General features: G+C 42.9%; 1 protein-coding gene across 2 annotated transcripts; it reads left to right on the forward strand.

Moving 5' to 3' along the window:
- Positions 1 to 15,493: 15,493 nt before the first annotated feature.
- On the forward strand, positions 15,494 to 50,498 carry LOC141271839 (uncharacterized). 2 transcript variants are annotated; one of them, XM_073682024.1, is made up of 7 exons: positions 15,494 to 15,578; positions 39,922 to 40,071; positions 40,201 to 40,380; positions 40,464 to 40,587; positions 40,671 to 40,768; positions 40,949 to 41,039; positions 48,458 to 50,498. In XM_073682024.1, exons 2-7 carry the CDS (start codon positions 39,994 to 39,996, stop codon positions 49,786 to 49,788), a joined length of 1,902 nt encoding a protein of 633 aa, XP_073538125.1. In that variant the 5' UTR covers positions 15,494 to 15,578; positions 39,922 to 39,993; the 3' UTR covers positions 49,789 to 50,498. The 2 variants fall into 2 exon arrangements, with proteins under 2 accessions (XP_073538125.1, XP_073538126.1); XM_073682025.1 differs by lacking the exon at positions 15,494 to 15,578 and adding an exon at positions 16,871 to 17,024.
- The last annotated feature ends 14,998 nt before the right edge of the window (positions 50,499 to 65,496 follow it).

Below are 65,496 nucleotides of genomic sequence, written 5' to 3' on the forward strand. Positions count from 1 at the left end.
AATACTGAGCTCACCACACAGGAGGGAATTATCACCAGTCACCGGACGTCTGCTATATGGGCATTAATATATAGATAATACTGAGCTCACTACCGGACGTCTGCTATATGGGCATTAATATATAGATAATACTGAGCTCACCACACAGGAGGGAATTATCACCAGTCACCGGACGGCTGCTATATGGCGGCATTAATATATAGATAATACTGAGCTCACCACACAGGAGGGAATTATCACCAGTCACCGGACGTCTGCTATATGGGGCATTAATATATAGATAATACTGAGCTCACCACACAGGAGGGAATTATCACCAGTCACCGGACGGCTGCTATATGGGGCATTAATATATAGATAATACTGAGCTCACCACACAGGAGGGAATTATCACCAGTCACCGGACGTCTGCTATATGGGGCATTAATATATAGATAATACTGAGCTCACCACACAGGAGGGAATTATCACCAGTCACCGGACGGCTGCTATATGGGGCATTAATATATAGATAATACTGAGCTCACCACACAGGAGGGAATCATCACCAGTCACCGGACGTCTGCTATATGGGGCATTAATATATAGATAATACTGAGCTCACCACACAGGAGGGAATTATCACCAGTCACCGGACGGCTGCTATATGGGGCATTAATATATAGATAATACTGAGCTCACCACACAGGAGGGAATTATCACCAGTCACCGGACGGCTGCTATATGGGGCATTAATATATAGATAATACTGAGCTCACCACACAGGAGGGAATTATCACCAGTCACCGGACGGCTGCTATATGGGGCATTAATATATAGATAATACTGAGCTCACCACACAGGAGGGAATTATCACCAGTCACCGGACGGCTGCTATATGGCGGCATTAATATATAGATAATACTGAGCTCACCACACAGGAGGGAATTATCACCAGTCACCGGACGTCTGCTATATGGCGGCATTAATATATAGATAATACTGAGCTCACCACACAGAGGGAATTATCACCAGTCACCGGACGTCTGCTATATGAGGCATTAATATATAGATAATACTGAGCTCACCACACAGGAGGGAATCATCACCAGTCACCGGACGTCTGCTATATGGGGCATTAATATATAGATAATACTGAGCTCACCACACTGGAGGGAATTATCACCAGTCACCGGACGGCTGCTATATGGCAGCATTAATATATAGATAATACTGAGCTCACCACACAGGAGGGAATTATCACCAGTCACCGGACGTCTGCTATATGGGGCATTAATATATAGATAATACTGAGCTCACCACACAGGAGGGAATTATCACCAGTCACCGGACGTCTGCTATATGGGGCATTAATATATAGATAATACTGAGCTCACCACACAGGAGGGAATTATCACCAGTCACCGGACGTCTGCTATATGGGGCATTAATATATAGATAATACTGAGCTCACCACACAGGAGGGAATTATCACCAGTCACCGGACGTCTGCTATATGAGGCATTAATATATAGATAATACTGAGCTCACCACACAGGAGGGAATTATCACCAGTCACCGGATGGCTGCTATATGGGGCATTAATATATAGATAATACTGAGCTCACCACACAGGAGGGAATTATCACCAGTCACCGGACGGCTGCTATATGGGGCATTAATATATAGATAATACTGAGCTCACCACACAGGAGGGAATTATCTCCAGTCACCGGACGGCTGCTATATGGGGCATTAATATATAGATAATACTGAGCTCACCACACAGGAGGGAATTATCACCAGTCACCGGACGGCTGCTATATGGGGCATTAATATATAGATAATACTGAGCTCACCACACAGGAGGGAATTATCACCAGTCACCGGACGTCTGCTATATGGCGGCATTAATATATAGATAATACTGAGCTCACCACACAGGAGGGAATCATCACCAGTCACCGGACGTCTGCTATATGGGGCATTAATATATAGATAATACTGATCTCACCACACAGGAGGGAATCATCACCAGTCACCGGACGTCTGCTATATGGCAGCATTAATATATAGATAATACTGAGCTCACCACACAGGAGGGAATTATCACCAGTCACTGGACGTCTGCTATATGGGGCATTAATATATAGATAATACTGATCTCACCACACAGGAGGGAATTATCACCAGTCACCGGACGGCTGCTATATGGTGCATTAATATATAGATAATACTGAGCTCACCACACAGGAGGGAATCATCACCAGTCACCGGACGTCTGCTATATGGCAGCATTAATATATAGATAATACTGATCTCACCACACAGGAGGGAATTATCACCAGTCACCGGACGGCTGCTATATGGGGCATTAATATATAGATAATACTGAGCTCACCACACAGGAGGGAATTATCACCAGTCACCGGACGGCTGCTATATGGGGCATTAATATATAGATAATACTGAGCTCACCACACAGGAGAGAATTATCACCAGTCACCGGACGGCTGCTATATGGGGCATTAATATATAGATAATACTGAGCTCACCACACAGGAGGGAATTATCACCAGTCACCGGACGGCTGCTATATGGGGCATTAATATATAGATAATACTGAGCTCACCACACAGGAGGGAATTATCACCAGTCACCGGACGTCTGCTATATGGGGCATTAATATATAGATAATACTGAGCTCACCACACAGGAGGGAATTATCACCAGTCACCGGACGGCTGCTATATGGGGCATTGATATATAGATAATACTGAGCTCACCACACAGGAGGGAATTATCACCAGTCACCGGACGTCTGCTATATGGGGCATTAATATATAGATAATACTGAGCTCACCACACAGGAGGGAATTATCACCAGTCACCGGACGCCTGCTATATGGGGCATTAATATATAGATAATACTGAGCTCGCCACACAGGAGGGAATTATCACCAGTCACCGGACGGCTGCTATATGGGGCATTAATATATAGATAATACTGAGCTCACCACACAGGAGGGAATTATCACCAGTCACCGGACGGCTGCTATATGGGGCATTAATATATAGATAATACTGAGCTCACCACACAGGAGGGAATTATCACCAGTCACCGGACGTCTGCTATATGGGGCATTAATATATAGATAATACTGAGCTCACCACACAGGAGGGAATTATCACCAGTCACCGGACGTCTGCTATATGGGGCATTAATATATAGATAATACTGAGCTCACCACACAGGAGGGAATTATCACCAGTCACCGGACGTCTGCTATATGGGGCATTAATATATAGATAATACTGAGCTCACCACACAGGAGGGAATTATCACCAGTCACCGACGTCTGCTATATGGGGCATTAATATATAGATAATACTGAGCTCACCACACAGGAGGGAATTATCACCAGTCACCGGACGGCTGCTATATGGGGCATTAATATATAGATAATACTGAGCTCACCACACAGGAGGGAATTATCACCAGTCACCGGACGGCTGCTATATGGTGGCATTAATATATAGATAATACTGAGCTCACCACACAGGAGGGAATTATCACCAGTCACCGGACGGCTGCTATATGGGGCATTAATATATAGATAATACTGAGCTCACCACACAGGAGAGAATTATCACCAGTCACCGGACGGCTGCTATATGGACATTAATATATAGATAATACTGAGCTCACCACACAGGAGGGAATTATCACCAGTCACCGGACGTCTGCTATATGGGGCATTAATATATAGATAATACTGAGCTCACCACACAGGAGGGAATTATCACCAGTCACCGGACGTCTGCTATATGGGGCATTAATATATAGATAATACTGAGCTCACCACACAGGAGGGAATTATCACCAGTCACCGGACGGCTGCTATATGGGGCATTAATATATAGATAATACTGAGCTCACCACACAGGAGGGAATTATCACCAGTCACCGGACGGCTGCTAAATGGCAGCATTAATATATAGATAATACTGAGCTCACCACACAGGAGGGAATCATCACCAGTCACCGGACGTCTGCTATATGGTGGCATTAATATATAGATAATACTGAGCTCACCACACAGGAGGGAATTATCACCAGTCACCGGACGTCTGCTATATGGCGGCATTAATATATAGATAATACTGAGCTCACCACATAGGAGGGAATTATCACCAGTCACCGGACGTCTGCTATATGGCGGCATTAATATATAGATAATACTGAGCTCACCACACAGGAGGGAATTATCACCAGTCACCGGACGTCTGCTATATGGCAGCATTAATATATAGATAATACTGAGCTCACCACACAGGAGGGAATTATCACCAGTCACCGGACGGCTGCTATATGGCGGCATTAATATATAGATAATACTGAGCTCACCACACAGGAGGGAATCATCACCAGTCACCGGACGTCTGCTATATGGTGGCATTAATATATAGATAATACTGAGCTCACCACACAGGAGGGAATTATCACCAGTCACCGGACGTCTGCTATATGGCAGCATTAATATATAGATAATACTGAGCTCACCACACAGGAGGGAATTATCACCAGTCACCGGACGGCTGCTATATGGGGCATTAATATATAGATAATACTGAGCTCACCACACAGGAGGGAATTATCACCAGTCACCGGACGGCTGCTATATGGCGGCATTAATATATAGATAATACTGAGCTCACCACACAGGAGGGAATTATCACCAGTCACCGGACGTCTGCTATATGGGGCATTAATATATAGATAATACTGAGCTCACCACACAGGAGGGAATTATCACCAGTCACCGGACGTCTGCTATATGGGGCATTAATATATAGATAATACTGAGCTCACCACACAGGAGGGAATTATCACCAGTCACCGGACGTCTGCTATATGGGGCATTAATATATAGATAATACTAAGCTCACCACACAGGAGGGAATTATCACCAGTCACCGGACGGCTGCTATATGGGGCATTAATATATAGATAATACTAAGCTCACCACACAGGAGGGAATTATCACCAGTCACCGGACGGCTGCTATATGGGGCATTAATATATAGATAATACTAAGCTCACCACACAGGAGGGAATTATCACCAGTCACCGGACGGCTGCTATATGGGGCATTAATATATAGATAATACTGAGCTCACCACACAGGAGGGAATTATCACCAGTCACCGGACGGCTGCTATATGGCGGCATTAATATATAGATAATACTGAGCTCACCACACAGGAGGGAATTATCACCAGTCACCGGACGTCTGCTATATGGGGCATTGATATATAGATAATACTGAGCTCACCACACAGGAGGGAATTATCACCAGTCACCGGACGTCTGCTATATGGGGCATTAATATATAGATAATACTGAGCTCACCACACAGGAGGGAATTATCACCAGTCACCGGACGTCTGCTATATGGCAGCATTAATATATAGATAATACTGAGCTCACCACACAGGAGGGAATTATCACCAGTCACCGGACGGCTGCTATATGGGGCATTAATATATAGATAATACTGAGCTCACCACACAGGAGGGAATTATCACCAGTCACCGGACGGCTGCTATATGGCGGCATTAATATATAGATAATACTGAGCTCACCACACAGGAGGGAATTATCACCAGTCACCGGACGTCTGCTATATGGGGCATTAATATATAGATAATACTGAGCTCACCACACAGGAGGGAATTATCACCAGTCACCGGACGTCTGCTATATGGGGCATTAATATATAGATAATACTGAGCTCACCACACAGGAGGGAATTATCACCAGTCACCGGACGTCTGCTATATGGGGCATTAATATATAGATAATACTAAGCTCACCACACAGGAGGGAATTATCACCAGTCACCGGACGGCTGCTATATGGGCATTAATATATAGATAATACTAAGCTCACCACACAGGAGGGAATTATCACCAGTCACCGGACGGCTGCTATATGGGGCATTAATATATAGATAATACTAAGCTCACCACACAGGAGGGAATTATCACCAGTCACCGGACGGCTGCTATATGGGGCATTAATATATAGATAATACTGAGCTCACCACACAGGAGGGAATTATCACCAGTCACCGGACGGCTGCTATATGGCGGCATTAATATATAGATAATACTGAGCTCACCACACAGGAGGGAATTATCACCAGTCACCGGACGTCTGCTATATGGGCATTGATATATAGATAATACTGAGCTCACCACACAGGAGGGAATTATCACCAGTCACCGGACGTCTGCTATATGGGGCATTAATATATAGATAATACTGAGCTCACCACACAGGAGGGAATTATCACCAGTCACCGGACGGCTGCTATATGGGGCATTGATATATAGATAATACTGAGCTCACCACACAGGAGGGAATTATCACCAGTCACCGGACGTCTGCTATATGGGGCATTAATATATAGATAATACTGAGCTCACCACACAGGAGGGAATTATCACCAGTCACCGGACGCCTGCTATATGGGGCATTAATATATAGATAATACTGAGCTCGCCACACAGGAGGGAATTATCACCAGTCACCGGACGGCTGCTATATGGGGCATTAATATATAGATAATACTGAGCTCACCACACAGGAGGGAATTATCACCAGTCACCGGACGGCTGCTATATGGTGGCATTAATATATAGATAATACTGAGCTCACCACACAGGAGGGAATTATCACCAGTCACCGGACGTCTGCTATATGGGGCATTAATATATAGATAATACTGAGCTCACCACACAGGAGGGAATTATCACCAGTCACCGGACGTCTGCTATATGGGGCATTAATATATAGATAATACTGAGCTCACCACACAGGAGGGAATTATCACCAGTCACCGGACGGCTGCTATATGGGGCATTAATATATAGATAATACTGAGCTCACCACACAGGAGGGAATTATCACCAGTCACCGGACGGCTGCTATATGGGGCATTAATATATAGATAATACTGAGCTCACCACACAGGAGGGAATTATCACCAGTCACCGGACGGCTGCTATATGGTGGCATTAATATATAGATAATACTGAGCTCACCACACAGGAGGGAATTATCACCAGTCACCGGACGGCTGCTATATGGGGCATTAATATATAGATAATACTGAGCTCACCACACAGGAGGGAATTATCACCAGTCACCGGACGGCTGCTATATGGCAGCATTAATATATAGATAATACTGAGCTCACCACACAGGAGGGAATTATCACCAGTCACCGGACGGCTGCTATATGGGGCATTAATACATAGATAATACTGAGCTCACCACACAGGAGGGAATTATCACTAGTCACCGGACGGCTGCTATATGGGACATTAATATATAGATAATACTGAGCTCACCACACAGGAGGGAATTATCACCAGTCACCGGACGGCTGCTATATGGGATATATTATCTATATTATCTATATATAGATAATACTGAGCTCACCACACAGGAGGGAATTATCACTAGTCACCGGACGGCTGCTATATGGCAGCATTAATATATAGATAATACTGAGCTCACCACACAGGAGAGAATTATCACCAGTCACCGGACGGCTGCTATATGGGACATTAATATATAGATAATACTGAGCTCACCACACAGGAGGGAATTATCACCAGTCACCGGACGTCTGCTATATGGTGGCATTAATATATAGATAATACTGAGCTCACCACACAGGAGGGAATTATCACCAGTCACCGGATGTCTGCTATATGGCGGCATTAATATATAGATAATACTGAGCTCACCACACAGGAGGGAATCATCACCAGTCACCGGACGTCTGCTATATGGTGGCATTAATATATAGATAATACAGAGCTCACCACACAGGAGGGAATCATCACCAGTCACCGGACGTCTGCTATATGGCGGCATTAATATATAGATAATACTGAGCTCACCACACAGGAGGGAATTATCACCAGTCACCGGACGGCTGCTATATGGGGCATTAATATATAGATAATACTGAGCTCACCACACAGGAGGGAATTATCACCAGTCACCGGACGTCTGCTATATGGCAGCATTAATATATAGATAATACTGAGCTCACCACACAGGAGGGAATCATCACCAGTCACCGGACGGCTGCTATATGGCGGCATTAATATATAGATAATACTGAGCTCACCACATAGGAGGGAATTATCACCAGTCACCGGACGTCTGCTATATGGCAGCATTAATATATAGATAATACTGAGCTCACCACACAGGAGGGAATTATCACCAGTCACCGGACGGCTGCTATATGGCGGCATTAATATATAGATAATACTGAGCTCACCACACAGGAGGGAATCATCACCAGTCACCGGACGTCTGCTATATGGTGGCATTAATATATAGATAATACTGAGCTCACCACACAGGAGGGAATTATCACCAGTCACCGGACGTCTGCTATATGGCAGCATTAATATATAGATAATACTGAGCTCACCACACAGGAGGGAATTATCACCAGTCACCGGACGTCTGCTATATGGGGCATTAATATATAGATAATACTGAGCTCACCACACAGGAGGGAATTATCACCAGTCACCGGACGTCTGCTATATGGGGCATTAATATATAGATAATACTGAGCTCACCACACAGGAGGGAATTATCACCAGTCACCGGACGTCTGCTATATGGGGCATTAATATATAGATAATACTGAGCTCACCACACAGGAGGGAATTATCACCAGTCACCGGACGCCTGCTATATGGGACATTAATATATAGATAATACTGAGCTCACCACACAGGAGGGAATTATCACCAGTCACCGGATGTCTGCTATATGGGGCATTAATATATAGATAATACTGAGCTCACCACTCAGGAGGGAATTATCACCAGTCACCGGACGGCTGCTATATGGGGGCATTAATATATAGATAATACTGAGCTCACCACACAGGAGGGAATTATCACCAGTCACCGGACGTCTGCTATATGGCGGCATTAATATATAGATAATACTGAGCTCACCACACAGGAGGGAATTATCACCAGTCACCGGACGGCTGCTATATGGGGCATTAATATATAGATAATACTGAGCTCACCACACAGGAGGGAATTATCACCAGTCACCGGACGGCTGCTATATGGGGCATTAATATATAGATAATACTGAGCTCACCACACAGGAGGGAATTATCACCAGTCACCGGACGTCTTCTATATGGCAGCATTAATATATAGATAATACTGAGCTAACCACACAGGAGGGAATTATCACCAGTCACCGGACGTCTGCTATATGGGGCATTAATATATAGATAATACTGAGCTCACCACACAGGAGGGAATTATCACCAGTCACCGGACGTCTGCTATATGGGGCATTAATATATAGATAATACTGAGCTCACCACACAGGAGGGAATTATCACCAGTCACCGGACGTCTGCTATATGGCAGCATTAATATATAGATAATACTGAGCTCACCACACAGGAGGGAATTATCACCAGTCACCGGACGCCTGCTATATGGGGCATTAATATATAGATAATACTGAGCTCACCACACAGGAGGGAATTATCACCAGTCACCGGACGTCTGCTATATGGGGCATTAATATATAGATAATACTGAGCTCACCACACAGGAGGGAATTATCACCAGTCACCGGATGTCTGCTATATGGGGCATTAATATATAGATAATACTGAGCTCACCACACAGGAGGGAATTATCACCAGTCACCGGACGGCTGCTATATGGGGTATTAATATATAGATAATACTGAGCTCACCACACAGGAGGGAATTATCACCAGTCACCGGACGTCTGCTATATGGGGCATTAATATATAGATAATACTGAGCTCACCACACAGGAGGGAATCATCACCAGTCACCGGACGGCTGCTATATGGGGCATTAATATATAGATAATACTGAGCTCACCACACAGGAGGGAATTATCACCAGTCACCGGACGGCTGCTATATGGGGGCATTAATATATAGATAATACTGAGCTCACCACACAGGAGGGAATTATCACCAGTCACCGGACGTCTGCTATATGGCGGCATTAATATATAGATAATACTGAGCTCACCACACAGGAGGGAATTATCACCAGTCACCGGACGGCTGCTATATGGGGCATTAATATATAGATAATACTGAGCTCACCACACAGGAGGGAATTATCACCAGTCACCGGACGGCTGCTATATGGGGCATTAATATATAGATAATACTGAGCTCACCACACAGGAGGGAATTATCACCAGTCACCGGACGTCTTCTATATGGCAGCATTAATATATAGATAATACTGAGCTCACCACACAGGAGGGATTTATCACCAGTCACCGGACGTCTGCTATATGGGGCATTAATATATAGATAATACTGAGCTCACCACACAGGAGGGAATTATCACCAGTCACCGGACGTCTGCTATATGGGGCATTAATATATAGATAATACTGAGCTCACCACACAGGAGGGAATTATCACCAGTCACCGGACGTCTGCTATATGGCAGCATTAATATATATATAATACTGAGCTCACCACACAGGAGGGAATTATCACCAGTCACCGGACGCCTGCTATATGGGGCATTAATATATAGATAATACTGAGCTCACCACACAGGAGGGAATTATCACCAGTCACCGGACGTCTGCTATATGGGGCATTAATATATAGATAATACTGAGCTCACCACACAGGAGGGAATTATCACCAGTCACCGGACGGCTGCTATATGGGGTATTAATATATAGATAATACTGAGCTCACCACACAGGAGGGAATTATCACCAGTCACCGGACGTCTGCTATATGGGGCATTAATATATAGATAATACTGAGCTCACCACACAGGAGGGAATTATCACCAGTCACCGGACGGCTGCTATATGGCGGCATTAATATATAGATAATACTGAGCTCACCACACAGGAGGGAATTATCACCAGTCACCGGACGTCTGCTATATGGGGCATTAATATATAGATAATACTGAGCTCACCACACAGGAGGGAATCATCACCAGTCACCGGACGGCTGCTATATGGGGCATTAATATATAGATAATACTGAGCTCACCACACAGGAGGGAATTATCACCAGTCACCGGACGGCTGCTATATGACGGCATTAATATATAGATAATACTGAGCTCACCACACAGGAGGGAATTATCACCAGTCACCGGACGTCTGCTATATGGCGGCATTAATATATAGGTAATACTGAGCTCACCACACAGGAGGGAATTATCACCAGTCACCGGACGGCTGCTATATGGCGGCATTAATATATAGATAATACTGAGCTCACCACACAGGAGGGAATTATCACCAGTCACCGGACGTCTGCTATATGGGGGCATTAATATATAGATAATACTGAGCTCACCACACAGGAGGGAATTATCACCAGTCACCGGACGTCTGCTATATGGCGGCATTAATATATAGATAATACTGAGCTCACCACACAGGAGGGAATTATCACCAGTCACCGGACGTCTGCTATATGGGGCATTAATATATAGATAATACTGAGCTCACCACACAGGAGGGAATTATCACCAGTCACCGGACGTCTGCTATATGGGGCATTAATATATAGATAATACTGAGCTCACCACACAGGAGGGAATTATCACCAGTCACCGGACGTCTGCTATATGGGGCATTAATATATAGATAATACTGAGCTCACCACACAGGAGGGAATCATCACCAGTCACCGGACGGCTGCTATATGGGGCATTAATATATAGATAATACTGAGCTCACCACACAGGAGGGAATTATCACCAGTCACCGGACGGCTGCTATATGACGGCATTAATATATAGATAATACTGAGCTCACCACACAGGAGGGAATTATCACCAGTCACCGGACGTCTGCTATATGGCGGCATTAATATATAGATAATACTGAGCTCACCACACAGGAGGGAATTATCACCAGTCACCGGACGGCTGCTATATGGGGCATTAATATATAGATAATACTGAGCTCACCACACAGGAGGGAATTATCACCAGTCACCGGACGTCTGCTATATGGCAGCATTAATATATAGATAATACTGAGCTCACCACACAGGAGGGAATTATCACCAGTCACCGGACGTCTGCTATATGGCGGCATTAACATATAGATAATACTGAGCTCACCACACAGGAGGGAATTATCACCAGTCACCGGACGTCTGCTATATGGGGCATTAATATATAGATAATACTGAGCTCACCACACAGGAGGGAATTATCACCAGTCACCGGACGGCTGCTATATGGGGCATTAATATATAGATAATACTGAGCTCACCACACAGGAGGGAATTATCACCAGTCACCGGACGGCTGCTATATGGGGCATTAATATATAGATAATACTGAGCTCACCACACAGGAGGGAATTATCACCAGTCACCGGACGGCTGCTATATGGGGCATTAATATATAGATAATACTGAGCTCACCACACAGGAGGGAATTATCACCAGTCACCGGACGTCTGCTATATGGGGCATTAATATATAGATAATACTGAGCTCACCACACAGGAGGGAATTATCACCAGTCACCGGACGTCTGCTATATGGGGCATTAATATATAGATAATACTGAGCTCACCACACAGGAGGGAATTATCACCAGTCACCGGACGTCTGCTATATGGCGGCATTAATATATAGATAATACTGAGCTCACCACACAGGAGGGAATTATCACCAGTCACCGGACGGCTGCTATATGAGGCATTAATATATAGATAATACTGAGCTCACCACACAGGAGGGAATTATCACCAGTCACCGGACGGCTGCTATATGGGGCATTAATATATAGATAATACTGAGCTCACCACACAGGAGGGAATTATCACCAGTCACCGGACGGCTGCTATATGGCGGCATTAATATATAGATAATACTGAGCTCACCACACAGGAGGGAATTATCACCAGTCACCGGACGTCTGCTATATGGCGGCATTAATATATAGATAATACTGAGCTCACCACACAGGAGGGAATTATCACCATTCACCGGACGGCTGCTATATGGGGCATTAATATATAGATAATACTGAGCTCACCACACAGGAGGTAATTATCACCAGTCACCGGACGGCTGCTATATGGCGGCATTAATATATAGATAATACTGAGCTCACCACACAGGAGGGAATTATCACCAGTCACCGGACGGCTGCTATATGGCAGCATTAATATATAGATAATACTGAGCTCACCACACAGGAGGGAATTATCACCAGTCACCGGACGCCTGCTATATGGCGGCATTAATATATAGATAATACTGAGCTCACCACACAGGAGGGAATTATCACCAGTCACCGGACGCCTGCTATATGGCGGCATTAATATATAGATAATACTGAGCTCACCACACAGGAGGGAATTATAACCAGTCACCGGACGCCTGCTATATGGCGGCATTAATATATAGATAATACTGAGCTCACCACACAGGAGGGAATCATCACCAGTCACCGGACGGCTGCTATATGGGGCATTAATATATAGATAATACTGAGCTCACCACACAGGAGGGAATTATCACCAGTCACCGGACGGCTGCTATATGGCAGCATTAATATATAGATAATACTGAGCTCACCACACAGGAGGGAATTATCACCAGTCACCGGACGTCTGCTATATGGGGCATTAATATATAGATAATACTGAGCTCACCACACAGGAGGGAATTATCACCAGTCACCGGACGGCTGCTATATGGGGCATTAATATATAGATAATACTGAGCTCACCACACAGGAGGGAATTATCACCAGTCACTGGACGTCTGCTATATGGGGCATTAATATATAGATAATACTGAGCTCACCACACAGGAGGGAATTATCACCAGTCACCGGACGGCTGCTATATGGGGCATTAATATATAGATAATACTGAGCTCACCACACAGGAGGGAATTATCACCAGTCACCGGACGGCTGCTATATGGCAGCATTAATATATAGATAATACTGAGCTCACCACACAGGAGGGAATTATCACCAGTCACCGGACGTCTGCTATATGGGGCATTAATATATAGATAATACTGAGCTCACCACACAGGAGGGAATCATCACCAGTCACCGGACGGCTGCTATATGGGGCATTAATATATAGATAATACTGAGTTCACCACACAGGAGGGAATTATCACCAGTCACCGGACGTCTGCTATATGGGGCATTAATATATAGATAATACTGAGCTCACCACACAGGAGGGAATCATCACCAGTCACCGGACGGCTGCTATATGGGGCATTAATATATAGATAATACTGAGCTCACCACACAGGAGGGAATCATCACCAGTCACCGGACGGCTGCTATATGGGACATTAATATATAGATAATACTGAGCTCACCACACAGGAGGGAATTATCACCAGTCACCGGACGGCTGCTATATGGGGCATTAATATATAGATAATACTGAGCTCACCACACAGGACGGAATTATCACCAGTCACCGGACGTCTGCTATATGGCGGCATTAATATATAGATAATACTGAGCTCACCACACAGGAGGGAATTATCACCAGTCACCGGACGTCTGCTATATGGGGCATTAATATATAGATAATACTGAGCTCACCACACAGGAGGGAATTATCACCAGTCACCGGACGTCTGCTATATGGGGCATTAATATATAGATAATACTGAGCTCACCACACAGGAGGGAATTATCACCAGTCACCGGACGTCTGCTATATGGCGGCATTAATATATAGATAATACTGAGCTCACCACACAGGAGGGAATTATCACCAGTCACCGGACGTCTGCTATATGGGGCATTAATATATAGATAATACTGAGCTCACCAAACAGGAGGGAATTATCACCAGTCACCGGACGTCTGCTATATGGGGCATTAATATATAGATAATACTGAGCTCACCACACAGGAGGGAATTATCACCAGTCACCGGACGTCTGCTATATGGGGCATTAATATATAGATAATACTGAGCTCACCACACAGGAGGGAATTATCACCAGTCACCGGACGGCTGCTATATGGCAGCATTAATATATAGATAATACTGAGCTCACCACACAGGAGGGAATTATCACCAGTCACCGGACGTCTGCTATATGGGGCATTAATATATAGATAATACTGAGCTCACCACACAGGAGGGAATTATCACCAGTCACCGGACGGCTGCTATATGGGGCATTAATATATAGATAATACTGAGCTCACCACACAGGAGGGAATTATCACCAGTCACCGGACGTCTGCTATATGGGGCATTAATATATAGATAATACTGAGCTCACCACACTGTAAACCCCTCCTGACCCCACACATAACCTTCCCCTCATCCAGCACCATGACAACCAGCACAGCAGAGTCCTGCATCCACTGAGGCCCCTGATCATGTGACCCCTGACTCCTCCCCTCCTGTGACCTCATCACAGGTCCTGTGCGCACAGAACAGCCATATATGTGGTGGCGGCTCTGCAGGTGGAGGTATGTGGAGATCCCCCATTACTTGGCGCAGGCCGCATTAACCCCCTCAGTGCTGAGACTATTTTGGTGTTGCTACTTTATAAGAATCCATCATTTTTTTAGTTCCTTTTCCTCTGATAGATACATATCACCCAACTATGAAAGACAGCAACATGGCACACATAATACTCTCATAGTACAGTGCCCCCTTTCTTGGCCCTACACGCTATAACGTTCCCACAGTACCACAATCCCCCCACACATTACAATACTCCCACAGTACCCTCACCCCCCCCACACACATTGCAATACTCACATAGTATAATACTCCCACAGTACCCTCATCCCCCCCATAGTATAATACTCCCACTGTACCCCCATCCCACCAAACACAGTATTATGTTCCCACAGTACCACCATCCCCCCATATAGTATAATGTTCCCACAGTACCACCGTCCCCCCACACGCAGTGTAATGTTCCCATAGTAACACCATCCCCCCATATACTATATAATGTTCCCATAATACAGACTTCCCACACACACAGTATAATGTTCCCACAGTATCGGCTTTTCCCCACACATTATAATACTCCCACAATACCGCCATTCTTCCACACAGTATAATACTCCCACAGTACCCCATCCCTCACATAGTATAATACTCCCACAGTACCACCATCCCCCGATAGTATAATGTTCCCACAGTACCATTATCCCCACGCAGACAGTATAATGTTCCCACAGTACAATCATCCCCCCACACACCGTATAATGTTCTCACAGTACCACCATACCCCCACACACATTGCAATGTTCCCACAGTACCGACATCCCCTTGTCGTCACTGCTTTCTGGTTCTTCTATCCTTTAGTATACAGGCCCGGAGAGAATAAGACACAAGACAGGTAGTATGCGTCAACAGACTCTAACTTTATTACAAAGCATAGGGTTTATATACACCCTGGAGGCAGAAACGGATTTACCATATATGGTCCGATCATACAATTTAGCTGTGCAAACAAAAAACTGGTTTCTGTTCTCGTGATGCCTATGCTTGTGTTGAAACATTTAATCAGACACATTCTGATGACTAGCAAGGACACGTTAGTTTCTATTGCTACAAGGAAGGAACATTTAGTTGTTGTTTTTGACCTAAGGTAACCGTCAGACTTATATAGCATAGATGGGGTCTTTGAACTTGGGGGACCTCATCTTCTGCTATAACATTCCGTCCTTTTGTTCCTTCATTTATCAATAAGAATCTCTATATTTTCTTTTTCTTTTAGCACAACGCTGAATACACATTCGAAAAAGCTTAAAAACCAAATAAACCGCAAGACACATTAGCAAAACTTGAAAAATAGCTTGCACTATACCAGCCAACCACCCACCGATACCTTTAAACCAATTGGCGGGATTCAGAAAGGAAAAGGTGTTTGCCCACCAGGAATCCTGGTTCTTGAGGTTGGCCTCATCTTAAAGCTTAATCTCTGTGTGGAATTATTAGCCAAAGTATCTGAGCAGTTCACCCAAAAGTTTATCTCTTCCCATGAGACTGGGACAGCGAGAAAGGGTATGCTAGTGGACGTCACAGGGGCATGTGTACATATCCAACAATTAGAAGTAGTCTGGTTTTGCTCCTTTAGTCCATCGATTAGAGCAAGATGGTGTTTAATGAATCTATTGTCATCTCCATCTGTGGTGCCTAACGTCCATGCACCTGTGGTCGCAAGGATGCAGGTAAGTATAAACAATGTCTTCATTCTTTGTCCGCTGGGTCTCCTAGTATCTTTTTGCAATGGGACGCGTGGATCCAGCCCTCTTTTCCCTCTAGCATAACGGCTGTGCTTGTGGTCAGCAGAGCTTGAAAGGGTCCGTCAAACCGTGGATCTAGGCTTTTCCTCACGTGTCTTTTTATAACCAACCAGTCTCCAGGTTGCAGCGTATGGCTGCTAGAGTCTTGATCTGGATCTGGAAGAGAACTGAAAACATTATCATGTATTTGTTTGATCTTTTTGTGTAAAGCCCTTACGTAGGAACTTAGCACATGGTTGTTCATTTCTAATGGTTGCGGATAGAAACACCCTAGGCTGGGTACGTTGCCAAACAATATCTCATATGGAGAGAGTCCAGTCTTTTTATTGGGCGTGTATCTTACTGAAAACAGAGCAAGCGATAAACAATCCGGCCATGGTTTTCCTGTCTCAGCCATGGCTTTCTGAATTTTTAATTTCAATGTCCCATTCAGTCTTTCCACTTTACCACTACTTTGTGGTGATATGGGGTATGGAATGCTTGTTGAATTCCTAGAGCTGACATGACTTCATTCATTATTTCACCCCTGAAGTGTTTACCTCTGTCACTCTCAATTACCTCTGGTACCCCATACCTGCAGACCACCTCCGCAAGCAGTTTCTTTGCGGTTGCCGCAGCCGTGGCTTTGGCAATCGGGAAAGCCTCTGGCCATCCTGAGAACAAATCAATACAGACCAACACATATTCCCATGATCCTGACTTCGGCAGCTGAATACAATCAATTTGCAGTCTCTGGAATGGATAGAGGGGCCGGGGGGTGTGTTTGGGTGGTGTTTTGACTACTCTACCCTGATTATGTGTAGCACATATCATGCACCCTTTTATCAGTTGTTCAATACAGGTGGAGAATCCTGGTGCCACCCAATGTTTCTGCATCACATTCATCACAGCCGTTTTAGATTGGTGTACCGTCCCATGTAGCATCTGGGCAGCCGCTGAGTACAGTGCCCTTGGAAGGCATCATCGTGTCCCTTTCCCCCATACCCCATTTGCTTCATTCAGGCATGCACCTTCCTTCAACCACTTATCAACCTCCTCCTTCAGAGCCTGAGCCTGCATTTGGGATAAGATGCCCTCTGACACAAAGGGGTTTTTAGGGGCACTTATCTGACGTACTGTTGACCCTTGTTGTGGCTTGCAGGCTGCTGTTTTTGCTGCTGCTTCTGCCATCGCATTACCTCTGCTTACCTGGTCGGTGCGTCTGGTATGTGCTCTTACCTTTATGACAGCTACTTGTTTGGGTAATTGTAGCGCATCAATTAACTGCTGGACCGCATCAGCATTCTTTATGGGGTGTCCTGCTGCCGTCAGGAAACCTCTTGATTTCCATATTGGACCAAAATCATGCGCTATACCGAATGCGTACCTAGAATCCGTGTAAATGTTAACAACACTACCTTCTGCTAATTTACAGGCCTTGGTTAGGGCCCTAAGTTCGGCCTCTTGAGCCGATTGGTGTGGGATCATTGGTTCTGCCTTGATTACTGCATTGAGGGAGACAACTGCATATCCAGTATGGAAAGTACCTGAATCGTCCTGATGACGGGATCCATCTACAAAAAATTCAAAATCTGCATTTTGTAATTCATGTTCAAATACAGTAGGTAAACCTGCCGTTTCTTGTGCCATCATTTGTACACAGTCATGAGGAACATCCTCTCTTGGATCTTCCTTAAAAAGCACAGTACCTGACCCCTCCTTCAGATCGGAGAGAGGTAACAAAGTTGCTGGGTTCAAAGTAGTACACCTCTGTAAAGAAACATTGGGAGGCATTAACAGTGCACATTGTAACCTGAGATGACGTGCTGCTGAGAGGTGAGCAGGTTGCACTTGATTCAATATAGTGTAGACATCATGAGGTGTTAGCACGGTGAGCGGATGATCTAGAACAATGTCTGCAGATTTGTGGAGTAGCAGTCCAACAGCATGCAGAGCACATACACAGGATGGTGCACCTCTGGCTACCGCATCCAATCTGCCACTAAAATAGGCAACAGGTCTCTGATTGTCACCATGTGATTGAGTTAAAACTCCTGCTGCATGTCCAGCTTGCTCGTGAAGGTACAGAGTAAATGAGAGCTCATAATTAGGTGTACCCAAAGCTGGAGCGGCCAAAATACGTTTTTTGAGAGAATAAAAACAGTCTATTGCCTCTGGTGTTAGTACAAAAGGTGTTGGGGTAAGACAGTCATAGAGGGGCTGCATTAAAACAGAGACGGCATGAATCCACTGTCTGCAATAGGAAACGAGTCCAAGAAAAGTTCTGAGGGCTGCAACATTAATGTGGACGGTGAATGCCTGTACTGCTAGTTTACGTGCATTTGTCAAATGGCGGGCTCCTGGTGTAATGCAATGTCCCAAAAAGGTGACTGAAGATTTACAAAACTGAAGCTTATCTTTCGACGCCTTGCAGCCAGCGTGATAGAGAAACAACATAAGTAATATAGTTGCGTTATGACATTGTTTCCTGGAGGGGGCACAAATGAGCAGGTCATCGACATATTGCAGAACAACGATATGTGGTTCAGACCATCCCTCCAGTATTTCCTGCAGACTTGCAGTGTACATTGTGGGTGAATTCTGGGCACCCTGTGGCAACACTGTCCATGTATATTGACTGCCCTGGAACGTGAAAGCAAACAGGTACTGGCAGTCAGGATGTAATGGTACACTGAAAAATGCATTTGCCAAATCGACCACTGAAAAACAAAGAGAGTTAGAAGGTATCTGTGACAGAAGAGTATGCGGGTTGGGCACAACTGGTGTTAGAAGTTCTGTGGCTTTGTTAACCAACCGGAGGTCATGGACCATTCTATATGCGGCTGGTTGTCCTGGCACGCTCTTTTTCTTTACTGGGAACAGGGGAGTGTTGCAAGGGGACTGGGTTTTGACTAGGACTCCCCTGTGTAGTAATTTTTGGACTTGTTGGGCTATGGCATTCTCCTGAGCCGAGCTAAGGGGATATTGCTTCTGTTGAGGCAAGATGGCTCCTGGTTTTAGATTCACCATTACTGGTTGAACTCTTAACCTACCAACATCTGTGTTATCTGAGGCTCAAAAGTCGTAGGGTACAGCCTGCTCCAATATCAGGGGAAAATCGTTTGTCTCTTCTATGCTGGCAATATCTAGTGACATTATTTTGCAAAGGGTGCTTGGTTTTAAACCTGGGGTCATGGTGACGGTGCCATCAGGATGATATTCAATATGTGCTTGTAATTGAGACAATACATCGTTTCCCAAAAGGTTACATTGGCCTCGGGGCGATACCATGAGCTGGCTGTGTACAGTAGCTCCTTGAATTTGCAGGGGAATTTTTATAGTGACAGGGAGCAGGACAGATGGGGAATTGAAAGGGGTGGCAATGACATGATGTGAAAAATCAGTGTCAGTGTACGGCCAATCACCTCGCGTAATTACTGAATTGTCGGCCCCCGTATCTACTTGGAAATCGATTTCATGTCCCTCTGGTAGGTTCACCTGCACTATACAACTGGGAGTTGGGGGTAGGGAGATGAGGGAGTTCATGTGCAAGCTACCCTCATCCTATGGGGGCGTTGTTTGGTTGGCTGGAGGACCCGTACTCTGAGCATCTGGATACGGGTTGGTCCTACAGTCCTTTCTAAAATGTCCTGGCTTTCTACATCCGTAACATAGTCTCTGTCCCCCTCCTGCAGTCCGTCCTCTGCCTCTGTTGTTTCTGGGGGTCGTCTCTACTCTATGTATTCTGGCAGCTCTCTTTGCCTGTATTATGTCATGCTGTGCCCCCTGAGCTATCTTGGCCAAATCCTCTGCCTTCACTGATCTCCACTCTGGTTTACTTGCTTTTACCTTTTCTGCAATCTCTTTCTTTAGTCCGTTCATGAAAGCACTTGCTAATACCCTCTCATTAGTCTTATTTTCAGGAATGAACCCCATTTCCGACCAAGTCTTCCTTAGAGCCCAAAAGTAGTCTTTGGGGTCCTCTTCCTTACCCTGAACTCGGTCTTCTAGTGTAACCTGCCTTTCTCCCTGCCTGTCTTTACATGCTTTTACCAATTCAGGACTCCAGCCGCTGCATTATTGGGTTCTGCGTCTTCGGGTCCGGTCCTATTGTTATACTGCTTGTACGTTTCATCTGTCAACCTATCATAGCGGGCTTCATCTGCCAATTTTCCCTTAATTACCCCTTGTAAATCCAACCTAGTTGCATTGTACGTATCCTGTATGGTTCTTATCATTCTGGCAAAACCCATCTGATTGACTGGGACGGATCTGGCAACTGGGAAATCAACGCCAATTGTTCTGAGGGACTCCATGGTCTATACATTAACATTGTACGGGCTTCTTGGCCTGGAACAACTGCGTCCCCTACTGCTGCTGTTGCTGCTCCCGGTGCTCCTGGCACAACTACCGTCCTCATTGGGAATAGTCTAGCTGGGTGGAGTCTTGGTCCTCCGCATGCCACACAGATATCTACAGTCAAGAGATTCTGCTGTCCACATCTGGGGCAAACCCAGCAATTGGGTTCCTGGGAATTCTGGTACTGGGGTGGGGGTGACGTCGGGGGCAGATAGGGAGGAAAATCTGTCATTCCGGTTTTTGTCAGTCTGTAACATCCGTTTCCTAATTCTTCAATTCTTCCTTCAAAATGAGCGCATGCATTCATCCATACATCCACTGTCTCCAACAGACCCTTATCTTTCAGCCATCCATGATAGGAGTTAAAGAAGGATTTCCATTTCTCTCCGTTCATCTCTCCATTATCATTCATTCCCGCCTTACACAATATTTTGTCAATTCCAATCAGTGCCTGTTTCCCTTCTCTGCGTACTACTAAGTCTTTGGCTGTAACGCCTTCTTTGGCATTTTGGTTCCCCATTCTTTCGGTTCTCCTCACTCAGAGTAGACTCCTCAATCACTTAGACAATGGGCCACAAAGATTTCTGAACCACGCCACTACTTGCCCTCCAGGACTTATACGCCAACCAGAAAAACAGACCAAAAACACCGATCCCGAGACACACCCACAACACAATCATCCGATCCATGCTGTCATTCTTAAGTTTTTCCAAAGGATAGAAGGCAGGACTGACAATTTATCTGAGGGGATTCTACTGGTTCAAAGGGACCTGAGCCAGACAACAATCTGTGAATTACCTGGGAGCCGACCGCTCGGGGGTGAGGGAGTCTCTTCTATGTAGTGATATAATTTAGGTAGAATATAACAGTTATTCTTATCTTAGCGCTGTATATATCACCAACAGAGAGCTTCGCTCGTCCCACATCTCGGACCGGTCGAGCACCCCTGGACAGATTAACTCAGGTCCCTGTTCGGGCGCCAGCTTGTCGTCACTGATTTCTGGTTCTTCTATCCTTTAGTATACAGGCCCGGAGAGAATAAGACACAAGACAGGTAGTATGCGTCAACAGACTCTAACTTTATTACAAAGCATAGGGTTTATATACACCCTGGAGGCAGAAACGGATTTACTATATATGGTCCGATCATACAATTTAGCTGTGCAAACAAAAAACTGGTTTCTGTTCTCGTGATGCCTATGCTTGTGTTGAAACATTTAATCAGACACATTGTGATGACTAGCAAGGACACGTTAGTTTCTATTGATACAAGGAAGGAACATTTAGTTGTTGTTTTTGACCTAAGGTAACCGTCAGACTTATATAGCATAGATGGGGTCTTTGAACTTGGGGGACCTCATCTTCTGCTATAACACCCTTACACATAGTATAATGTTCCCTCAGTACTGGCATCACCCCACACACAGTATAATGTTCCCCCAGTACCACCATTCCCCCATATACAGTATAATGTTCCCACAGTACAGCCATTCCCCCACAAAGTGTAATGATCCCACAGTGCCTTCATCCCCTCCACACATAGTATAGAGCCAGAGATATATATTTGTCATTTTGGTAAGATTGAAAAGTGTCTGTCAGGTCACAAAACCACATGTTTTGCAGATAGTCTGACCATAGATAGTTCTCTATGTATGATTTTGTATACAGGAAAACATACTCGGACAAAGAATGTCAACAATGGTAGGAGCTCTGCTAGATACAAATCTGACATCATGTTGCAAGATCTTGTTCAGACCAGGATCCTGGTACAACATGCTTAGCTATTTTTTTTTTATAATAGATATTATTGCATTGTATGCTAAGCTTTAATTAGTTGTTAAGGTTCCACATTGATCTTTTTTAGTGTTATGTCTGTTTTCATCATATAGTACTTGTCTGTTCATTATTACTTTTTTGTTTGCTCTTAATAATTAGCATATCCACGTTCTCTAAAGCTGGCCATACACATTAGATGGCCATCAGATGGATGTTGATCGACAGATCGTTCTGACAACAGCCATCTCATCAGACTCCCGTGAACACAGGAGTGCTCATTCAGCCGAGCTCTCTTGTGTTCTCTATGTGAAAACTGCTGACCGACACGTCGGCTGGTAACTTATGTCTCAGTGAGCAATGTGATTGGCAGTCCACAATCGGACACGTGAGATCAACATCTCTCCATACCATCAGTCAGCCGCCATCCCCATACACACAAGGCTGGCAGCCGAACCAGTCGATATTGGCAGGTTCGTCCGACATAAGGCTAATGTGTATAGCAGGGCTGTGGAGTAGGAGTCTGTGCCCATTTTGGTGGAGTCGGTATAAAATGAACCGACTCCTAAAATATATAATAAATTGGGTTCAGTAGTTCAGTGCAGTATGGAGTAAATTTTATCGGTCGACCATGACAGCACAACGAGAGAGGGGATCCGCCCACCAAGGACAGGAAACCTACAGGCTTAAAAGGGGGCGGCCCTCCCTCTCGCCTCAGTTTGGTTTCCTGTCCTTGATGGAGGGAACCTATTGCAGGCTCGTGGAAGATCTGGATGGCGACGGCTGTCGAGCAGCGCCCCTATCTGGGATCTGCAGCTACAGCGCTCTGCCAATGCGAGTGCACCCCTATCTGAGAAAGGCACAGCATTTCTTTGCACCGGATATGCAGGGGAGCTGCGCCCCTGTCTGGGATGGCAGCCCCTTTATCTGCTGCAGCCAGTTGCGCCTACTATGGAAGTGTCTGCCATGGTTGGGATCCGGAGTGCAGTGGGACTGCGCCCCTATCTGGGGTAACAAGCCCACCATCCCCCTGGAGATGCGGGTTGCGTGAGGGGGTTGTCCTCATCGACACCCGGCGGAGGTCGGTGTTCCGGGTCCGAGGTATCTGCGACCCTCCTCCCCGACCCAGAGCGGGCCATGGGAGGATTGCGCCCCGTTCCGAGGTAGCGGGACATCGCTGTGAGCGGGGCTTACCTGGGAAGGTTACCGGTATCAGTATGTGAGTGCGGTGTTAACCGCGGTGTAGGCGTCCCTGAGGAGAGAAAGAGAAAAAAAAAAAGAGGATTGTTGATTAGATCTGGTGTGGAGGGGTGGATCAAGGCCTATTTAACTGGCCAGGCACCACGGTTCAGGGCTTCCCAGCTTCATTCTCCCTACCATGGAGTCTGATAGTGAACAGCAGCAGCAAGTTGAGCAGCCGCCATCTCCACCATCTCAGCGGCTGTTTGGGGAGCTCCAAAAAGTGCATCGCCCGCGTGGTTCTGGTAATGCCCGGTCCTCAGGAAAGCGAGGTTCGGCGTCTAGGTCCAGCCATCAAGGCTCCAGCAGGATGGACGAATCTGCAGCCTCCATGGACGATCCCCCGGCTGAGAAGGGTCCTTCCTCCAAATCGGTACCAGCCTTTTTTTTGAGCCACCTGGGTAAGTGATCTTCGAGAAAGTACACTTAAGTAATGAAGTGTCCCTTCTCCCCTTCTAATTTTAATAGGGGAAGAAGTGTACCTCCAAGGCCAAGCATATTCAGTGTGCATTATGTAACTCTGTCCTTCCTGACTCATACCCTAAAAAGTTATGTCAGTCTTGTATAAATCAAGCGCTGGCAGAGGAGGCCCCTAGTCTAACATTGGGATTAAAAACCTTGGTCAAATCCGAAATTAATAAAATCCTCTCCAAAAAAACTAAAGGAAAGGTGGACACAGACTGTGAAGTCTCCCTAGTCCCGGATGACCCCCTGTCCTCAGCTTATGAGTCGGACTCGGACGACGCAGCCTCTTCCTCATCCACTTCCTCAGATAGTGGTGTGGGTCAGAATTGTTTTCCCCTTAGCGAAGTCGATGGTTTAATTAAGATGGTTCGGTCGACCATGGGTATTACAGATGCCAGACTGGAAAAATCAGTCCAGGATGTTATGTTCAGGGGGCTGGGACAAAGAAAGAGATGAAGCTTTCCCTTTAGCGAAAAAATTCAGGACTTGATTCATAGTGAATGTAAAAAGCCAGAGAGAAAAGGTACTCTGCCTCCGTTCTTCAAAAGAAAATACCCCTTTGAAGAATCAGCTTCTTGCTCCTGGTAGAAAGCCCCCAGAATAGATGTGGCTATTGCTAAGGCATCTAAATGTTCCTCTCTCCCCTTTGACGATATGGGGGCTCTTAAGGACCCCTTGGATAGAAAGGCTGACACTTTACTCAAGGGGAACTGGGAAGCATCTGCAGGGGCCTTAAAACCCGCTTTGGCCGCTACTTGTACCACCAGGTCCCTAATGATATGGCTGGACCAACTTGAATCCTATCTAAAAAATAACACCCCCAGGAAGGAGATTTTGGCGGATATGTCTCTTCTACAGGGGGCAGCGGCTTTCCTGGCAGACGCCTCTGCGGATTCGGTCAGATTGGCAGCGAGGTCAGCCGCTATGTTCAACTCAGCCCGTAGAGCCTTGTGGCTGAAATGTTGGCCGGGGGATATTCAAGCAAGAACGAGACTCTGCACTATTCCTTGTGAAGGAGAGCATCTTTTTGGGCCGGTCCTGGATGAGCTTCTGGATAAAGCGAGTGACAAAAAGAAAGGTTTCCCTAGCTTGTCTATCCCCACGTATAAACGTCCTTTCCATAGGAGAAGGTTTCTATGGAAAAGACACCAGAAGGGTCAGGAGAAATGGGAAGACCGCAGACCGAAAGGTAAAGGGCTCCTGTTCGGCTCTTCTTCTTCTAACCAAGGCCCCCGGAAACCGAGTCAATGACTCGCAGCCCAGGTAGGGGGGAGACTGTTGGGCTTCTTACCTGCCTGGACAAAAATTTCTTCTAGTAACTGGATCCTTGGTCTGGTAGGTTTCGGTCTGAGATTCGAGTTTCGGCAGATTCCTCGTGGGAGATTCATCTTGACCCCAAACCGTTCCTCAGCACTTGAGCAAAGGGCCCTACAAGTGGAAGTCCTGAACTTGGTCCATAAAGCGGTCCTAGTAGAAGTCCCGACAGCAGAAAGGGGACTAGGATTCTACTCACCTCTCTTTTTGATTGCTAAGCCTGATGGGTCTTTTAGGTGCATCATTAACCTTAAAGCCCTTAATAAATTTTTGTTAGTTCCCACCTTTAAGATGGAATCCATCAAATCTACAATAAAGTTACTTTTTTCAGGTTGTTACATGGCAGTGTTAGACCTAAAAGATGCCTATTACCATGAACCTATACATATGGACTTCCAGAAATACCTTAGGGTGGCCTTGATCATAGATGACGAAATTAAACATTTCCAGTTTAGAGCCTTACCGTTCAGTCTGGCCATAACCCCCAGGGTATTTACTAAGGTTATAGCGGAAGTTATGGCTCATGTTAGGGAACATGATATTTTGATTATCCCTTACCTGGATGATTTTTTGATAGTTGGAGACTCAGCCTCCCAATGTGAAAATCACCTTAATTTGGTATACTCCATCTTGGAAAGTCTGGGTTGGATCCTAAATCTATAGAAGTCCAGCGTAGTGCCTTCAAAAATGCAATAGTTCTCGGGTATCATGCTGTATTCAGACCTTCAAATATGTTTCCTCCCGGAAGCCAAAAAAAAAAAGGTTAAAATTCTGGTAGAGAGCATTATCAAACCCAGTCATGTCCCTTAGAGCTGCGATGTCCTTGTTGGGTACCCTGTCATCTTGCCTTCCTGTGGTTATGTGGGCACAATACTACTCCAGGGTTTTACAATGGGACGTTCTGTACAACGAGGTTGTATTAAATGGGCACTTAGAAGGACGGATGTCCTTGTCTCCCCGATCTGTTGAGTCCTTGCAATGGTGGGTGAACATGGCAAACCTGTCTCGAGGAGTTCCCTGGGTCATAGAATCATAGAATGGTAGAGTTGGAGGGGACCTCCTGGGTCATCTGATCCAACCCCCTGCTCAAAGCAGGATTCACTAAATCATCTCAGACAGATGTCTGTCCAGCCTCTGTTTGAAGACGTCCATTGAAGGGGAACTCACCACCTCTCGTGGCAGCCTGTTCCACTCATTAATCACCCTAACTGTCAAAAAGTTTTTTCTAATATCTAATCTGTGTCTCCTCCCATTTAGTTTCATCCCATTGCTTCTAGTCTTTCCTTGTGCAAATGAGAATAAAGATGATCCTTCTACAATGTGACAGCCCTTGACATATTTGTAGACAGCTATTAAGTCTCCTCTCAGTCTTCTTTTTTGCAAGCTAAACATTCCCAAATCCTGCAACCGTTCCTCATAGGACATGGTTTGCAGACCAGTCACCATTCTGGTCGCTCTTCTCTGAACTTGCTCCAGTTTGTCTATGTCTTTTTTAAAATGTGGTGCCCAAAACTGTACACAGTATTCCAGATGAGGTCTGACCAAAGAGGAGTAAAGACCAATAATGACTTCACGTGATCTAGACTGTATGCTTCTGTTAATACATCCCAGAATTGTATTTGCCTTTTTTGCTGCTGCATCACTCTGTTGTCTCATGTTCAGTCTATGATCTATTAGTATACCTAAGTCTTTTTCACATGTACTGTTGCTTAGCTCTATTCCTCCCATTCTGTATATGCTTTTTTTATTTTTATTGCCCAGATGTAGTACTTTGCATTTTTCCCTGTTAAAAATCATTCTGTTGGTTGCTGCCCACTGCTCCAGTTTATTTAGGTCTTTTTGAATCCTCTCTCTCTCTTCTCTAGTATTAGCTATCCCTCCTAGCTTTGTGTCATCAGCAAATTTAATCAGTTTACCCTCAATTCCTTCATCTAAATCATTGATAAAGATGTTGAACAATACAGGTCCCAGGACGGAGCCCTGTGGTACCCCACTTGAGACATTCATCCAGCTGGATGTGAAGCCATTTACAACCACCCTTTGAGTCCGATCACTAAGCCAGTTATGAATCCACCTAACAGTTGCCTGGTCCATTGCATACTTGGTCATTTTTTCAATAAGGATGGTGTGAGGTACTTTGTCAAATGCTTTGCTGAAGTCAAGATATACTATATCTACAGCATTTCCCTGATCCACCCAGTCAGTGATTCTGTCATAGAAGGAAATTAAGTTAGTCTGACATGACTTGTTAGTTACAAACCCATGCTGACTCTGGTTAATCACTTCATTCTTATCCAGGTACTTACATACATGTTGTTTAATAATTTGTTCAAAGATCTTTCCTGGTATAGAAGTCAGACTCACCGGCCTATAGTTCCCTGGGTCCACCTTCTTCCCCTTTTTGAAGATAGGAACAACATTTGCTCTTCTCCAGTCTTCTGGGACTTCTCCTGTTCTCCAAGAATTTTCAAAGATTATGGAGAGTGGTTCTAAAATTTCTTCTACGATCTCCTTCAGTACTCTGGGGTGTAATTCATCTGGACCTGGAGACTTGAACTCATTTATGTTAGCTAAATATTCCCTCACAATCTTTCTGTTTACAGATAACTTGAATTCTTCTATTCCTTTAAAAGGACAGTGAAGATCAGTTGATGTTACATTTTCTTTCTGAGAGAAAACAGATGCAAAATAGGAATTAAAAAGTTTGGCCTTCTCAACATCCTCTCTTACCATTTCTCCATTTTCATCCTGTAAAAATCCTATAGCATCTTTGACTTTTCTTTTACTTTTGACATACCCCCAAAATCCTTTTTTATTGCTTTTGACATCTCTTGCAAGCCTTAATTCATTGTCAGCTTTAGCTAACCTGATACGTGCCCTACAGGATCTGCAGACTGCATTATAATCTTCTTTAGATATGCCTCCCTCTTTCCATTTAATAAACATTTCTTTCTTTCTTTTTAGCATGTGTTTAAGTTCTGTGTTCATCCATCCTGGTTTCCTTAAATGCTTCCCATTCTTCCTACTTTTCGGGATTGTTAACGATTGTGCTTTGAGAATCTCATTTTTAAAAATTTCCCATCCTTCCTGGACATTTTTGTCCTTAAGGACATCCAGCCATTGGATCCCTCCTATTCTCTTTCTGAGTCTCTTAAAATCTGCCTTTCTAAAATCTAACCTTGAAGTTTGAGTCTTCACATGTCTTCCTCCTCTAGTTATCCAAAATTCTATAATAGCATGATCGCTGCCTCCTAGGGTCCCAGCCACCTTTACCTCCTCAACCATTTCCTCCCTGTTTATAAGGATTAGATCCAAAGTAGCAGATCCCCTTGTTTTCTCCCCTACCTTTTGGAAGATAAAGTTGTCAGCAAGAGAGGATAAGAATTTGCTTGACCTGTTAGTTTTACTTGAGAGAGATTCCCAACAAATGTCTGGATAGTTGAAATCTCCCATGACCACTACGTCATATTTTTTGGAGAACTTGGTCATTTGATGCATAAAGAGTTCATCCATATCTTCAGCTTGCCCAGGTGGCCTGTAGTAAATTCCTACAATGGTGTCCTTTCCGTTGTTCTCTCCTTGTATTCTTACCCAAACAGTTTCCACAGAACTCCCAGTCTCTGAAGCTTCAATCTCTGTGCAGATATACGCTTTTCTAACATACAATGCGACACCTCCTCCTCGTTTATCAAGTCTGTTTCTTGCAAATAAGTTGTATCCTTTTAGCCTTTTATTCCAATCATGTGTATCGTCCCACCAAGTTTCAGTGATTCCAATGACATCATATTCCTTTTCCTGCATTAGTAGTTCCAATTCTCCTTGTTTGTTGCCCATGCTTTGTGCATTTGTATAAAAACATTTTAGTTTGTGATTGGTTTCTCTTCCTCCCATATTTTTATTATTTAAATTGTTTTGTCTTTGTTCTTCCTTTCCACTTCCAGTAGCAGAGATCTCAATAGTATTTGTCAGCTGTATGGCTTTTTCTGGCCTTTTGCTTCCCTTCCCACATTGTTCTAGGTTAAAGCTCTCCTGATGAGTGTAGCAAGGCGACTTCCAAATACATGTTTTCCAGTCTTCGTAAGGTGCACCCCATCTCTAGCAAGTAGTCCATCGTATAGGTAATTCATTCCGTGATCCAGAAATCCAAATCCTTGTTGACGGCACCATCGACGTAGCCAGTTGTTCACCTGTAGAATCTTATTCCACCTCATTGTTCCATGGTCATCCACTGGGAGGATGGATGAGAAGACCACCTGCGCTCCCAATTCTTTCACTTTCTTGCCTAAGTCTTCAAAGTCTCTGTAGATGGTTTCCAGGTCCTTTCTTGCGGTGTCATTTGTCCCCACATGTATTAGCAGGAATGGGTAGTGATCTGTAGGTCTGAAGAGTCTTGATATCCTGTCAGACACATCTTTAATTTTTGCTCCTGGAAGACAGCACATTTCTCTTGAGGTTATGTCTGGCCTGCAGATAGCGGCCTCTGTTCCTCTCAACAGGGAATCCCCCATGACCACCACTCTCCGTTTTTTCTTCACAACATTCTTCTTTCTCCATCCAGGAGGATTCTGAGGGCTTACAAGGTTATTCATTGCTGGCAAAGTCTTATTTTGCTGTATTTCTTCATGGTTCTCCTGCGTGAGAGCCTGGTACTGGTTCCTGAGCAGTATGGGTGCTGACTGCCTCTCGATCCTCCAGCTTCTGTGGGTCACATGCTTCCATTCCTCTGTTTCCTCAGGTGCAGTTCGAATTTCTTCTCTTTCTGAATCATGAAGAGATAATTCTGCTCTGTCTAAGAACTCTTCACCTTCCTTAATGATTTTCAAGGTAGTTAACCTCTCTTCTAGATTTCGCAACTTTTCCTCCAACAGGGACACAAGCTTGCATTTCTGGCATGTGAAGTTTGGCTTTTCCACTGGCAAGTCTGTGAACATGTAGCAGGATATGTTTAAAGTCACTAGAATAATTACAACTGACGCAAGCTTCCATGGACGGGGGGCTCATCTGGGGGATATGGTTGCCCAGGGGTCCTGGTTAGACGCTGGGAAAAGTCTTTCCTTTAATACTAAGGAACTGCTAGCAGTTGATAAGGCGAAAATTCATTTCTTGCCTTTCCTTCATAATAAGAACGTTAAAATCCTTTCAGATAATAGGATAACGGTGGCTTACGTGAACCATCAGGGGGGTACTCATGCTGGATCACTAATGAAAGTGGCGGATCATCTTTTTCAGATTTCGGAATGTCATCTCCTTTCCTTAACGGCCCTCTACATCAAAGGAAAAGAAAATGTAAAAGCAGACTTCTTAAGCCGTTTTTCTCTCAGGCAGGGCGAATGGGAACTAAAGCAGGATATCTTTTCCCAAATAGTCCGAAAATGGGGTCTTCCGGTGGTAGATCTCTTTGTCACAAGGTTAAATCGAAAGACAAAGCTCTTTTGCTCCCTAAATCCCAGAGAAAACCCCCTGGCATTAGACGCTCTCCAAATAACTTGGAATTTCAGTCTGGCCTACGCCTTCCCACCATTGAATCTCCTTCCCATGGTTCTAAGAAAAATCAGAGCGGACAAGGCGAGGGTCCTCCTGATCGCCCCCTTTTGGCCCAAGAGAACCTGGTTCTCATGCCTGAGGAACATGTCCATCTCCGATCCTTGGGTCCTACCCGAAATTCGGGATCTCCTCAGCCAGGGTCCAATAGTCCATCCTCAAGCTCCCAGCCTCCACTTGACGGTGTGGAATTTGAGAGGTTCCTGTTAGAACGCAAAGGATTCTCCCGAGGTCTAGTGACTACACTAATGCGTAGTAGAAAACCGGTCACTACCAGGATTTACGCTAGAATTTGGAAGAAATTTTTATCTTTCTCTGGTTCTATAGTTGGTGAGGGGGCACCAATTGGTAAAATATTAGAATTTTTACAGAAGGGCCTCGAGTTGGGGTTGGCAACAAGCACCCTTAAAGTCCAAGTCTCTGCGTTAGGTGCCCTATATAACTATGACTTGGCAGGAAATTATTGGGTTTCTTCCTTCATCAAAGCTGTGTTTAGATCCAGGCCAGTTATCAAAAGCAATTAAGTACCCTGGGATCTAAATTTAGTGCTGAATGCATTAACTGGTTCACCCTTTGAGCCGATAGATTCAGCATCCCTTAAGTCTATCTCCCTTAAAACAGCGCTTCTAATAGCCCTAACATCAGCTAGAAGGGTTGGTAATATTCAGGCTCTGTCTTCAGCCCCACCTTTCACTCAGATCCTGGATGATAGGATAATTCTTAGAACGGACTCAGCATACCTCCCCAAAGTAGCTTCCCGTTTCCATAGACTCCAAGAAATAATACTACCCTCATTCTGTCCGAATCCAAGTAACCAAAAAGAGGCTGAGTTCCATACTTTAGATGTAAGGAGGTGTGTGATTAGGTACCTTTCGGTCACCCAGGCTTTCAGGAAAGATAGTTCCTTGTTCATCTCCTACCAAGGGGTTAGAAAGGGGCTTAAGGTTACTAAATCCACCATAGCTAGGTGGATCAGGGAGGCTATTACTCTAGCCTATGTTTCCAGCGGTGAGGAAGCGCCACAGGGGTTGAAGGCTCACTCTACCCGGGCGGTGACAACCTCATGGGCGGAGAAGTCTGGTGTCTCGATGGAAGACTTATGTAAGGCAGCTACCTGGTCTTCTCAATCTACCTTCTATAGGCACTGTAGACTGGATTTGGGTGTTTCATCTGACCTCACATTTGGGAGAAGGGTGCTCCAGGCGGTGGTCCCTCCCTAGACTTTTTTTCATCTCTGCAATTCTCTCGTGGTGCTGTCATGGTTGACCGATAAAGTCATAAGTTACTTACCGGTAACGGGATTTTTCGGAGACCATGACAGCACCCTTATATTCCCACCCTTCACCTTATGGGAGCACTCCTCATCTATTAATTACAAACTTTTCTCACTTAGTGGTGTTGTATAAAAATATTATTTTTATGATTGTTTTGCTATGTCTACTAACCTGGCGGTCCTCTCAATGCTCTGTAATCCAAACTGAGGCGAGAGGGAGGGAAGCCCCCTTTTAAGCCTGTAGGTTTCCTGTCCTTGGTGGGCGGATCCCCTCTCTCGTGGTGCTGTCATGGTCTCCGAAAAATCCCGTTACCGGTAAGTAACTTACGACTTTTTCATAAGAATTTGGGAAAGTTATGAAATGTCCTATAAATGTCTGCTCTGTTCCTGATCTAAGGATCTCGGCTTTTAGTTGAGATGAATCTGTGCTGCACTTTATGTACATGCTCAGTAGTGAGGCAGGGCTGTGGTGTCGGAGTCGTGGAGTTGCAGTCAGTTGGAGGTTTGGCTTACAGACTCCTCAGTCCTGGTGTATAGCCAGTCTATTATTAATTAATTCCATTGTCATTTGTATTAGTAATTGAGCATTTTTTTTAGTTCTAATTAATTCACCTAAGGAAATTTCTTTTTAGAGTTATAGAGTTACAAGCTGTTGGTTTTCTGTAAGGGAGTGTATTTCCGTCTCATGTATCGGCGTCTCCTATTCATGTGATGTTTAGGTAGTTAATGCTCGTGTCAGATAAATAAACTTGTAAATCTTAGAATGAAAGAATTATTATTAATGTATTCCCCAAAATAAAAATAGCCTCTTCTGCTGAGCCATCCCACACTGATTGTAGGTTGTCTATAAATCGACCACACCACTTGATGTGGATGGCTAAGGGATTATGACTACTATATAGGAAGAGTTCCTTCCATCTGGCCATCACTAAATTAATTATTAATTGTACAAAAAAATGAATTCTCAAATGTGAAATAATTATGTAATAAAAGTCACTGCCTAAAAGTGATTTGAGTGTGTTTGTATATGTACTTAATGTATTTAGTTGGTATATCAGACATTCAGTTACTGTATGTGAGGAATGAATGGATGGATACAATCCTATAACATCACAGCTTAGCCATTTATCACCTTCTAAGCAATGCATATTACTACAGACCATTATTATTTTTGTGTCCCTAATATATTCTGGTAAATCCTGAAATGGTGGTTGACCCAGGCTCCAAATCTCTCATTCAGAACTACAACACCTACAAAACCCACAAATTGAGTCAGTGATCGAGATGTCCGTTGCTTTGTGGGTGTTGTAGTTCTGAAGGCTTCTGATTGTGTTGCCGGTAAGAGTTGGCTGCAGTAATGGAGGCTCCCCCAGTGACCACCATGCCTGTATCAGGAGGAACCATCAATATGATGGAGTATCTGTTACAAGGCAGTATACTAGACCAAGGACTAGACAGCCTCCTTCAACGCTTATGTGGATTATGTGACAACATGGAACCAGAGACATTTGTGGATCATGAAAGTGTATATTTGCTAAAAGGCCAGCAAACTAGCCCCTTTGTACTTTGTGCCAGTTGCCCACTTGTCCATCCAGGATCACCATGGCACCTTCGTTATCTTGGCCAACCAGAGTCTGGAGACAGAAGCCGACTCACATTAGTTAGGAATTGTGTTGACATTTCTACCACAAAAATCTTACCTGAATTTCTTCAAGAGATGGGCTTTCAAACGGACCATGAATTTATAGCAAGAGGACACTTGTTTCGCAAGGGAGTTATGAAAATTGCATTCTAAAAAGTGTTTTTTATTGTCAGAGCCTGAGGTGTCAGAGGTAAGTAATTAAACTGCCGTGATTATTGTTGCTGCCGCGCCCATGACATTTTAATGCACAAAAGGGTGAATTTTTTTTAAAACAAATGTTAATAGGGCAGCACGGTGGCTCAGTGATAGCACTGCTGCCTTGCAGCACTGTGGTCCTGGGTTCAAATCCCACCAAGGACAACATCTGCAAGGAGTTTGTATGATCTCCCCGTGTTTGCGTGGGTTTCCTCCGGGTTCTCCAGTTTCCTCCCACATTCCAAAGACAGTTTAGATTGTGAGCCCCAATGGGGACAGCAATGATAACGTATGTAAAGCGCTGCGAAATATGTTGGCGCTACATAAAAATAAACATTATTATTATTTAACATTTGGTAAAAAGCAGCACCATGTGTATCATACTTTTTGTATGGTATTTTTCAAGTGTAGTTGGCGCCAATTTTATTTTGAAACATTTTAACATCTGCTTTTTTTTCTAACGTTTTTCATGTTATATATGAAATTGTAAAGGGAAAATACCAGACAAAAACATAACATCCAGAGTAAAAAAAAACATAACCAAACATTGTACATGGAGACTTTGGCATCAAATAATTCTTGTCTGTGGTGTTTTTGCAAACAAGGTTTGAAAAATGACTCAAACTTCTGTATGTGAATCAGACATGAGATCTAATGTGATAGAAGATTACAGCCCATGGAAGACGGGAAACATTCATAGAGGCGGCTGGTGGTGATTTAAATACAGTTAGGTCCATATATATTTGGACAGAGACAACATTTTTCTAATTTTGCTTCTAGACATTACCACACTGAATTTTAAACAAAACAATTCAGATGCAGTTGAAGTTCAGACTTTCAGCTTTCATTTGAGGGTATCCACATTAAAATTGGATGAAGGGTTTATGAGTTTCAGCTACTTAACATGTGCCACCCTGTTTTTAAAGGGACCAAAAGTAATTGGACAATTGACTCCAAGGCTATTTCATGGACAGGTGTGGGCAATCCCTTCGTTATGTCATTCTCAATTAAGCAGATAAAAGGCCTGGAGTTGATTTGAGGTGTGGTGCTTGCATTTGGAAGGTTTTGGTGTGAAGTAAACATGTGGTCAAAGGAGCTCTCCATGCAGGTGAAACAAGCCATCCTTAAGCTGCAAAAACAGAAAAAACCCATCCGAGAAATTGCTACAATATTAGGAGTGGCAAAATCTACAGTTTGGTACATCCTGAGAAAGAAAGCACTGGTGAACTCATCAATGCAAAAAGACCTGGGCGCCCACGGAAGACAACAGTGGTGGATGATTGCAGAATAATCTCCATGGTGAAGAGTAACCCCTTCACAACAGCCAACCAAGTGAACAACACTCTCCAGGAGGTAGGCGTATCAATATCCAAATCTACCATAAGGAGAAGACTGCATGAAAGTAAATACAGAGGGTTCACTGCATGGTGCAAGTCACTCATAAGCATCAAGAATAAAAAGGCTAGACTGGACTTTGCTAAAAAACATCTAAAAAAGCCAGCACAGTTCTGGAAGAACATTCTTTGGACAGATGAAACCAAGATCAACCTCTACCAGAATGATGGAAAGAGAAAAGTATGGCGAAGGCGTGGTACATCTCATGATCCAAAGCATACCACATCATCTGTAAAACATGGCGGAGGCAGTGTGATGGCTTGGGCATGCATGGCTGCCAGTGGCATTGGGTCACTAGTATTTATTGATGATGTGACACAGGACAGAAGCAGCCAAATTAATTCTGATGTATTCAGACCATACTGTGTGCTCAGATCCAGCCAAATGCAGCCAAACTGATTGGTCGTCGTTTCATACTACAGATGGACAATGACCCAAAACATAAAGCCAAAGCAACCCAGGAGTTTATTAAAGCAAAGGAATGGAATACTCTTGAATGGCCAAGTCAGTCACCTGATCTCAACCCAACTGAGCATGCATTTCACTTGTTAAAGACTAAACTTCAGACAGAAAGGCCCACAAACAAACAGCAACTGAAAACCACCGCAGTGAAGGCCTGGCAGAGCATCAAAAAGGAGGAAACACAGCGTCTGGTGATGTCCATGAGTTCAAGACTTCAGGCAGTCATTGCCAACAAAGGGTTTTCAACCAAGTACTAGAAATGAACATTTTATTTACAATTATTTAATCTGTCCAATTACTTTTGGTCCCTTTAAAAACAGGGTGGCACATGTTAAGGAGCTGAAACTCCTAAACCCTTCATCCAATTTTAATGTAGATACCCTCAAATGAAAGCTGAAAGTCTGAACTTCAACTGCATCTGAGTTGTTTTGTTTAAAATTCATTATGGTAATATCTAGAACCAAAATTAGAAAAATGTTGTCTCTGTCCAAATATATATGGACCTAACTGTATGTTTAAAAGAGCTGTAGTAAAAAATGAAGTTGTCGTCCTCATCATAAAGTAGTTATTCATTACATATAGTTACATATAGTTACATATAGTTTATAAGGCTGAAAAAAGACAAGCGTCCATCCAGTTTAGCCTATTTCTTGTGCACTGCAGCTATTCCGCAGCGTTGATCCAGGGGAACGCAAAAAAAAACAAAACAAACAAAAAAAAAAACATGCGGTATAGGCCAATTGACATCATTGAGGAAAAAATTCACTTCCCGACACCAATCTGGATTAATTAACTATCACTAAGCATAAGATGTAATTTTATTGTTCTCAAGAAAGGCGTCCAGGCCTCTCTTGAACTCATTAAGTGAGTTGGACATCACCACTTCCTCTCCCAGAGAGTTCCAGAGTCTCACGGCTCTGACCGTAAAGAATCCCCTTCTGTGCTGGTGCAGGAACCTCCTTTCCTCCAGACGCATAGTGTGCCCCCTCGTCTTAGTCACCATCCTTGGTATAAACAGGTCATGGGAGAGATCTCTGTACTGCCCCCTGATGTATTTATACATGTTTATGAGGTCTCCCCTAAGCCTTCTCTTTTCCAACGTAAATAGGCCTAATTTTGACAACCTCTCTGGGTATTCTAGTCCCTCCATTCCCTTTATTACCTTAGTCGCCCTCCTTTGTACCTTCTCTAGCTCCAATATGTCTTTCCTGAGCACCGGAGCCCAGAACTGTGCACAATATTCTAAGTGCGGCCTTACCAGCGCTTTATACAGAGGAAGAACAATGTTCTCATCATATGCCCCTATTCCTCTTCTGATGCATGCCATGACTCTATTTGCCTTCGCAGCTGCTGCCTGACACTGGGCACTCCAATTTAATTTGCTATTAACCAAGACGCCCAGGTCCTTCTCCATGTCAGATTTCCCCAACGTTTTCCCATTTAATATGTATGGGTGACTGCTGTTTTTCTTTCCCATGTGCATGACCTTACATTTATCGGCATTGAACCCCATTTGCCATTTTTTGGCCCAACTCCCCAATTTATCTAAATCCTCCTGTAGCTGTGCCCTATCCTCATCTGTATTAACTACTTTACAAAGTTTAGTATCATCTGCAAATATTGCTATTTTACTATGCAACCCTTCCACTAGATCATTAATAAATATATTAAATAATATAGGGCCCAAGACAGACCCTTGAGGCACCCCGCTAGTAACCCTGACACACCCTGAGCTTACTCCATTGATAACCACCCTCTGCTTTCTATCACTCAGCCAGCTATTTACCCACTTGCACACATTATCCCCCAGACCAAGCATTCTCATTTTATATACCAACCTTTTGTGTGGCACGGTATCAAACGCTTTGGAGAAGTCAAGGTATACAACATCCACTGACTCTCCCCGGTCCAGCTGTGAGCTCACCTCCTCGTAGAAGGCAATCAGGTTTGTTTGGCAGGAGCGATCTCTCATGAATCCATGTTGATATGGAGTTAGACAGTTATTATCATTAAGATATTCTACAATAGCATCTCTAAGAAATCCTTCAAACAATTTACCCACAACAGACGTTAAGCTGACTGGTCTATAGTTCCCAGGGTCACTTTTAGACCCCTTTTTGAATATTGGTACCACATTTGCTTGGCGCCAGTCTAGTGGGGCAGTCCCTGTCCATAAAGAGTGCTTGAATATAAGATACAGCGGCCTGTCTATCACATTACTTAATTCTTTTAGTACCCGGGGGTGTATGCCATCTGGGCCTGGTGACTTGTCTATTTTAATATTATTTAGGTGTTTCTGAACTTCCTCCTGGGTTAGGTGGGTGATATTTAGCGGAGGGTTTACTTTATCACTTTGCATTTCCTCCGATAAATTGTTTTCTTTTGTGAAAACAGTGGAGAAGAAGCTATTGAGTAGGTTTGCTTTACCCTCATCGCCCTCTATGATTTTACCCAAATGACTGAGAAATATCTCCTGCGGTATTGCTAATGCTGATTCCAGTGTCAGTGAATGAGACAAGAATTAGTGTTATAGAAGATAAGTCGATGAGCAACTTATTCAGCTGCAGACACCGAGGAAGAAACTGCTTGTTGTTTGTGGCCTAAAATGTACAGGATGTATTAGTATATGTAAAGAAGAAAACAGAATGCTGTGAAATACTAAACATAGTAATACATTAACTATTCCTCACTACTGCCATGCCTCCAATGGTTGGGTCTCCCACCAGACGTCAGTCCTGACAAACGTTGGTAGCCAGTTTTTGGAAGCGTGGAGGAAATGTCATAGTCAGCAATTCTACTTATGTTTCAGTGTATACGAGATAACAGAGAATACATATATGTTTGCTCTTTTAATATTATTACATGGAATTCTTTATGACGTTACATCTGTTTATCTTCTCCTCATTCAGGTCCCTACTATATTGGATCCTCTCAGTGGTGATCGTCTATATATCATAATTTTCTAGATTTACCCATCAAGGATGGATAGGGAAAGGTATAAGATGGCAGAGAGGATTTTACACCTCACGCTAGAGATCCTCTTCCGGCTTACTGGAGAGGTGAGAGATTCTGATGACGTCACATTACATCATTCTTATCTATGGGAATAACAGGTGGACAGAACTGGAGAGGTGAGGACTCTGGAAATGTCTGTAGTGAGATTTATTAATGTGTCTCTCCATAACCAGGATTATACAGTAGTGAAGAAGACCTCTAGTGAGCGCTGTCAGGCTCCTGTGTCTGAGGGATGGGAAAGACCCCTGAGCCCAATCACGAGGCCTCCACCTCACCCCCTGATACATGAGGAGATCAATGACCAGAAGATCCTAGAACTCACCTACAAGATGATTGAGTTGCTGACTGGAGAGGTGACACTGCTGGGAATGCTGGGACATTATACAGTAATGCTATGAAGGGATCGGGGGGATGACTGTATCATTGTATGTGTCAGGTTCCTATAAGGTGTCAGGATATCGCCGTCTATTTCTCCATGGAGGAGTGGGAGTATTTAGAAGAACACAAGGATCAGTACAAGGACGTCACGATGGAGGTTCCCCAGCCCCTCACATCACCAGGTAATAAACAGGACTAAATACACATGGCCTCTAATTATCTGTATGTAAAGAATGAATTCAGTCCCTGTATGTGTTTCCTCCAGATCTATCCAGTAAGTGGACAACACCAGAGAGATGTCCCCGTCCTCTTCTTCCACAGGACTGTAAACAAGAAAATCCCAATGTTCCTCAGGATCATCAGGTAGATGGAGAGAAGGTGTCATGAGATCTCTCCTATGATGTGTAGACGGCTGTGAAGGTCTTGTGTTCAGTCTTGTTTTATCCACCAGTATTATATGTTTTATACTTGTGTAATGAGAACTATGGAGGTGGCAGGATTAGAGCTGATCATAGATGTGACTTTCACAATATTTTTTTTCAGGGTAAAGATCTGACCTATATTAATACTACAGAGACATATGTGAGGGGTGATGAGCGGTGTAAAGAGGAGATTCCTACATATGACTACCCAGGTTAGTAGTAACCACTAAATGCAGAGAAGTCACAGATTCTTCTCAGTCACTGACTATGACTACTTAATCATACATACATTGAATCATGGACTAAAGAAAATACCATGGTCCCAAACGAGAGAAACTCCCAAAACGATTGAACCAATAAACAAAAAACATAAAGAGCATAGAAACCCGAAAAAATACAGTAGAAAAAATCAGATGTCCAGTTTACCTTAAAATGCAAAATTATGTCACTAGCCTGTTCATTCACTATTTGTCCACTCAATTGAATGTTGTTACTTAAACCTGTTTTTAGTTTTACAATGAATGTATCTCAATAAATAATTTAGCATTTTATGGTAAAGAGGACATTTGATTTATTCTAGTATGGTTTTGGGGGTTTCTATGCTCCTCATTTTCTTTGCTAATTGGCTACTTTATCGGTAATGTTGTACTGCCATATCATAGTCGTGGCCTCACCATTTTGCCACTAGACCACTACATGCTGCTCCACCCAAAACTGTTCCAATTACTTTGTTACTTTGGCCATTGGAAGTTCTTCTGTTGGAGTGAGACCTGTTTATCCCAGAGCTTACAGCTTATTAGAAGACATTGACTATTGGCTACTCAGATCTCCCAACTACAAATCCAGTCAACAGAATGTGCTAACCACAATCATGGGGAAAAATATTATCCGTATAATAGGCCTCTAAGAGAAAGCGGAGGGTAATGATGCTGTTACCTTCCTAGAATCCTGATATCTTACAGGGTGAATCTACCTTCTCTTCTGTGCTGCTGAATGTGCTCATATGGTCCTACAAGACCAGGTCCAGTCTTTGTGGCTAAACTTCTCTTTTATGATCGACAGCATGAAATGTGCACTGAGGGCCAAGTGTGAATTTCTCTACAACAACAGAGTTTCCCTTTATCCTGACTATTCAGTTTATTTTAAAAAAAGAGCTGACTAACTTCAGAGAGGAATGCGATAACTTAAACAAAAAAAGTCAGACCTATCACATGATATATCCTTAACCCCTTAATGACCTTGGGATTTTCCATTTTTGTGTTTTCATTTTTTGCTCCCCTTTTTCCCAGAGCCATAGCCTTTTTATTTTTTGGTCAATATGGCCATGTGATGTCTTATTTTTTGTGGGACGAGTTGTACTTTTTAACGACATCACTGGTTTTACCATACTGTGTACTGGAAAACGGGAAAAAAATTTCCAAGTGCAGTGAAATTGCAAAAAAATGCAATTCCACAGTTTCTTTCTTCACCACGTTCACTGAATGCTAAAACTAACCTGCCGTTATTATTCTCCAGGTCATTACGAGTTCATAGACACCAAACATGTATAGGTTCTTTTTATTTAAGTGGTGAAGAAAAAATCCAAAGTTTGCTAAAAAAAAAATGGTGCCATTTTCCGAGACCCATAGCGTCTCCATTTTTTGGGATCTGAGACCGGGGAAGGGCTTATTTTTTGCGCATCGAGCTGACATTTTTATTGATACCATTTTGGGGTAGATCCGATGTTTTGATCGCCCATTATTGCATTTTATTGCAATGTTGCGACGACCAAAAAAACGTAATCTAGTGTTTAGAACTTTTTTCTAGTTACGCCATTTACTAATCGGATTAATTATTTTTTTATATTGATACCAAATATGTGTATGTGGGTTTTTTAAAATATTATTTTGAATGGCGTGAAAGGGGGGTGATTTAAACTTTTATATATTTTTTTATTTTTAAAAAGATTTTTTTTACACTTTTTGAATGTTTCTATAGTCTCCCTAGGAGACTAGAAGCAACAGTGTCAGATCTGCTCTGCTGCATACAGGCGAAGAGCAGATCGCTTGTATGCAGCAAAAATGCTCACTTGCTATGAGCGCCGACCACTGGGCGGCGCTCATAGCAATCAGGACATGACAACCACAGGGGTCTGCTGCCGACCCTGGCTTGTCATGCCAACCCATCGGTGACCTGGATCATGTGACGGCATCACGGAAGGCGGGGCTAATGGCATGCTTCCGGTGAGGCGATGTTAAATGCCACTGTCAGAGATTGACAGCGGCATTTAACTGGTTAACAGCTGCGGGTGGATCGCGATTCCACCCGCCGCTATTGCTGGCACGTCAGCTGCAGAAATCAGCTGACATGTGCCTGGTTCAGTGCGGGCTCAGCTGTGTTAAGGGGTTAAGCTGTGCGTGGTTGATGGCTTTAATGACTCTACGTCATGAATTTCATGATTTTTTTTGGATCCAAAGGAATTAAAACTACTGCACAATCACTCCGGAATTGCGAATTTGGGGAAAACGAATATTTTCTTTACTTTTCTGGTCAGGACTTATAGGAGTTTCAATAATTTTTGTTTTTCTAAACTGACCTCGTTTTTCAAATCTGACATGTGCCCCATATAGGTGTTATGGTGACAACCTTGGAATATTTCTTCAGATCCCAGTTTTTCTGAAAATGTCTTTTTCTGTGACATATTGCTCGGTATGTTACTGGTAAAGATGGGCTTATATGTTTTACATTTATATCTAAAAATATCAGAAATATGCCAAACATTTCCAAATATTCATCATTTTCAAACTTATTCATTTTTATGTCCTTAAAATATATAGTAAAACCATACAAAATAGTTAATAAATAGCCTTTACCATATTTCTACTTTACATCCGCAGCATTTTTCAAACATCTTTTTTTTAAGTATGTTAAATAGTTTTCAATTTTAGCAGCAAGTTGTTATATGTTCAATGAGATTCACAAATCCTATTTTTGGTGTACCAAATTACTTTGAGGGGACTATATTTTAGAAAACTGCACTCTTCATAGTATCAAAAACAACATTGAGCAAGTAACACAAAGTGGAACCAAAAAGTAAATTTTTTCACTAAAATGTTCATGCAGTCCCAATTTTTTCATTTTCACAAAGGTTAATAGAAAAAAATGGAGCGCATTGTTTGGGTATACGGCAGAGGTCAGAAGTGCCATTTAGCTTTTGGATTGCAGATTTTGCCGGAATAGTTTGTTGGCACCATTTGCAAAAGTCCTAATGTGACTGAATGGCAGAAACCCAAAGCAGTAGACGACACTATAAAGTGACTCAGTTTTAGATATTATACCCTTCCTCCATAGTTTACTGACTATTTTGACTGCACAGGCACTTTCCGGAAATGACCAACAGTGAGCATAAATAACACAGTGTATGGGATAAAAAATACATGATCTTTATTAGAAAATATTAAATATATAACAATACAAATATCATAGATTCAATAACAAATATTTAAACGTAATACAGAAGACAGAAAGCTCATGGCTAAACACCAACCCCACCTATTGTGGTCTAAGGCTGTCAAAGTTATAAGGTATGGTTAAAAATGGTACATTGCATCACAGGCTACATGATATATATTATAACCAAGGAGACATATATTGTCACAGACATACCTATATTCATGATTGCAAAAATGCCCAGCCAAATACCAAGGTGGGGGAAGGGAACACCCAAAGACACGCTTCTTCCCCCCACCTTGGTATTCCCTTGGCATTCCCTTTACCCACCTTGGTATTTTGCTGGGCATTTTTGCAATCATGAATACAGGTATGTCTGTGACAATAGGTCTCCTTGGTTATAATATACAGTGGGTACGGAAAGTATTCAGACCCCTTTAAATTTTTCACTGTTTGTTTCATTGCAGCTATTTGGTAAATTCTAAAAAGTTTTTTTTTTCCTTATTAAAGTGCACTCTGCACCCCATCTTGACTGATAAAAAACAGAAAAGTAGAAACTTTTGCAAATTTATTAAAAAAGAAAAATTGAAATATCACATGGTCATAAGTATTCAGACCCTTTGGTCAGACACTCATATTTAAGTCACATGCTCTCCATTTCCTTGTGATCCTCCTTGAGATGGTTCTACTCATTCATTGGAGTCCAGCTGTGTTTAATTAAACTGATAGGACTTGATTTGGAAAGGCACACACCTATCTATATAAGACCTCACAGCTCACAATGCTTGTAAGACCAAATGAGAATCATAAGCTCAAAGGAACTGCCCAAGGAGCTCAGAGACAGAATTGTGGCAAGGCACAGATCTGGCCAAGGTTATAAAATAATTTCTGCATTACTCAAGGTTCCTAAGAGCACAGTGACCTCCATAATCCTTAAATGGAAGAAGTTTGAGACCACCAGAAATCTTCCTAGACCTGGCCGTCCAGCCAAACTGAGCAATCATGGGAGAAGAGCCTTGATGAGAGAGGTAAAGAAGAATCCCAATATCACTGTGGCTGAGCTCCAGAGATGCAGTTGGGAGATGGGAGAAAGTTCCACAAAGTCAACTATCACTGCAGCCCTCCACCTGTCGGGCCTTTATGGCAGAGTGGCCCGACGGGAGCCTCTCCTCAGTGCAAGACATATGACAACCCGCATAGAATTTGCTCAAAAACACATGTAGGACTCCCAGACTATGAGAAATAAGATTCTCTGGTCTGATGAGACGAAGATAGAACTTTTTGGTGATAATTCTAAGTGGTATGTGTGGAGAAAACCAGGCACTGCTCATCACCTGCCCAATACAATCCCAACAGTGAAACATGGTGGTGGCAGCATAATGCTATGGGGGTGTTTTTCAGCTGCTGGGGCAGGACGACTGGTTGCAATTGAAAGAAACATGAATGCGGCCCAGTACAGAGATATCCTGAATGAAAACCTCTTCCAGATGCTCTGGACCTCAGACTTGGCCAAAGGTTCACCTTCCAACAAGACAATGACCTAAGCACACAGCTAAAATAACAAAGAAGTGGCTTCAGAACAACTCTGTGACCATTCTTGACTGGCCCAGCCAGAGCCCTGACCTAAACACAATTGAGCATCTCTGGAGAGACCTGAAAATGGCTGTCCACCAACGTTCACCATCCAACTTGACGGAACTGGAGAGGATGTGCAAGTAAGAATGGCAGAGGATCCCCAAATCCAGGTGCGAAAAACTTGTTGCATCATTCCCAAGAAAACTCATGGGTGTACTAGCTCAAAAGGGTGCTTCTCCTCAATACTGAGCAAAGGATCTGAATACTTATGACCATGTGATATTTCAGTTTTTCTTTTTTAATAAATTTGCAAAAATTTCTACATTTCTGTTTTTTTCCGTCAAGATGGGGTGCAGAGTGTACTTTAACCCCTTTAAAGCCTGGGGCGTATTAGTACGCCCCAGGCCATCACCCCCCGGTTCAGTGAGGGCTCCGGCGCTGTACCCGCACTGAACCGGGCACATGTCAGCTGATTTATACAACTGATATGTGCCCGCAACAGCCGAGGGTGGAATCGCGATCCACCCGTGGCTGTTAACCAGTTAAATGCTGCTGTCAATCTCTGACAGCGGCATTTAACAGCGTTTAACCCTAGAACGCATGACCATAAAAATCTACATTTTCATATACCTGGGGCCTTTTAGGCCCGTATGCAAATAACATGGAATAACTCAAACAAAAATGACAAACAACTATATACCTGAGGAATACCTAGAGTTTCAAAATTCTAACTAAAGTAATCTTGCAGAAAATAGAAAACAATTAACAGGGCGGGCCTGCGAGGCCCCAGGTATGCGTTCTAGGGTTAAAAACGAAAATGCAAAAACGGAAAATCCCAGGGTCCTTAAGGGGTTAATGAGAGAAAAAAATGAACTTTTTAGAATTTACCAAATGGCTGCAATGAAACAGAGTGAAAAATTTAAAGGGGTCTGAATACTTTTCGTACCCACTGTATGTATGAATTGATGAACTGTAGTACTCGGCACTTTATGCAAAACATGAGACAATGTCTGAGAGCATTTAGGCATGCATTATAGGTATGATACAAATAAATATTATATATCATGTAGCCTGTGATGCTATATACCGTTTGTAACCATACCTTATAACTTTGACAGCTTTAGACCACATTAGGTGGGGTTGGTGTTTAGCCATGAGCTTTCTGTCTTCTGTATCACGTTTAAATATTTGTTATTGAATCTATGATATTTGTATTGTTATATATTTAATATTTTCTAATAAAGATCATATATTTTTTATCCCATACAGTCTGTTGTGCTTGTTGTTGGTAGTTCGCTAGTTTGCAGAGGGGAACTTATTTATTTAGAGCCTAACTATTTGCTATATGACTTTCCGGAAATTAGCACACAGTGGATGTTGCACAGTGAAAATTGCAAATACTCCATTTTATTGCCCAACACGTAGTGCCCAGATTTTGCTCCAGGGAGACACGCATACCGTAAATTGTCACGTGGGGTCTTCTCATTACAGCAATGCCAAATACATGGATGCTAAATGTGGTATGGGCACACTGCAAGGCTCAGAAGAGCGCAGGACATTTGGCTTTGTGAAAGCGGACTTTGCTGGAACGGCCATGCAGCTTTTCAAGAGCCCTTGAGCTACCAATAATGTGGAAACCCTGTTTTTCCATGTAATGATGATGGACCTGAGTAGGGGTTTGTTATTTGGGGGATGAGTGGAAGTTTTTATTGGTATCATTTTATGCTACAGAACATTATTTGGTGGCTTTTTATTCCAATATTTGGTAGGCAGAAAGAACCAAAAGGGTTCCTAGTCTGAGAGTTACTATTAGATTGTGAAGTGTTTCTGTGTTGATAAATATATAGTGAAACCATACAAAATAGTTAATAAATAGCTTTTACCATATAAAAATATATATTTTGTAACATAACATGCAATGTTAATGGATATTTTATATGTAAATAAAACTATACATGGTGGGCCATTTATATGGATACACCTTAATTAAATGGGAATGGTTGGGCCAACCGCACCAGCATATGGTCTCACAAGGGGTCTGAGGATCTCATCTCGGTACCTAATAGCAGTCAGGCTACCTCTGGCGAGCACATGGAGGGCTGTGTGGCCCACCAAAGAAATGCCACCCCACACCATTACTGACCCACTGCCAAACCGGTCATGCTGAAGGATGTTGCAGGCAGCAGATTGCTCTCCACGGCGTCTCCAGACTCTGTCATGTCTGTCACATGTGCTCAGTGTGAACCTGCTTTCATCTGTGAGTCCGTCTCATGCTACCACGAGTGTGAAAGCACAACCAACATTCAAAAGTGACCAAAACATCAGCCAGAAATCATTGGTACTGAGATGTGGTCTGTGGTCCCCACCTGGAGAACCACTCCTTTATTGAGTGTGTCCTGATAATTGCCAATAATTTCCATCTATTGTCTATTCCATTTGCACAACAGCATGTGGAATTGATTGTCTATCAGTGTTGCTTCCTAAGTGGACAGTTTGATTTCACAGAAGTTTGATTTACTTGAAGTTATATTCTGTTGTTTAAGTGTTCCCTTTATTTTTTTGAGCAGTGTATATATAACTTAAGGATATTTTATTCAGAAATAATAATTGGGTTTATTCTTGGCAGATGACTGTACCATGAGATCAGAGGGACAACTGACATCTTCAAATTTTAAATCAGATGACCTTGAGGTCACACAGGATACAACTGAAGTGAATGCTATTACACCAGATATACCATCATCCCTTCACTGCAAACATCTATCATTTGATCCTTTGAAACAGGTCCTATCGTCTGATTCATCAAAGACTATTAATAAAAATAAAACTGACAAATGGGGAGTAAAAACTCAAAATACTCTTACAACAATGAAGCTATTTTCATGTTCAGAATATGAAAAAGGTTCTTCCCTCAAATTGTCTTTTGTTGCACAACAAAAAATTAACACCGAGGATAATAGATTTTCCTGCTCCAAGTTTGGGAAATATTTTAACCAGAAATCAAATCTTGTTAAGAATGAGATTCACACGCAGGAAAAGCCATGTTTAGATTCATGTTTAGATTGTGGGACTCATCAGAGAAATCATCCAGGAGAGAAGCCATATTCATGTTCAGAATGTGGGAAATGTTTTACAAATAAATCACATCTTGTAAGACATCAGAGAACTCACACAGGGGAGAAACCATATTCATGTTTAGAATGTGGGAAATCTTTTGCAGATAAATCACATATTCTTAGGCATCAGAGAACTCACACAGGGGAGAAACCATATTCATGTTTAGAATGTGGGAAAGGTTTTGCAAGTAATTCACATCTTGTTAAACACCAGAAATTTCACACAGGGGAGCAGCCTTTTTCATGTTCAGAATGTGGGAGATGTTTTACAGAAAAATCAAACCTTGTTAGACATCAAGGAACTCACACAGGGGAGAAGCCATATTCATGTTCAGAATGTGGGAAATATTTTAAACAAAAATCAGCTCTTGTAATTCACACGAGAATTCACACAGGAGAGAAACCTTTTTCATGCTCAGAATGTGGAAAATGTTGCGCAGATAAATCAAATCTTTTGAAACATAAGAGAATTCACACTGGGCAGAAGAAGCCAGTTTCATGTTCAGAATGTGGAAAATGTTTGGTAGACAGATCAAGTCTTTTGAAACACCAGAGAATTCACACAGGGGAGAAGCCATATTTGTGTGTTGAATGTGGAAAATGTTGGACAGATAAATCAAGTCTGGTTTCACATCAGAAAATTCACACAGGGGAGAAGTCGTTTTCATGTTCAGAATGTGGGATTTGCTTTCTACGTAAATCACATCTTGTTAGACACCAGAGAACTCACACAGGGGAGAAGCCTTATTCATGTTCAGAATGTGGCAAATGTTTTACCCGAATATCGCATCTTATTAGACATCAAAAATTCCACATAGGAAGGAGCCCTTTTCATACCTAGAAGATGAGAAATATTTACTGGAAAATCATGTTTTGTTGCCATCAAAAAAATCCCACAGGAGAAACTATAGATTTAAATGTTAAATTGGACAAGACATATGAGATAGTCATAGAAGTAAATGAGAAAGAGAAGGTAAGATAATTTAGATCTTATACTAGAATTAAAAATATGTAGTTACTAATATGTGTCATTCAATAAGCAAATAAAAAGCAATGTTCAATGTGCATTCAATATCTCACATTCTCATTTACAATATTTATGTACACACTACATCAACAAAAGTACTGCAACACTTCTCAAGCTTTTCCAAAAAATACCCAACACTTTCTCCTCCCTCTTCTTCCTTACTCTCAATCTCAGCGATAGCCCATTCATTATTTTCAATCCACAATCTCCATGTCTGAACAAAGTCTTCCTTATAAACCTTACATTTCTAAATATGTTCATATTACAACTTATTTTTTCACATGTATGATCCATTCCTTCTTTGTAGGAACATCAGGTGTTATCCTTTTTTTTTAAACCCCTTAATGTAAAATCATATACGGGGATGAGGTGCCTTACCACAGTTGATTGTACTTGTATATGATTTATTTTATCTGTAACCACATGAAATCGCACGGTGAGAGTTTACTGGAAGCTACTGTTCCAGACGCCGCAGAAATGCCACTAACTTAAGCCCCCGTCTCACTTAGCGAGATCGCTAGCGAGATCGCTGCTGTGTCACAGTTTTGGTGACGCAACAGCGACCTCACCAGCGATGTCGCTATGTGTGACACTTTGCAGCGATCAGGCCCCTGCTGTGAGGTCGCTGATTGCTGCAAAGTGTCCTGGACCATTTTTTGGTCTTTGCCCTCCCGCTGGTCAGCACACATCGCTGTGTGTGACCAGCGGGAGCAGCGATCAGGCTGGTAACCATGATAAACATCGGGTTACTAGGGGCACACGCGCACCTAGTAACCCGTTGTTTATCATGGTTACGAGCCTGCTAAAGTGAGCGGTAACCTCCCGCTCACCGTAGCAGAGTGGTAACCATGATAAACAACGGGTTACTAGGTGCGCGTGTGCCCCTAGTAACCCGATGTTTATCATGGTTACCAGCCTGCTCCTGCTTCAGCAGGCTGGTAACCAGGAGCAGGACATCGTGGAAAGATTCTTTCCACAATGTCGCTGCTCCCCTGATCGTTGGTGAGCCTGCCTGTTTGATCGCTCACCAGCGACCACATAGTGACGCAGCAACGAACCCTGACAGGTCGTATCGTTGTCGGGATCGTTGCAGCATCGCTAAGTGTGACGGGGCCTTTACACTGGACCAATTAGCTTTTGACCCGGTCGGCGATCCCTGTGATTGGTCTGTTTGTATAGACAGATCAATTGATCAATCACAATAAAGGATTCTAGTTTATCCAGCTCTCCTGACTCCGGTCTTTTCAATGATGCCACAAAAAAGATTGCAGCCGGATATCAGGCAGTGTGTGACTCAAGGCAAACACCCTGACAGCCTGCTACAAAGATTTTTCCCTTAAATGCCACTGTCAATAGTTAACAAAGGAAGGTATCACCACGTCTGGAATGACCCAAAATATTAATCTGTCACATTATTGATGCCATATGGTGAGCAGTGTAAACAAAATAAAGAAGAAATGTGCAAAGACTGTACCTTATTTAACCATACTGCCAAAAAAAGTAATAGAAAAGTGATCAAAAAGTTGTGAATTCAAAAAAGTGTCAGCACTACAAATGTCAACTTGTCCCAAAAATAAAAAGCCATCATACGGCTGTTTTGTCAGAAAAATAAATGTACAGCTCTCAGAATGATGATGCAAAAAAACAATTTTTATGTAAAAAAAAAAATTGTTTTCTGTGTGCAAAAGTAGAAAATCAGAAAAAGCTGATATAAATGTGCCATCGCTGTAATCGTACTGACCCAAAGAACAAAATCTGAACACTGACTAATAAGCGAAATGTACCCCAAAATGGTACCAATCGACACTTCAACTCATTGTACAAATAATAAGCCCCTGCTTACCATCTGTCAACTGAAAAATAGTGGGTTCTGTTTATATACAGACAACAACGACCGATGGCATTCAAAATCCTTAGTTCTATATACATAGGTTGAAAAAAGGTCTAGGACCATAAAGTTCAACCTGTCTCCACCAATTATACATTTTTGTCACTAAATCTATAACCCACAATTAGAGATGAGAGAACCCGAACTTAAAAGTTTGGGTTTCATGTCCGGTTCTAAATTCCGAACTCTGACTTCTCCCGGAAGTCCGCGTTAATGTTCGGCGTTCCAGGGGAAGTCTGGGGATGAGAGAGAGAGATTTTTTTTCCAGATCCAAATTTTGGGTCTCCATTGTTTTCAATGGGGGTCAAGTTCAGGTACAGTTCTGGTACCCGAACCGAACTTTGGAATAAAGTTTTTCAAAATGGTATCACTGTTGGGGCTTTTCCAATATACAGGTCCCTCAAAGTCACTTCAAAACTGAATAGGTCCGTAAAAAGTAGGGTTTGTAAACTTCTTAGAAGAATTTAGCAGGATTATTTCATTTTTTAACATCCTAAGACAATTAAAAAATGATGCTGATATCAAGTAGACATATGGAAAACGCTACTTATTCATTATTTTGAGTGGTATGAATGTCTGGTTTAGGAATATAAGCATTCAAAGTTTGAAAATTGCTAATTTTTCTAAAATTTCACATATATTCATTAAGTTTTGTTTTTTTTATCAAAGTAAATTTACTGGTAATATAAAGTTCAATGCGCCACAAAAAAAAGTCTCCAAATCACTGGGATATGTAGACGCTCTGGAATTATTACGACATAAAATGACACTGGCCAGAATTTAAAAATGAGGCTCGATTTGGTTTGGTCTTTAAAGAGTTAAATCCCTTTTCATGTTAAGTATAGTACTTTTTTGACAACATTGGGAACTCATTCCTTTTTCTATTCCCGAATATACTTATTATTTGGTCTACAGGGACCTTGATTTTAAATACCATACTTAATCCGTTCTCTCAATAACTTGACCCCCTAAACATTTGTACTTTAACCCTTTTACCCCCGAGGGTGGTTTGCACGTTACTGACCGGGCCAAATTTTACAAATCTGACCACTGTCACTTTATGAGGTAATACCTCTGGAACGCTTCAATGGATCCCCCTGATTCTGAGACTGTTTTTTTGTGACATATTGTACTTCATGATAGTGGTAAAATTTCTTTGATATGACTTGCATTTATTTGTGAAAAAATAGAAAATTTGGCAAAAATGTAGAAAATTTTGCAATTTTCAAAATTTTAATTTTTATGCCCTTAAATCGGAGAGAGATGTCACACAAAATAGTTAAGAAATAACATTTCCCACAAGTCTACTTTACATCAGCATAATTTTGGAACCAACATTTTTTTTTCAATAGGTGCTATAAGGGTTAAAAGTTGACCAGTTATTTTTCATTTTTACAACAAAATTTACAAAACCATTTTCTTAGGGACCACATCACATTTGAAGTGACTTTGAGGGGTCTTTATGACAGAAAATACCCAAAAGTGACACCATTCTAAAAACTGCACCTCTCAAGGTGCTCAAAACCACATTGAAGAACTTTATTAACCCTTCAGGTGCTTCACATGAATTTTTGGAATGGGGAAGAAAAAAATTAACATTTAACTATTTTCACAAAAATGTTGCTTTAGACCCAAATTTTTTTATTTTTGCAGGGGTAACAGGAAAAAATGGACCCCAAAATTTGTTGTGCAATTTCCCCTGAGCACGCAGATACCCCATACATGGGGAAAACCACTGTTTGGGCGCACGGTAGGGCTCAGAATGGAAGGAGCGCCATTTGACTTTTTAAATGTAAAATTTGCTTGAATAATTAGCGGATGCCATGTTGCGTTTGGAGAGCCCCTGAACAGTGGAAAACCCCCACAAGTGACACCATTTTGGAAACTAGACCCCTCAGGGAAATTATCTATACGTGTGGTGAGCACCTTGAACACCCAGGTGCTTCACAGAAGTTTATAACATGGAGCCGTGAAAATAAAATTTTCACATTTTTCCCACAAAAATGTTTTTCAGCCCCCAGTTTTGCATTTTCATAAGGATAAAGGAGAAATTGCATCATGCAACTTGTTGTGCAATTTCACCTGAGTAAGCCGATACCCCGTATGTAGGGGAAAACCACTGCTTGGGCGCACGGCAGGGTTTGGAAGGGAAGGAGTACCATTTGACTTTTTGAATGTAAAATTTGCTTGAATAATTAGCGAACGCCATGTTGCGTTTGGACAGCGCCTGATGTGCCTAAACAGTGGAAACCCCCCACAAGTGACACCATTTTGGAAACTAGACCCCTCAGAGAACTTATCTAGATGTGTGGTGAGCACCCTTAAACCCCAGGTGCTTCACAGAAGTTTATAACATGAAGCCGTGAAATTAAAAAAATCAAACTTTTTTGACAAAAATTATCTTTTAGCCCCAAATTTTTTATTTTCACAAGGGTAATAGGAGAAAATGGAACCTAAAAACTGTTGTGCAATTTCTCCTGAGTACGCCAATACCCCATATATGGGGAAAATACACTGTTTGGGCGCATGTAAGGGTTCAGAAGGGAAGGAGCACTGTGTGACTTTTTGAACGCAAAATTGGCTGGAATCAAGAGCGGATGCCATGTCGCATTTCGGGATTTCCTGATGTGCCTAAATAGTGGGACCTCCCCACAGTTGACTCCATTTTGGAAACTAGACTCCTCAAGGATTTTATCAAGGGGTATAGTGTACATTTTGAACCCAGAGGTAGGACAGAATTTGATAACATTAGGTCATCATATTGAATAAGTTGTCATTAGTCTTGAGCGCAAGTGCTCGCTACTTGAGTTTACATCGAGTACTCGGGTATACACCATGTATCACGGGTGCTCGAGTGACATGTTCGAGTCCCCGCCCCACATGTTTCACGGTTGTTAGACACCCAAAAATAAATGCGGGGATCGCTTGTGCATGGCAGGCAATACACATGAGGTTTTTATGGCTGTATAACAGTTGCAAAACTTATGGGGCGGAGACTTGAGCATGTCACTTGAACACCCACGATACTCAGTGCATACCCAAGCACCCGATGCAAAGTAGCGAACACTTGTGCTCAACAATAGTCGCCAAATCATCAACCCTAACCCCAACCCTAGCCCAACCCTAAAACAAATTTAACCCTAGCAAAACCCTAACCCTAGCACAAACCTAGCCCAAACTTAACCCTAGCCCAACCCTAAACCTAGCACAACCCTAACCCTAGAGTTTATTTTTTTTACGCTGTTCCTCGTGTGGTATATAGACGACTGTATTCTTCAGGTTGGTGTGATTACAGCGATACCAGATTCTTATCGGGTTTTTATGATTGACAGCTGTCACACACTAAAAGGCACTTTTTTTTTGCAAAGATTAGTTGTTGCATCGCCATATTTTGAGAGCCATAATTTTTGTATATTTCGGCCAACATAGTCATGTAAGGGCTTGTTTTTTGCGGAACAAGTTGATGTTTTTATTGGTACCATTTTCGGGCACGTGATATTTTTTGATCGCTTTCTATACCGATTTTTTTTTTTATGCCTTTCTGCGTGTGGTAAAATTGATAAGGCAGCTTTATTCTTCGGGTCAGTACGTTTACAGCGGTACCACATTTATATCTTTTTTTATGTTTTGTCGCTTTTACACAATAAAAACTATGTTCTAAAAAAAAGAATATTTTTGTATCGCTTCATTCTGAGAGCTATAACTTTTTTATTTTTCAGATGATAGAGCTGTATGGCGGCTTGTTTTTTGCAGGACAAGATGACGTTTTCAGCGGTACCATTTTTATTTACATTCGTCATTTTGATCGCGTGTTATTCCATTTTTTGTTTAGCATGATGATAAAGAATTGTTTTGTTTTTTTTTTACAGTGTTCAGTAAAGGGGTTGACTAGTGAGACAGTTTTACAGGTCAGGTCGTTCCGGATGCGGCGATATCAAATATGTGTACTTTTATTGGTTTATTTTTTTTTTTTTCATAATAAATAAATATTAGGGGTATTATATATTTTTATTTTTTGGGGATTCTTTTTTTCATTTTTTTAAAAATATTTTTACTTTTTTTTTTTTTTTTTCACTTTCCTACACTTTTTTTTACTTTTAGGCTGTGTGCCCACAATGCGTTTTTTTAAGCGTTTCCGCAGCGGCAAAAACGCTGCAGAAACGCTTAAAAAACGCATGGTAGAAGGCCTGCCATGTTCCCCAATGATAATCCGCATGTGCTGTGCACATGCTGTGGAAATTTCCGCTGCGGATTATCATTGCGGAAAAAAACACAGCACTACCAATTATTTTGCGGAAGTGCTGCGTTTTCGCCGCCATTGACTTTCATTAGACCGCATTGATTACGCATCACTGCATAAGTAGATGCGCATTCCATGCGTTCCAATGTGCGGATGGTACCCAGGTCTAGAGAAGAGGAGACTCTCCTCCGGACCTGGGTACCATTGAAAACTGTAAAAAAAAGAATAAAATAAAAAAATAAATATATACTTACCTTCTGGCGGCCCGCGGTGCGCTCCTCCTTGCTTGGCAGCAGTTCGCGATGGAATGAAGGACCTGCGCTGACGTCAGAGTCATGTGACGGGTCACGCGACGCTGACGTCGTCAGGTCCTTCACTCTACTGCTGCCGGCAGCCGGGACGGAGGAAGTCAAGATTGCGGGGGCCATCGGAGGGTAAGTATAGATTTATTTTTTGACATTCTCTCGGGTCACAGTATATAAATCCATGCTGTTTGCATGGATTTATATAGTGTGACCAAGTTCACAAGCACTTTCCAAGTGATGCTAAAATCGCTTGTCAACCTGCATGCGGAAATGCAAGTGAAGAACGCTTCACTTCCGCATGTCCCTGGCAGGAAAACGCATGTACAATCCGCATGCGTTTTTTTCTGCCAGGGAGATGCAGAAACGCTCAGGAAAAAATCCTGAGCATTTCTGCATCGTGGGCACATAGCCTTACACTTTGTAACACTTTGGGACTTTCACTTTTTGCAGCCTGATCGGCTGTATAGCATGGAGAGAATCAGCTCCCTATGCCATGCAGCCTGTCATCGCTGCACACAGGGAGAAGTTACTTTGGTCGCGCACTGCGCATGGCCAAAGTAGCTTCCTGCCTCCTGGTGACCCAGATGTTGTCATGACGACATCGGGTCATCATGACAAGTTCCGGGAGCCGCCGCAGACATTGCTGGAAGCCGGAGAGGAGGTAAGTATCGGCGCTTACCTCCCCCTTGTCCTCGCAATACTGCGATCAACTTCGATCGCAGCATTTTGGATGTTAACGTGCCGGGAGCGGTGCGGGACCGCTCCCGGCACATAGCATCAGGTGTCAGCTGTGACAATCAGCTGACACCCGGGTGCGATCGCAGCGTGTGTAATAGTACGTAGCTGGTCCATAAGACCCAGGGCTCATCTGTAACTGACTTGGTTGGAAAGGGGTTAACATTCTGAAAAGTACCAGTCCCTAGTGAAATCTAGTATACTCACTGCTTTTCCTATTCCACCAAATCCTATTAAACAGTTTCAATGTTGGGTTTTCAAAAATGGGTTTTATCCCAAGTCTACCTGTTTCCAAAATTTTAAATCAATTATAAATGGTAAAGCATGAAACATGATAATTCGCCCATTTCATCCAAACCTGTAAATTTAATACGTTTCTAAGCTTCCAGTTGCAAAACCATGAAATAGACAAGGGAAGTTGAAGTTGCCAATTCCTTTATGATTCGTGACAGTACGCCCTTTTCTATGATGGGCCTCAGGACCATCAAGACAAGACTTGTCCGGAAATGACGTATGGTAGGGACACCTCGAAACATCAGTATTCACCTTTGTAGACACTTGGTCCTCAATGTCATGGCCAACGCAGACCGATGGTAATGACGTAGGCTTTGGAGGCACAACAAATCTCCTAAGTGACAACCTGTGGAATATGTTAAGGAAATGCATCACCGAGGGTAACTCCAGTTGGAAGGTTGTAGGGCTGAGAACGGCCATAACCCTATATGGAGCAATCATATCACCCAAATTGAAAAAAGAAAGTCTCCTACATACTCTCCCAAGTACAAGAACTTGAAATCCATCACAAGCAAACTTCTATAGATGATCTGAAACTCTCATTTCTTCAAGCTCAGGAAACATTACGCTCCCTTCTCAACAATTAGGTGAAAGGGTTTCTCGCTAGGTGAAGGAGACTCTACTATGAACATGGTAATAAACTTGCAGATCCCTAGTGAGGTTGTTGCGACTTCAAAAGGCATGAACTTACATTCTTGAGATTACTATCACCCCCACACACACTTGCTGTAACCCATGGAAATTGCCTTTTGAAACTATTATGCATCTATTCATAATATTGATAGTACCAACCCTCTCCATTGAACTAGATTTCTGCTCTTCAAAACTACATCACGTCTCCAGGTTTACTGCCCTCTGCCCCAGGGACATTAAAGTCCTTGAGGAACCCATCTCGAAACAAGAAGTTATCTTCACTATCATCAGTTATAAAAGAAGCCCAGATGACCTTCCTTTACTTTATTGCACACAATTACGAGAAATCCTGATTCCGCACTTTTGGGTGTCTACAGTCAGGCTCCGATCCTGCTCTGCCCTTATTTACGTTGAAGTCCTTTTTGACACATGGTAATAATATATATTTTTTTGTATAGCGCCAACATATTCCACAGCACTTTACAATTAAGCAGGCACATGTACAAAAAAAATAAAAACAATACAAAGCAACATATAGTTCAACAGTTGCAGGAGGAGTAAAGGTCCTTCTTGCAAGCTTACAATCTATAAGAAAATAGGGGGAACACAATAGGTAGAATGTGCTGTCATGTAAGGTTCAGCCATCATTATAATAAATAAGAGTTTTCATAAAAAGTTGCATGAGCCTGTCATCAGCCAGGATCTGTCAAAGTGCAGTTACCAAGTGCTATTTAGTTCATGGAGAATGTGAAGACAGATGAATAGGAGGGAGCAGATTATGATTAACATTTAGAAGGAGGGAAAGGGGAGAGTTATGTTAGTGACTTGAGGTGATAGATGTGTTTTTAAAGCAAGCTTAAAAACATGGGGGCTAGATATTAGTTGGATTGCTTGGGGTAGTGCATTTCAGAACACTAGCTCGGCAAGAGAGAAGTCTAGGAGACGGAGGTGCAAGGTTCGGATTATGGAGGATTTTAGTTTTAGATCAATTGCAGAACAGAGGGCACGGGTAAGGTGATAGACACAAATGAGTGGTGAGATATAGGATGGTACAGAACTATGAAGAGCTTAGTGGGTGAGAGGGATAAGTTTGTATTGTATTTTGTAGCAGATGGACAACCAGTGCAATGACTGGCACATGGTGGAAGCATCGGTGAAGCGACTGGACAGAAATACAATCCTGGCTGCCGCATTCAGGACGAGTTGGAGGGAGACCGATCAGTAAAGAGTTGCAGTAGTCCAGACGAGAATGAATAAGAGAGACAGTAAGTGTTTTTGCAGTTTCAAAGGTGAGAGAAGGTCAGATTCTGGAGATGTATTAAGATGCAGGTAATATGAGCAAGTGAGTGATTGGATATAGGGAATAGAGAAAAGTTCTGTGTCAAGAATAACTCCAAGATCGAGAGTGTGCCCTTTGGGAGTTATGGTTGAATCACTCAAGGTAATTGCAATATTGGGTTTAGGTAGGTTAGTGGAGGGAGGAAACACAAGAAGTTCAGTTTTGGAAATATTCAGTTTCAGATAGAGCGAGGACATAATGTGACAGCTGACAGACAATGTCTGGTATTTTGTATTAAGGTGGGGGTGATGTCAGGAGAAGAGGTGGGTAACTGGATGACATCAACATAGCGATGATACTGGAAACCAAATCTGCTGATGGTTTTTCCAATAGGGGCATTATATAGGGAGAAGAGGAGGGGACCTAGGACTGAACCTTGGGGAACTCCAACAGTAAGGGGAAGTGGAAAGGAGTAAGAGCCACTAAAAGATACAGTGACAGAGCGGTCAGAGAGGTAGGAGGAGTACCAGGAGAGAATGATGTCCTTGAGGCAGATAAAGCAGAGAATGGTGAGGAGGAGCTGGTGATCACAGTGTGAAATGCGGCAGAGAAATCCAGGAGAAACAGCAGGGAGTAGTGGCCATTGGACTTTGCTGTTAATAGGTCATTAGAGATTTTAGTGGGGGTAATTGCAGTACATTGTAAAGAGCGGAAACCAGATTGTAAAGGGTCAAGATGAGAGAAAGGTCTGTAGTCAAAAGCGCAGGTCTGGTCTAGGGATGTTTTTTTAAGTAAAAGAGTTATGACTGTGTGTTTAAATCAAGAGGGAAAGATACTGGAAGAAAGTCGAGGGTTAAATATTTTACTTAGGTAGTGACAGCTAGGGAGATGGACTGGAGGAGATGTGAGGGAATAGGATCACTGGTGCAGGTTGTAGGGCAAGAGCAAGGAGCCTGGTCACTTCTTCTGTGACAGGCCAGAAGATGGAAAGTGAGCTTGAGGTGCAGAAGGGAAGAGGATCCAGGATCTGAGTGGATCGTGCAAGAATGTCCTGATTGATGTGGTTGATTTTTTTGTAGGAAATAAGTGGCCAGATTGTCGGCGCCGAGGTTGGTGACTGGGGCCTGTACTTTAGGGCTCTGAAGGGAGTGTAAAGTTTCAAAGAGCTATTTTGGATTGTTGGCTAGTGATGTGATGAGGGTGGTAAAGTAAACCTGTTTGCCAGATGGAGAATGAACTTATAGTAGATGAAGTCTTCTTCTTAAAGTGATTTTCTCCACAGATGCCTTAAGCAGCACTGGAGAAGACGTTTTGCAACGTGTGCCTGGGTTGCTGCTGTCTGTGTCGGGTCTTTCTGCATGTAGCTAGTGCTGCTTTGTCCAGGGCACTCTGCAATGTATTCTAATGTAACAATGCTGAGTCTGGACAGGAGAGGGAGGAGATGGGAGCTAAAGATGACTGTATTTGGTTCATAAGCTGCTGAGAATAGATGGCACGTAGATTTCAGTATGTGTGATAAGTGGGGGTGTCCTAGGTGTGGAAACAGTTCTTGACATAGAAGGAAAGAAGGTTGTGGTCAGAAAGTGGGTGAGGAGAGTTAGAAAAGTCATGAACTGAGCAGAGATGGGTGAAGACCAGGTCCAGCATATTCTCATCTTCATACGTAAGATAGTTAGTAAGCAGTGAAAGGCCCGTCTAACATCAATGACAGCTTGAAGTCTTTTGTGGTAGTTGTGGATGATGTTCTTTATTTTCTCACTTGGTAAAGCTGCTTTTTTTCATTCATATTCTCTGAAACAAGGCCAAGAAAGCAAAAATTCTGCCGGGGTATGTAAACTTTTGAGCACAACTGTAAAAGAGCAATGTTTGTTTAAATATCTGGCATAGCTTACCTGTCTCTTGCACTGTCCACATGCCATGTTTAACTGGCGAGACACTTTGAAAATATTGCACTTAGAAATATATGGCACATGTTCTCCAGAACACATGCTCTCCCTAAGGCTATGTGCCCACGATGCAGAAATGAAGCAGAAAATTTCTGCAGCGTTTCTGCACCTCCCTTGCCAGAAAAAACGCATGCAGATTGTGCATGCGTTTTTCCTGCAGAATACACGCGTATTCACATGCGTATTCACATGCGTTTATGCATGCGGACTACAAGCACTTTCCAGGCGATAGCATCACTTGGAAAGTGCTTGACAACTAGGTCACACTATATAAATCCATGCAAACAGCATGGATTTATATAGTTTGACCGTAAAAAATAAAGCTATACTTACCGATCCCCCACCGCGTGTGCTGCCGCGTGTGTTGTCACGCTCCTTCCGGGTTGCCGGCATATTGCGAGACAGCCTGCGGTCACACGACCGCGACGTCATCTCAGGTCCTGGAAGATAAGCGCTGCCGGCCGGCCCGCGAGAAGGTAAATATAAACTTTATTTATTATTTTATTCTTTTTTTCACAGGTACAATGGTACCCAGGTCTGGAGGAGAGTCTTCTCTCCTCCAGAACTGGGTACCATCCGCACATTGAAACGCATATAATCCGCGTGTACAAATGTACAGACACGGATTATATGCGTCTCAATGCAAGTCAATGGCGGCAATCCGCTGCGCTTCTGCAAAATTAATGAACATGCTGCGGATTTTTGAGCGCCGTAGAAATGCTGCGGAATAATCCGCAGCATGTGCATTGACATTGCGGAATGCCATTGAGGACCATGTGGTGCGGATTACCAAGCGTTTTTGATGCGTTTCCGCTGCGGAAATTCCGCAGCGGAAACGCATGAAAAACGCATCGTGGGCACGCAGCCTAAGCCAAATCTGAATATATTGGAAGTGTCTGCTGGGTTGTAGAACCAATTTGCCTTGTTGAATAATTGTTGAATAATTAAGCAATTAGCAAGAGACCACAGTATGCATTAGGGTATGTGCACACGATGCAGAAATGAAGCAGAAAATTTCTGCATCATTTCTGCATCTCCCTGGCAGAAAAAACGCATGCAGATTGTGCATGCGTTTTTCCTGCAGAATACATGCGGATCCACATGCAGATTCACATGCGTTTCCGCATGCAGATTGACAAGCGCTTTCCAGGCGATTTTAGCATCACCTGGAAAGTGCTTGATAACTAGGTCACACTATATAAATCCATGCAAACAGCATGGATTTATACAGTGTGAACCGAGAGAGTGTATATACTTACCTCTGATGGCCCGCGCTGTCCTGCTCACTCCGTTCTCCCGGCTGCCGGCAACTTTGAATTGAAAGACCTGCCGACGTCAGCGTCACGTGACCCGTCACATGACTCTGACGTCACCGCAGGTCCTACAACTCACTGCAAGTGCCGGGAACCAAGCGGGAGCGCTGCGCGGGCTGACAGAAGGTAAGAATACATTTATTTTTTATTTTATTCTTCTTTTTACAGCTTTTTTAATGGTACCTGGGTGTGGATGAGACTCTCCTCTCCTCCACACCCGGGTACCATCCGCACATTAGAACGCACCAATTACGCAAGTACAGATGCTGTCTTGCGGAATTGGCGCGTTCTAATGCAAGTCAATGGCGGCGAAATCGCCGCGTTTCCGCAAAATTAATTGACATGCTGCGGATTTTTGACCGCAGCGTTAACGCTGCGGAAAAATCCGCATCATGGGCACAGCACATGCGGATTTCCATTGGGGAACATTGCTGCCCTTCTACCATGCGTTTTTCATGCGTTTCCGCGGCGTTTACGCAACTGCAAAAACGCCGCGGAAACGCATGAAATACGCATCGTGTGAACACAGCCTTACTATGCAACATACACAAACACAGTGTTTACTAAATACCCTAAGTTATTTATATGCACTGTTACTTTTTACTTACAGCAGGGTATTTGCTCATTTCGTTTCTATCTTAGGTTTTGTCTTCTTAACCCCTTCACCCCTGAGGGTGGTTTGCTCGTTAATGACCGGGCCAATTTTTATAATTCTGACCACTGTCACTTTATGAGGTAATAACTCTGGAACGCTTCAACGGATCCCCCTGATGCTGAGACTGTTTTTTTGTGACATATTGTACTTTATTAGTGGTAAAATCTATTCGATATATCTTGTGTTTATTTGTGAAAAAATCTGAAATTTGGTGAAAATTTTGAAAATGTAGCAATTTTTAAAATTTGAATTTTCATGTCCTTAAATCAGAGAGATATGTCACACAAAATAGTTAATAAATAACATTTCCCACATGTCTACTTTACATCAGCACAATTTTGGAACCAAAATTTTTTTTTGTTAGGAAGTTATGTGGGTTAAAAGTTGACCAGCGATTTCTCATTTTCCCAACAAAATTTATAAAACTGTTTTTTTTGGAACCACATCACATTTGAAGTGACTTTGAGGGGCCTTTATTATAGAAAATACCCAAAAGTGACACCTTTCTAAAAACTGCACCCCTCAATGTGCTCAAAACCACATTCAAGAAGTGTATTAACCCTTCAGGTGCTTCACAAGATTTTTTGGAATATAGAACAAAAAAAATGAAGATTTAACTTTTTTTTTTTCAAAAAATGTTACTTTAGACCCCAATTTTTATTATTTTCGCAAGGGTAACAGGAAAAATGGACCCCAAAATTTGTTGTGCAATTCCTCTCGAGCACGCCGATACCCCATATGTGAGGGAAAATCACTGTTTAGGGACACGACAGGGCTTGGAAGGGAAGGAGCGCCAATTTGACTTTTTGAATGTAAAATTTGCTTAAATAATTAGCGGACGCAATGTTGCGTTTGGGAAACCCAAGATTTGCCTAAACAGTGGAAACACCCCACAAATGACACCATTTTGGAATCTAGACCCCTTCGGAAACTTATATAGGTGTGTGGTGAGCACCTTGAACCCCCAGGTGCTTCACGGAAGTTTATAACATTGAGCCGTGAAAATAAAATTTTCAAATTTTTCCAACAAAAATGTTTTTCAGCCTCCAATTTTGCATTTTCATAAGGGTAACAGGAGAAATTGCACCATGCATTTTGTTGTGCAATTTCTCCTGAGTAAGCCAATACCCCATATGTGGGGGAAAACCAATGTTTGGGCGCATGGCAGGGTTCGGAAGGGAAGGAGCGCCATTTTACTTTTTGAATGTAAAATTTTCCTGAAAAATTAGAAGACGCCATTTTGTGTTTGGGGAGCCCCTGATGTGCCTAAACAGTGGAAACCCCCCACAAGTGACACCATTTTGGAAACTACACCCTTCAAGGATTTTATCAAGGGGTATAGTGAACATTTTGAACCCAGAGGTACGACATAGAATTTGATAACATTGGGTCATCAAATTGAATAAGTTTTTTATTAGTCTTGAGCGCAAGTGCTCGCTACTTGAGTTTGCATCGGATACTCAGATATGCACCAAGTATCGCGGGTGCTCACGTGACATGCTGGAGTCCACGCCCACATGTTTCACGGTTAGACACCCAAAAAAAAACATGCGGGGATCGCTTGTGCATGGCAGGCAATACACATGAGGTCTTTATGGCTGTATAACAGTTGCAAAACTTATGGGGCGGAGACTTGAGCATGTCACTGGAGCACCCGCTATACTCGGTGCATACCTGAGCACCCGATGCAAACTGAAGTAGCGAGCACTTGTGCTCAACACTAGTCGCCATATCGTCGTCATTTTTTTTCTTTACTTTCGAAAAAATCCCAACCGCAACCCTAACCCTAGCACAACCCTAACCCTACCACAACCCTAGCCCTTGTAGCCCTAGCACAACCCTAACCTCAGCCCAACCCTTACCCTAGCCAAACCCTAACTCTAGCATAAACCTAACCCTAGCACAACCTTAACCCTAGAGTTTATTTTTTACGCCATTCCTCGTATAAGTGATTAGACGATGTTATTCTTCGGGTCGGTGCGATTACAGCGATACCAGATTGATATTGGGTTTTTATGATTGACAGCTGTCACACACTAAATAAACATTTTTTTTGCAAAGACTAGTTTTGGCATCACCATATTTTGAGAGCTATAATTTTTCCATATTTCGGTCGACAAAGTCATCCGATGGCTTGTTTTTTGCAGGACAAGTTGTCGTTTTTATTGGTACCATTTTCGGGCACGTGACATTTTTGATCGCTTTTTATTCCGATTTTTGGGAGGTAGAATTAA

This window comes from Phyllobates terribilis, unplaced genomic scaffold, assembly GCF_046119375.1.
Source record: "Phyllobates terribilis strain yellow unplaced genomic scaffold, ASM4611937v1 Scaffold_5__5_contigs__length_657084704, whole genome shotgun sequence".
NCBI lineage: Eukaryota > Metazoa > Chordata > Amphibia > Anura > Dendrobatidae > Phyllobates > Phyllobates terribilis.

Coding starts and splice junctions, on each gene's coding strand:
- LOC141271839 (XM_073682024.1), top strand. CDS start 39,994: ATGGATAGGGAAAGGTATAAGATGGCAGAGAGGATTTTACACCTCACG. Junction 40,072..40,200: donor TCTTCCGGCTTACTGGAGAG/GTGAGAGATTCT, acceptor CTCCATAACCAG/GATTATACAGTAGTGAAGAA. Junction 40,769..40,948: donor ATGTTCCTCAGGATCATCAG/GTAGATGGAGAG, acceptor ATTTTTTTTCAG/GGTAAAGATCTGACCTATAT.